Raw genomic sequence first — 72,089 nt, forward strand, 5'->3', positions numbered from 1 at the left:
TGGATCCAATTCTGTTCAACATCTTCATTAATCATCTGGACAATGGGGCAGAGTACACCTCAGCAGGCCTGCAGATGCTACAAAAATGAGAGGAGTGACTGACAGATCAGGTAAGTGTCCTGCCATTCAGAGGGATCTGGACAGGCTAGAGAAATGGGCAGAAAGGAAACTCATGATGTTCTCCAAGAAAAAGAGCAAAGTCATGCACCTGGGGAGGAACAACCCCATGTAGCAGTACGTGCTGGGAGCCCACTAGATGGAAAGAAGCTCTGCAGGGAAAGCCCTTGGCATCCTGGTTGATATCAAGTTAACCACAAGATGTACCCTTTCATCAAAAGTGGCCATTATTATTCTGGGCTGCATTCAGAACAGCTTTGCTAGCAGATCAGGAGAGGTGATCCTTCCTCTCTATTCAGCTTTGGTGAAGCTACATCTGAAGTACCATTCTGGGCTCCTCAGTACAAGAGAGATACAGACTTACTAGAGTGATTCCAGCACAGAGCCACAAAGATGATGAAGGGAGAGGCTGAGAGAGCTGGAACTGTTCAGGTTGAGGAGATGTCTCGGGGGGGGTGGGGGTGGGGGGGGGGGTTGTGGTCTTAGCAATGTGTATAAATACCTAATAAACAGAGTGAAGAGGGAGACAGATTATTCTAATTTGTGCCCATTGACTGGACAATATATGATTGGGAGTGCAGTTATCCTGACCAACCATGTCACAGGGGCATGTTAATGGCAATACTGAATCTAGGCCCAACTCCAAGCTTTTCTTCTGTAGGTGTTTCAAAGACAGCAAAAATTACTTTCTGAAAAAAAAAAAAAAAAAAACAAACAAAAAAGGCAACCTCTGGTCTTCCAGCTTTCTGGAACAGGAAAGCTAGGCCTTAGGACCCTGACTCTTCCCTTTTCAGCCTGTGTGTTTTGTAAACTAAGGGAACGTCGATTGAAGAAGGTGACTATGTTAAGGATATTGTATTCAGAGACATTTATGGGAGCGGGTGTAAACAAGAGCTTAAACACACAGTAGCAAAACTTTCTATAATAGTGCAGATGTAAATTCTGAGATAAGACCACGTCACATGGACAGCAAAACAAAGAGTGAAGATCTATGCAATCCCACAAGTCTGTGTCCCCTTACCAACATTTAACATTTATGGGAGAGGTTTTTGTCTCTGTAGAAGGTTAATTCATGTAGCACTCATTCCCTTAAAAAAAAAAAAAGTAGTGATGTTTCTATTACATACAGTACCTCAGTTCTGGTTATGCATCAGATCAGGTTCCTATCCAATAAGTTGCCTAATCAGGCTTTATACAACTCACATTGTGGAGTCACAGAAAGCATTTTGACTTGTAGAGAAAATACCAAATCCCAGTTCCACAATTCAGATACTGCTTTTGTTCCCACATTATCTTTGGCCTGAGTGCTTATTCTTGCAGCTTATTTTTTACTGGTTTAAAAAAAAAAGTTACTACTGCTTGCCGGCTGTGTATATTTTACCAAAAAAAAACAAAACAAACTTTTGTGAACATATTTATCATCAAAGTCTAGTTGGAAGTCAGTAACTACTAGTATACTAGTCAATACTGAGTCCCAGTATTGACTGAGTCCTGTTCAACTTCTTTATTAGCAATCTGAATGATGGGACAGACTCCTCAGGAACTTTGCAGGTGACTGGGAGGAATGGCTAGTGCTCCATACTGCCATCTGGAGGAGACATCCGACAGGCTGGAGAAGTGGGCTGACAAGAGTCTCATGCAGTTCACTGAGAAGTGCAAAGTCCTGCAACTGGGGAGGAACAGCCCCAGGCTGATGGCCAACCCAGCTGGAAAGCAGATTGACAGAAAAGAACCTGGATGTCCTGGTGGACACCAAATTGAATATGAGTCAGCAAAGTGCTGCTGCTTGAAAAAACTGCAGGACTAATCTGCACTGCATCAGCACACATTGCTAGCAAGCTGAGGGAAGAGATCCTTCCCCTCTACTCAGTCCTGGCGAAGCTACACCTGGAGTACTGTCTCCTGTTCTAGGCTACCCAGTACAAGATGTGGACCTACTGGAGAGAGTACAGTGAAGGACCACAAAGATAATGAAACCACTGGAGCATCTCTTCTGTGAGGAAAGGCTGAGAGACCCAGAGCTATTCAGCTAGGAGAAAAGGAGGCTGAGAGGAGAATTTTGCCAATGTATATAAATACCTTAAGGGAGGGTAAAAACAGGATAGAACTAGGCTCTTTTTAGCAGTGCCCAGTGACAGGACAAGAGGCAATGGGCACAAACTGAAACATGGGAAGTTCCCTCTGAACATCAGGACGCACTTGTACAGGTTGCCAAAAGAAGTTGTGGAGTCTCCCTCCTCAGATCTACTCAAAAGCAATCTGGACATAGTCCTGAACAAGCAGTTCTAGGTGTCCCTGGTTGGACCAGATGACTTCCAGAGGTCCCTTGCAAAATATGCCATCTTGTGATTTTGTGATAAGACTTAAGAATTTTTCTCAATACAGCATGTAATGGGAGATCTAAACTTTCTCTCTCTCTCTCTCACAAATCACATATTAATGGTAACAACACTGTAAACCTGATTAGATGTATTCAGTTATCCAAATGCTGAAGAGACAGTGCCAGTCATTTTGATGTGTACCTGAAGAAGAGCTTGGCTAGTTTTTTTTTTTTAAATATTCCTCTCTGAGATCATTGCTAATCAAGAATTAATTTTAAAATGATATAAAAATATGAAAGTGTGATAGAAATCATCTACTTGTAAAATGTGGTCCTCTTGGCTTTAAAAGCTGTTATTAGCTGAATTCATATTCTCCTTATTTCTTGCTATAATATTTTTTCATGAAATAAGCCTGGAATCAGACTGGTGGCATAGGTTACTTCTAGTAACATAAGAGTGAACATCAGATGGTATCTGAAAGATAACAAATTAATAATTAAAAATAAAACATTGCTCACAAACCTGAACCTCCATCACCACTTAAAGCCTACCATACATTAACATTTGCGTTTCATTTGCCTTTCCAAAACATCCCACAAATTGTTTTATACCAAATCTACTGTCTGAGTTAAAAAAATAAAAAATAAATCCTCCCCTGCCAAACATGCCTTTTGGAACATGTTTACTATATACTCAAATACAATCATTTTCCCTCAGAGATGAGAATATATTTATCACAAGTTACTGGTATGACCTCTAACTGTTCTCCCTCCTGCCCATTCTAGCTGTTGTGACAACAACTTTTTTTTTTGTCCAACACAATATATGCACTCTGTAGAAGTCAAAGAGCTTGCAGACCTTCTGAATTTTAACAGACAAACAGTGCTATTAGCCAGCAAACATTCTATGTTACCAAAACTTTTGACATCACGATGAACTACAAAAATAAGATCTTTATACCAAAGAATTACTTAGGTAAGATACTTTGATAAATCAACTGAATATCTTATCAAAGTCTTAGCGTTTCCTTTCAGTATTAAGGTGAGACACCAGAAAGATGTACTGGCACTGTGTGTGAGGAGTATGCTGTAGATCTGCACTCTGAGAGAATCATAGGTGTCAGAGCTTCAGCAATCAAGAGTTCATAAAATAACTGACGAAGACAGAAAAGGCTTTACAGGCAATGCTGATTTTGAGAGTTCTGTTTTCTGACTCCCCCTTTTTACTTCTAACCTTTAAGTAGAACATTGTTCCCTTGAATATTGTGCCAACCTGACTGGGGGAGGGGCAAAAAAGAATTGATTATGTCTTTGATTCAATTCAGGTGGTAGTCCACAAATGACTCATGGCAACAGAAAGAGCATGCTACTAATCCATAAAGGGGAAAAGGCCATCATAATTCCTTACACAAGCATCGTAACAGAAGTCCTTTAAGTTGTAATAAATTGAACATAACATTACATGTTATGTTCAAACAGAAAACACGTATCCCTAAGGAGCAGGATTGGGGAAGGGGTGGAGGAAGCATCTCAGAGGGAGATCAAGAGGGAAAGGAAACAGTCCCAACCACAAACATCCTGGTTTGAGTGAACAAACCTTCCTAGATAAAAACTTTATCAAGACTTTGATTTCAGTTACCTGACAAATTTCCTCGGTGGCTCTCACAGTTGATTTTGATTACAACTGTATTTTGCATCATGAAATATACCTTTAAAAGCAGCACAAAAATTCAGACCAGAAGCTCCTAGTATATCAGACTTATGAAAGATGAGGAATCAAATTTTCACCAGGTATATTTGCAAACAAAACGTGTTTTTGTATTAATATTTACAAACTATTGCAAGTCTGTAGCATTTGTCCAGCTTGCAGATACCAGTGGTACAACCCCCCCAATACATCAGTACTGAATTCTAAAGGTTTTACTTTAGAACTACTGAAAAAGCACTTCTTATCCAGTATTTTTTTTCATCCAAGCAAATATTGAATTAAAATATGAGTATTATATTTTCTTCATTTTTAAGACACAAGGGATCACAAAAGCATCCACCTTTTTTAGATCCAGGGTAGAATGAATGTAGTGAGCATTTTCACGCAACTACAAGTATTGTTACTCTCATATCAAGTATTCTCTAGGGTAATGAAACATGAAACAAGAATTTACAAATATGGGGAAACAGAAACCACTTCCACAGATTATTATGGTTAGAAAATGGGAAACATTAATAATTATCACAATTCATTCAGCTCTGTCACTGCTGAAATAAAATATTCCTCTTTGAGGATGTTCAAGTTAAGACCTGAACAGAGACTGGTACATGATTCAATGGGAAACATTTCGTGATTGTTGTCATGATGCTAGAACAACGATCGCTGTTTAGTTTCTATAAAACGCAAATTCCGTAACACATTACTTAATATTTTTCAACCAAGATTCAGCATATATGGCAACTTTATACAGGGATCCTCACATGAAAGAGGACAAAATTGAGGTTTCTGCCATGTACAAAAACTTTATGATAACATAATACAATTAAAAAACAATATATATATATACACACACACACACACATACATATATGTATGTATATATATATATAACATACAACAGATTAGTTAGTAGTAGCATTTGAGGTTTCTGGAGACTGAAGAAATTCGTAAGGATCGTGAACCATGTCTTGCTGTTCTCCAACACTCAGATGAGAAGGACTTCCTGAAGCAAATGGGAAAAAAAAAAAAATCTAAACCTTTAGAAGTACAGAAAAATGATATAAACAAATAGCATGGTTATTTAGTATGTTGCCTTCAGTCTTTTAAAGCAACACAGACATTTAAATGATATTTAAACGGAGATTTTAAAAAGAAACCGCAAGATTCTTTAGTAATTGAGATTCTTTTTGAAAAGCAATTATTATTACTTTGAGTTGAAGAATTACACAAGATGTAACTTAGTATATCCAAATAACATCGCATACTTTCTTAAAAGTGACACCAAATTGTTGTGTGTTACCCTATCATCTTGTCTTATCGTTAAATTATTCAGTTGACAATGGAAGGCTATTGCAAAATCCTACCTGTGACTTGTTGCGTATAGGTATGCCACAGTTATATAAATTTATATTGTATAATACACATAACTATATAACATATTTGTTAGTATTTCCTAAAAGCATAAAATGCAAGGGCATATTGTCATCTGCCAATCAGTTTCATATACTGTGTTTATGTGGCTAGGTTTTGGTAGCTGTGCAAAAAAAGCAGTGCAACAGCTGTAGGAGAAAGGAGTGAGAAAAATGTGAAAAAACTATTCAGACACCAAGGTCTGTGAAGAAGCAGAGGGAGGAGGTGCTCCAGGCATTGGAGCAGAGATTCCCCTGCAGCCTAAGGAGATGATCATAGTGAACCAGACCCTCTGCAGGCCATGGAGGACCCAACAATGCAGCAGGATGCCCTGAAGGAAGTTGCAATCTGTGAAGAGCCCATGCAAGAGCAGCCTCCTGTCAGGAACTGCAGCCCTGCCAGAAAACCTGCTCCAGCATGGAACTGCAGCCCATGGGGGATCCCTGGAAAGGACCCACACTTGAGTAGTTCTTGAAGAACCGCAGCCCATGAGAGGGACCCATGTCGGAGCAGTTTCTGAAAGACTGTATCTGATGGGAGGGACTCTACACTGAAGAAGGGAAAGAGAGTTGAGGAGAAAGGAGAATCAGAGACATGGACTGACCACAACCCCCATTCCCCATCCCCCTATGCCACTCTGCAGGGATGAGGAAAAACTGATGGTGAAGCTGACCCTGGAAGAAGAGGGGAAGGGAGGTTTCGTTTTATTTCTCACTATCCTACTCTTTTATTAATTGGCAATAAATTAAATTACCCTTCCCAAAGTCAACTGTTTTGCCTGTTATGGTAATTACTGAGTGATCTCCCTGTCCTTATCTTGACCAATGTGTTTCTTTCATCATAGTTTTCTCCTCATCGTGCTAAGGAAGGAGAATGAGAGACGGGTTTGGTAGGTAGTCGGCAACCAGCCAAGGTTAAGCCACCACACTTCATAATTATTTCCATCGTGCTTAATATAAGTCTAAAATAAGTAACTACAACTAATGTGCTTAATTCTACAGACCAAAACTGTCTTCCCAGTTGCCTTTGCCATGTGTATTAAAAAAAAAAAGTTACCCTGCAGTCTGCATGCTTTATTTTATCAGAGTAGTTTCATGCTAAAGACCTATGTAAATTAAAAGGCAAATTTTAACTAGTTTAAATTATAATAGAAATACTGTAACTTCTATGACACAGTTAATTTACCAAGATGATGCTGGTCTCTTTCAGAGGTATTGGAGAGAGAACTCAAATTGGATGAAGGCCGAGATCCCACTCTGTCAGCTTGAGCCTCATGGAGGTCCTGCAGCAGCTTAGTTGTTTCATCCAGGTGTAAATGGTTATCATCATGGTCAAGTTCCTTCTTCACTTTCCCTAAGGGCCATCAGTTACCAACCAAAAACCTGTAATTAGCATACGTGGACTGACTCATGAATTACTAAGTCATTGTAAATAAATTCTAAAGTAAATTAATGCAAGTGTTTTCTATTACACAAATATCTGAATATTGCATTTTCCTCTGTACTTCTAAAAGGCATCAGCTACAGTTTTCAGTTTCAAGACACACATGTTGAAATGCATTTGGAGATATTGGAGGATGAAGGAAAGAACCATGGGAAATTGAAGTGATTCCTAGTATTTAAACAGCTATAACAGTTAAATTTGTCTTTGTGATCTGTTAAACTCCAGACAGGAAATAATAGATCTAGTTTGCTCCAAAGGAAGGGAAACCAGTAGGATAACTTAAATATTTAACCTAAAATATGGTTAACATAGAACGTGATTCAAGGAGGTGAAGAAATCCCCATCACAGAAAGTTTTAAGAAGGGTATCTTCTCCAGTTGCATTCATTTTACAGGAAGCCAAAGACTACTATGATGAAGAAAACACGCTGTTCATATGAAGACTTAAAAAATAAACTCTTTCTTCTCTTTGGACTGTCTTCAACACAGACCTTGCCTAACATTGCAAGAATTACGTGAAATAGAATATATCATAATCTCTCTCCAGAAACTACGTACTCAAGAAGTTTAATCATTTAATGAAAGACTAAAGCAGCAGCTTTCAATGGAGCAGGAGATTCACAGCAAAACGGACACCCCTAAACATTACCTATAAAACAGGTATTTATTTGTGTTTCTGAACTGCAGTAGTATTAGTGTGTGACAACATAATCCGAGCTTACAATTGCTTTTCAGATACTACTGCGTATATGGGAGAAATCTGTAGCATTTTTCTTTATCTTTCAATCACCTTTCTTATGATTTGTAATAGGTAGTTTAACATCTTTCATGCACTGCAAAAGTTATTTCTGATTCCATTCTTGAAGACATTTGGCCACCTCAGTAGCCTGCAGAAATGGGAACATTATATGTAGTAGCATTTAAAGTAGGATGCCTATACCGTATGTGGATTTGACACCATATCCCAATACTTTATACAGTCCCAATATACCATATCCCAATACTTTATACAGTCTTACTTTAAAATCTTTCCAATACCTGGAGTTTTTTTTTTTTTTTTTTTTTGGTTGGTTTGTTTGTTTTGGGACGTTCCAAGTGGTGATATCTTTGAGCTTTGTATATTTACTTACCTACTTCTGAAGTTATTTCAAAAGACAGCATCTGAAGCAATAACCTTTCTGAGCCAAAGCTCCACATTAATTCCTAATACTTAGGTTACTATGCACACATAAAACACAGGTAAAGCTACCAAAATGTGGAGGTACAAATACTTTGTTTTCTTCAGTGGTACAAGAAAAGTTACCTTTGCTAGCACATGAATGTCTCAAAGGAAAAACAGACTAAGGTTTCATTTATGTTGTACCAGCCCTAGACTTTTAGCTACGTTAACTGTAGATTTATTACTACTTTTAGAGCACTTTTTCTTCTTAGCAAATCCAGCTGTTATTTTGCCTAAATGGTACAACTAAACCATAACAGATGGCTTATATTTAATTACCTACCTAATGAACTTAACATGGAAATATCAAGAGATACATCTGAGTATGGTTTCATAGAGAGAAAGTCCAAGTCAGAAGTGTTACCATCTCCAGCAGATTCTCCAACCTAATTAAAAAAAAAAAAAACAACATAAAAAAAGGCTAACAGTAATGATAAGTTTCATAACAACTAAGAGTTTAAGATTAATCCACACTCCCAGAAGTGTGCACCATCAACACTTGAAACTGGAACTTCTATAACCATCTTGGCAAACTTTCATGTCACAAGCCAAATGTACCACCAGGACAGGCCCTGTCACATGAATGGCAAAAGGTCCAGAAAGAAACCTCCAAGGCAGTCGAAATATCTTACATCTCAACATCAAGGACTGTTGAAACTAATATTATCAGATCATCTCAAACTGAATTTCTTGCCAAATTCATCCCTGCTCCACAAAAGAACACTGGGGGAACCACTCCCTCACAAACAACTCCCAGAACCCCTTTTCCCTCAATGCAACACTGGATGTACTGAAAATTTTATTAACTAATAAAATCTGTAAGGTATGCCTCCCTATTCTAGACAGTATCAGCTGGAGCAGGACACTCTCTGCTTTTGGATAATGAAACAGAGCCTGCATTTTGTTTCAACTGCAATACTTGTATTTGCTATTACATGGCAAAAAGCAAGAGATCAAAGTAAGAAACTCATTAAGCTTCAAAATACATTTCATCAGAATTCTTTGAGGTTGCCCGGTCCAGCAGGAGGAATAGGACATGCAGGTATATATACGACCTGGTATTTCTTTTTTGTATTTCTAGAAAAGATAACATAGCAGTTTTATGAATTAACCTAACCAGTCATCTTCTAGATAAACAAAAACCCTTCCATAAAACTTAAGTTTCACTAGTCCGTATAATGTAATCCATATCATTTAAATGTGAATTGCCATGGAACACAGTGCATATCTTATGTTGTCACAAGTAATTTGCAAGATAAAATTAGTACGACTTAAAGAACTATTTATTGATTAGTAGCTGTTAAAGCCTAGGATATGCATTATTTTCCCCTACTTCCCAACTTACATTTTCAATGGATTGGGCAAAGCTGGTAAATACTGCTTTTTTTTTCCAGTTTTATGGCAGGTTGAACCTCAAATATTCATCATCAGCAGACCAACTATCTTTCAGATTCCTAAGTGATCTTTCTGACACTGGGATTTAGCTACGTGTACTGTGTTTGTTTAATTAACAAGAGAATAGAGAAAAATTGGACTAACACACTAACTAAAGTAAGCAGTGTCAGATAATCCTTTTTAAGTACTGAGCTTATTCTAGATACTGAAATTTTAAACCTCTACCTCAGAGCATGCACGTTCTTCCACTGAAGCACAATGAACGTACTCTGTATTCCCCATTTTCTACAAACCATTTTACCATAATCTGTTTGGAAGAATCTGGGCAGGTATTACGCAACTTGTGTTCTTCTTTTATGAGAACTGGTAGAACCTAAAAAAAAAAAACGCAAATCACTTTAGATCTTAGCATTTCACAGGTTATACGCTTATGTTTCCTAAGAATACTCCTAGCTTGTGTAATCGACTGGTTTACCACAATCAGATACTAAAACAACACAGAATGCTGTCTTGGTTTGTGATGTTTGGACAGATCCTCTAAAAGAAATTAATAAATAAAGACTAGCCCTTCTCTAATGGATGACCACACACATTCACATGAACAATTTAGAACTAGCCAGGATTCTAACAGACCATTTTTTCCTCACAATACAAAAAAGGTTCATAAATCATAGAATTATAGAATGGCTTGGATTGGAAGGGACCTTAAAGATCACCTAGTTCCAAGCCCACTGCCATAGGCAGGGATGCCAGCCACTAGATCAGGTTGCCCAGGGCCTCATCCAACCTGTTCTTGAATACCTCCAGGGATGGGGCATCCACAACTTCCATGCGCAACCTGTTCCAGTGCCTCGGCACCCTCTGAGTGAAATAAATGGAGTGTTATATTACACAGAATAGATGAACATTAAATAAATTTGAATGTTCACAGCCCAGACACTATCATGTTCTCTACTTCAAAGACGAAGACATTTTTTTCAATTAAAAAAAAAAAAAAACAAGCATCAGTATAACTTACTTTAACTTCATCCAGTGGTTTTATTGGGATGTTTCGTCTCTGGAGAGAAATAGCAAGAATTACTTTTATTCAACATAAGACAAAAGCTTCTCTTTTGTACAACTTCAAGCATATTCAAATTTCTCACACAAAATAAAGCTAGAATCAAGTATCAAGTATTTCAAGTATGTGTAATGAAATTACAACATAACTGTTATTGTTTTGACATCTTTTAGTATTACGCATTTTAACTAATCTTTGAGTCCCCTTATGCTATTTCTTCTATCTGTTAACTTCACATTCAAGTGCAGCATTTTAGTCATTACTTCAGTAACTTCTGATTCCAGATCGCTTAAGATTGCGCTTTCAGAGACAGTCATTATTACTCATATGTAGCAGCACAAAATACTCAAGCATAAAACACCATGGCATGTTGCTAATGAACCACATTTAACTGCACAAAACCTCCTCATATTCATAAAACAACTGGACAGTATTTCTTAGCGTGAAGAGCCACTGACCACTTGTTTGAAATTTCTTAACAGAAAATTTATTCTTTCAATATTCATACAACAAGGTAGCAAAAATGGTAAGGCGTGTGTTTTATTTTAAAGCTAAGTTACATACTTTGTATACACACGTTTCCACATGTAGAAGAATATTTAAAATATTATTTTAGAAGACTTTTTTTGAACTAATACTTTACATTTTTTTCCTGCTAGGGAGGTTTCATATACAAACTTTTTTTTTCCAGTACAGACTGGAAAAATACCCAGAAAATGCTGATGGATGTTCCATATTTTTCATTACATTTTCTCCTTTTACCCCAAAATTAACCACCCTCTCCTATTTTCTAAGGCTACAAAGGTTTACCATAATTTTTTTTTCACCATGTCAGGAAGTTTGAATACGTTCCACCTCTCCTCCCCTTCTCCATTCTTTACTTCTAGAATCAAAGTGTCGTCATTTTAACCAGCAGGCATTTATTTCAAACTAAGAGTGGTTTTATGAGTTAAAATAAGATGAAACAAGGTTCTGCAATTTCTTGTAGTTTATTTTGTCTTAGATTAACATTCCCAAATGCAAATATTTCCACTGGTATTATACACGTATCTGAGGAAATTTCCTCTTCAGTCTCAGTATGGATCTTCACGGTAAAGTGCTTTTGGAAAAAAGCTAAAAGTTTTTCTTTCAGACATATTATGCAGATTTAAAAGCTAGCACTGTTAGGTAATAGGTATCAGTACAGTGGTATTAATCCCTTCTCCAACACTTCAAATTATTAACCCTTCCAGAAAGAATACATTTTGCATTTAAACAAAGAAAAATAAATCCTTAAAACATCCTTTGCATTATAACTCAGAAGCAGAAACTTAAGTCATGACATTGTGTGACAGGCTGCACACAGCCTCAGTTTGTTGGTCTCCCCCCCCCCCACTATGCTGGTCCTGCTTGTTCCCTTCTGCAGTCACCTGGTGAACCACACTGGAGAATTGATCTAGCTGAGGGAAAGGTAGAGGAAGATTACTTCTCTGCTGATTAATTCAGTTAGCAATTTGGTTCACCACGTGGTTGTATGAACATCTGAGCCTGCACTGCTTAAATTGACACTGGAAAACAATGCCACTCAAAGAATATTAAAAAACAGATACAGGCCCGTCCTTGTTTTCATGAACCTGTGACATTTCCGTGCATCAAGGACACACCTGCTTTAGCTGATAAACAGTTTTGGAATGATCTCCATTAGTGATCTGGTCCAGAAGATCATCTACTATTTTCTTGCTGTAATTTCCAGCGTCCTTCACAAATTCTTGTAAGCTAGTAGGAATGGAGATACATCATTACAGAAAATGTTTACTTTCATAAAAGGTAACTTGTATGTTTTTCTCAAGCTATGGTGCATTACACCTACATTTCCCTTCTTCCTTTACTCAATCATGCTTCTTTAGAAAAGCAATTCAGGTGTTCAAGATTTTTTTTTAACCCACTACCAATAATATTTCAAGAGAAAATTTGCTGGTAGTTATGAAAAACAAGTTAGATATCTTATTTCCTTCCTTTAAACAAGAAACAGCAACAACAACAAAAAATCTAAGAAAACAAAACAAACTTTGGATTAATTCTCTCCCTCCAAGGCTGACAATGTAATGAGAAGTGGCATTTTCCTTTTCAGGGAGCTCTAACTGTTTTGAAACTCCCTGGAGAAAAAAAAAAAAAGTAATTTGTTTTTAAAATTGATTCAAATCTATTACTTACATATCCAAAACCAGTTACTCCTGGGTATAAAGCAAATGGCCAAATAACTAGCAACCAATAACATCCTGTGGTCAAAGACCCATAATAACAAGATCTGGAACAGTCTTAAAATAAATGTGCAAATTACAAAATAAGTAAAAAATACTAGATCACCCCCCCCCCCAAAAAAAAAAAAAAAAAAAAAAGGATAACAGCTAGAAAAGGAAGAGGATTTGGAGGCTCCCGGATGACATTTAGTCCAAATTGCTTTTAGTCATAAAATTGCTCTGAAATGTTAGACCTCTTAATAAGGAAGTGTTTACCTTAAGGCACACTGTATCCCAGTTTCATCACCATATGCTGTGTATAGGAGTTCCATTTCGTCTGATTTCAAATCATGAAAAACAGAGTTGTTTTGCATGGAAAGGGCTGTACTAGCACTGGTAAGAAAGGTAACTAGACAGGTAGAAATAGGAGATGACAAATGATTAATGCAAGTGTAAGAGATTACTTGAAAAGGAGATTTTCTTTTTCCTGAAATGTACAGAAATGTGTACTGCAGTGTTTTTTTCCTCCAACAGAAATCAACTGCAATATCCAAAGGAAACTCTAGAAATAATTTTAGCCAAATGAACAAATGTACATATTACCACTAGAAAATAAATAAGTTGAGTCCCTCCCCTTCCCCTAATACCAGCAACCCCAAATTTTATATTCCTACACTTCAAAAGAGCAAAGTCACTTAAAAAAAAAAAAATCGAAGTTTTTCTTCAGCCATTTTCTTCAGTCAAGATTTAACCAGGAAATTTAAAAAACAACACTTGCATGGTTTCTGTGACACTACAGTGCTACAAAACAGTGTGTTAGGAACTATTAGAAACGTCAGTGCTGGAAAAAAAAAAATGCACGTTTGAGTTGATCAGCACTCTTGTTTGTGAAATACTTGTCATATGATACAACAAAGCAAATGGCCAAAAGTTTCTTTCTCAACTCCAAATGCTGTTGCTCAGGAAAAAATGTTTTCCTCCACAGAAAATGGTGTACCTTAATTAAAAAGCTTCTATGGTACTTTCATTAATCAATAATCTCCTAACTAAGTTACGTTTAAATATGCAAAAAAAGTCATTACAATTAAAACTGCATTCCGCCGCAAATGGAATAATTATATATTATACAAATAACTAAGTGAACTTTTCCCTCAGGTATGACGGGTATGATCTGAAATTATCTTTTATCTAGAAATTGCTCAAATAAATCATCACAAAGTCAAAACATTCTTTGGCATTTACCTTTGTTTCTTCGTTCATCTTTAAAGCCCAGTGTAGTGAAGCCAGGTAATAATTTGCTTGACAGTGAACTCAGATCCACTGGGTGAGTCTCTTCCTCTAACAATTTGATTAAAAAGAAGATGATGATTTTTTTTTAAATCTCGTGTTTAAAACTTACTTATGGTGAACATTTAGCTGTTGCTATTTTAAAAAGTTGTAGTTACTGTAAAAGCAAAATTCTCTCTTAAGATTTATGTTTTTATTAAACATACACAGAATAATTTAGGTTCTCCATTTAAATTTCAAATACATGCTAAATATGTTTCTATCTCCTACTTAACTAAGTAAGCCAAAAGATCCTGCTATTTTACTTGCAAAGCATACAGCATCATCTGAAGTTCTTTTGCCAGCTGATTCATAAACATCCAACATTCAGATTTTATGAAAGCAATAACAACAACACAAACTAAAAGCAACTACTAATCAGTAGTTTGCCTATGGAAACTAAAATGATATAAAAAAACCTTATTAACGTAACTACCACTATGGCTACAGCGATATTCTTTTTTCTAAGGTTCTGAGAACTGCTTAATTAAAATGGCTAAAATAATTTGGAATATGTTTTCATGATAAATAAACAAATAAAACCAAGCCAACTAATCTGTATTTAGGACATTTCCAGTTACTTTAAAATCTCACTGACTATGTTATGAACTCTAGCAGTAATTATACTCAGTTACTGAATAACAGAAAGCAAATTTATCACTAGAACCTTAGTAGGATAGAAAAAAATAAACTACAATAAAAATTCAGATTATAGTATTAGCTGTAAATCCAGTGTAACTACTATTAACTCTACAATCAAGAAAGACCATGGAGCATAGAAACATCAGGAAGCAGTACAGTGCTTTACAGTACACAGTGAACATTTGCTCTCCAAAAATTACCATCACTACCTAAATTTTCAGTAGCATGATTTCAGAGGTATTAATCCCATTCATTTTATTTCATTTCTTCAGAAATACGTGCATCATAGCAGCCAAAATGCTCAATTTCATTCCAGAACAATTTAATCCCAAATGAAAAAGAATGCAGACAGTAAAAGAAATACAGGTTTGCAACTCCTTATCAAAAAATCAACAGAAATGCGACTACCCAAAAGGGTTCATGCATTCCTGATACAGGTAAGCTGTAAATCAATACCAATCTCAAAATGTACAGAGAAAGGAGTACTAAAATCAACATGACATATGGCAGCATAAGGACTATGCTATGTCATTCGTTACAAACTTTGAAGACTTCTATATTCTGAGCTCAAAACTAAAAAGAGTGGAAAGTGTAAGATAATATAAATAATTTGTGGTAGTAACACAAACAAAAAGCATAGAAAAGATTAAGGAACTACAGAAAAAAAATAAGCAAAACTTAGTTAACTTCAAACAAATTAAACCAATAATTTAGAACAGAAACGCATATACTGAATCATCTTTTACCTTTTTTGAATCTGTGCATATCACATTCGTGTACCATTATAGCAATTTCATTCACATTTTGTCTATTAAATTTTAATAGTCTAGCTAATTGGAGCAAAAGCTTGTCATCCAAGTTCTCTGTAAAGTTGTAGCAATATGTAATTGCTTATAAGGAGATATTATTTTATGTCACTGTTAGCACCATTAAAACAGAGCATCTGAAAACTTGACAGGTAAAGAGAAACATTTCTATTTAGTACCTTCAAAATAAGCTGCTGGGGAAAACTGTTATGGGAGTACAAATTTACTAAAAAGGAAAACAAAACCCAACAACAAAACAAAACAAAAAAACAATTCATCTGTACTGCACAGGATCTGTATGTACATTTAAGACTACAAAATCTACTAGAACATTCAATATTATAGAAAGGTTTGCTTAGAAGATTACACCATTTACCTTCTGCTTCTGGATCAGATGAATTTACTACACTAAATAATAAAGTTCCATCTCCTCTTTTTTTTAGATAACCGATCTGTAAATACAACCACAAAGACATAGATGTAATCATTCAAAACAGCCCAAACTCAAAGGAGATGCCTGCTTACACAGAAAATTTTAAAAAGCATTTTTAGCTGTATTCAGATCTTCCCAACTAGTGTTCTAACTTCTATCTGCAAGCTACTTTACTTCTTATTTTCTAGTCTAGACTGAAATACTTCTTTATGCATCTCACCCACAACTTCCTCTAATTAGAAGTACTATCGTGAACACACTATCAAATTCTTAAAAAGGAAGAAGTGCTGTGACAGACCTATCAGAGCACAAACGTGATGGTAAGAAGACAAAAAGAGATCTATCTGAAAGATGATAGAACACACTGACCTGTAAAGATCACAGGTCTGTTTGTTGCCACAACTGAGGCAACAAACTAAGCTGATGTCAGAAACTGACTACACGTGAATCATGCAAAAAATTTTGTAACTTCTCAGTAAAGACAAACAGAAATGTATATTCTACCTAAATATTTCCAAGTAAGTTTAACAATATACCTCTGCTTTTTTTTTTGTTTATTTTTATTTTTGCTTCCTCTAAAAAGTTGAAAACTCTGTCCATACACAATGCCAAAGCTAATGATGGCATTAAAGAAAAAAGAAGCATCAATGCTGGAAAGAGGTATGAACAAGAATAATACCTTCAAGTGACAGCAAAAGTTAACAACAGGTGAACTTCAAGTATGTGTCAGTGTTGCCTACTGGGGTCTGCAGTGCACTGTCCAGCTGATTAACAGCCGAGATATAAAGAGCTGCATACCTTCCTTAAACAGCACTGACTTGCTCTCTTCAAAAGTGACTGCTTCATGAAAGGCACTTTCAGTAATGGTAGCAAGTAGCAGAAGATGGACATTGCTGTAAAGGTGGTGGGTTGTTTCTTGTTTGTTTGTTTGTTTTTTAACGAAGAACCACTCTTACTTTAGAGGTTTCCAAATAGCCTTCAATCCTAGTGATTCTTCTTCCTAGCTTCAGAAATATACCAAAGAAGCTAAACCTTCTCCCACTGTTCTATGAGGCTTCACTTCCTAATCCAGCTGAGCCTAAAGTGACTACAGTCAAGAGCCATGGTTCAAGAAATACATTTAAGTTGGAAAACACATTACTATCACTAATGCTTCAATGCAAATCTTTCTTCTACAACAGTAGTTAAAAGATCAGGTTGAAAACGCAGGATTTAGCAACATCCTGAATCCTTTTTTTTTTTTTTGATCGCAGTGGTCACTACTGTATGTGACAATGAGAAATCAGGCCAAAGTACAATGGTGGTTCATAAGACTCCACATGATGCAACGGAAACAGGGTAACATATATATCTCAATACAGACATGTAGGGAATGCCTGCAGCATTCACTCCAAACCCTAGCAGGAAGTAACAAACAAAATCACACAGCTAAGAAAAATATAGCCTATAAACAGATCGTGCTGAAGACAACGTACTATCACTGAGCTTTTCCTATTAGTTCCTGGAACAGCATAAAAAAATCAAATACTTTGAATGGTATCAGCATCATGTCCAAGATGATCAAGCTTGTGGTAAGCACCATCCAAAATTCCCACCCAGACAACCCACTGCTATTTCCTCCTGGTCACTGAAGGATGTCTGTATTTTGTAATCACACAAGAATGTGTGATAGTTGACAGCCACTACCGGTAGGTACAAGACTAAAAGAGGTTCCAGACTTCTCATTGAAAACAGTAAGTTCATACTTAAATACTTCTTAACTCTGTTAGGATCAGGGAGGAATCTTAATAAACCTTTAACCTATGCCAAAGTTTGTTCCTTCTGTTGTTGCAGCATTAAGAGAGTGCCATGTTATTTTAATCACTTTCAATACTAAGGGTTGCAATTAAGGAAACCAGATCAAAGACCGACCAATGTTCACTGTTTTCTGCAGGTAAATTTTTAAAGACGTTCAAAGCATGATACAACTTGAGATCCATTTAGGATGCCCTAAAAGAGCTTCCATGGGAACTAAGTGATAGACAAATCACACACAGCATACGTTACCCTTCCTAGATGCTACAGTCTCACTGCAGCACTAAAGCCTATTTTCCAAGATGCAACAATGCAATTAGGCACATCACGGAATTGTGAAATTGGTCATGAAATAGACCTTGCTGTTGGGAAGATATCGATTGATCCTATCCCGAGCCTCATCTGCTGCATGTTCCACTAGTGCCAGGACGTGTTCTTCAGCAGTGCTGTCTGTCAGGCTGCACGCATTTCCCTCGGGTTCAAATATGCAACTAAAGAAAGAAAAGAGTAGTAGTTGTAGAAATTAAAAGATAAAACAAAGGGCTAAAATTCTGAGCTTGCTAAACAGATTAGTCCCACTCCTTTCCCAGTGAGAGTCTACTTTCGCGTTTCAGTAGAATTATAATCATAATACGAAACTGAAGTTTTTCAGCAGAAGCTAGCTTATTAACTGTTTCTGTACCTTGATGAACATAAAGGAAGAACTTCAAGACAGAAATTGGGATTAATTTTTTTACATCATTACAAGGTGAATGTTATATGCATCCTTGGTCTCCCACATAGACAAATATGCTATTACAGCAAATTCCAAACAGAAAGATGCAGAAAAGAAATTACATGATGAGGGAATGGACAATCTGCAATTCTGTGGGGAAAATATACAAACAAACAAAAAACCCCAACAGATTGCAATTATGAGGATTATGTCACGTAGTTCCCAGAAAGAACAGGACATTACTCCCAGTCAAATAGAGATTCCTTTTAACTCCTACGTTTGTTAATATTGGCAATCAGTGTTCATACTCAGTCACACCATTCCTGTTTATCTTTTAGTAGATCACTTTTCGTTACAGCACCAGAACAATAAAACGTAACAAATAAGCACACCTCAAATGGAACAGGACATAATATCCTCGCTATTATATAACAATAGAGAAAGGCAGTATTACAAGAGGGAATGCGAAAGTACCAGTAGGATATGGCAGTCTTCATTAAATATATAAGTAAATCTCTGTACATCAAAATCTTTTAGGGTATTATGTAGAGATTACACACTAAGGGCCAAATGCCTTAGGTACTAGGTAAGTGAATGTAGAGCACCTCTACCCAAGATCCATTTCCTTGTCCCGGGTTACCTTCTTCTATTTGCTTAGCTAAGATTTTTCTTTCTGTATAGAGATTCAGATCCAATACACAGAAAGTTTTGCTATTAAAGACAATGGAAAGATCGCAGGGTCACGAGAAAAATATGTTAAAGCTTTTTGTTCCAATGAAACTTAAGGAAATGGTGCATACAGCAGCAAACTCCTCGAAAACAGATACTTTCCATCACTCTACAGAATGCATAACGGACAAGAATTTTAAGTGAATGTTCGGCAGGTACACTGGACAAAATTTTCAAAAAATGCTTAGATATTAAGATAATCAAGTCCCTTTCTAAACTACAGCACAGAGGTCTAAACTAACACTTTTTGAAAACATTGATTTCAGCTCTTTGCTTTTAACTGTGAATTGTGAAGGCAAAAATATCTCCTACCATGTCTGATTCACTACCCAAAGTTCTTATTGTACATCAAAAAGAATATTTATCACACTGGTGCCAAAATACAATTGGTTTAAAGGTCAAATTAATTAGCAAAGAAATAGTTCTGAGTACTGAAATTACATAAACACTGAAAAGAACAGGAAAGTAAATTTATAGCAAAACTGATCCCAAAGAAACTGGAAAGCAGGATACAATTCACAGTCGTATATTTCACATATTCTTGACTATGTGATTGCACATTAAGGTTGATTTTAAAGACAAAGCAGTACCATGTTGCTTGGCAGTCTCAATTTCCTTTTCTGTTAGCTCTCTTTACTTGAAGACAAGCACACAAAAAGCGGCAAAGTACAAATGTACTTCTATAAGGTAGTTTACTTAAGAAGTAATCAGAAAAGGAAACCTATTGTTCTGGGTATCATACAAACCAAATAATGGTATCCAATAAATAAATCAATCAATCAATCAATACATCTGTATGAGGTCCCATTATACAGAAAGCTACATTCAATTAATTCCTGTATGTAATCTATTAAACACAATACACTTTGATCATTGCCTGTTATACAGCAGCAGGTGTGTTTCTGTATGCTGACATCAGAATAGCCCCAGAATTACTCAGTTTAAAAATATTTTTAAAGGTTTAAAGATTTGCTGTCTCCTATTGCCACAAAATACTTTTCTTCCCTCCGATATTAAATAGGATTACAAAAATGTTCTTGTTACACTAAACACGTGACTGTTTAGAACTTCTTTTTAACAAAAACGTGAGAGCATCAACTTGAAGTAAGAAACTACTTTTTTCCTCTGGATGTTTAAGAAAGAAGACTGCAGGACATATCTCCATAATCAAATTATTTGATACATAATTAGCAGTGCTCTGTTACAGTTTGATTTTTATACAATTTGTCAACTAAATTCCAGTTGATGTAATGCTCTGCAATCTATCCTAGGACATCTATGTAAGACGACATTCACTAAACAAGGTAATTTCCTTCTAAATCAGGGTTTCTGGTACAATCTCCTCATAAAATAGAAAAAAAAAACTATTCAATTTGTCCAAAATTAGGTTTTAGCAGTAAAGACATGATTTTGTGACAAGGGGGTACCTGTTGCTAGAAGACAGCTATTTACACTACCAAAGTATTTTACAAAGAAGCTTAGTAACATTTCACTGGGAAGAGGTTATCATCTGCTTTAGAAATAATCTTCTGTACACCTATATCCTGCCAGATAAAACTAAAGTTAAATAAAAATCATTTACTGATCTGGTCCACTTTGCCCTCTCACAAAGATACTGTTCAGATTTTGATACACACCAACACTTTTTTTCTTTTTAAAATGAACACAGTGATTTTCCATCAAGTTTGACATTAGCCACAAGATCAAAGTAAAAAAATCAAAGTTATGACAAAACATGAAAATTTTGTGTCTATGTTAAAAACCCTACTTATTTACTGCAGATGTAAAGAAGGATAAAATATTAATATATACATATTAACTGTAAGCTAGTGTTCAAAAGAATATGCAGTAATTCTTTGAGTTGCTTGTTTCAAGTTGGAATACACTGGATTATTAAACTACCTCTAAGAAATAATAAATATATTAAATTGCTCATTTATCCTACGGACCACAAGGAAAAAGGACACAAGGAGTCTATTCTCAATTCTTTGCTGCTGTCTGATATTACAAAAACTGCAACAGACCAGTAAGCACACCCGTTAAAACCTTTACCTAATAACTTCTTTATTTTGCTTTTTAGATTTCTTGGTAGTCTCTACTTGTACAGGAACAACTTCAGGGACAGGTTCCTCAACTGATGTGTCTTCATCACCCAAAAGAGCTGCCTGCTGAGAAAAATCCATGTCCTGCATAAACGACATGCTGCGCTTCAAAGCTAACAGCCGTTCCTAGAATCAGAAAGGACAGAGCAGCAGGGACTTAACCTTTCCCTCACAGCCAAGATGCTATGATAATGGGATGGGATGGGAATGGCCATGGCCTTATTTTGTTCTTAATGCCTCGTTTCCAATGGTGATGCAACATGATTTGGTCATGGTAGCATGGCATCAGAATTTCTGCAGCCCAACTATCAAGAGAGAAACAAACAAAAACCCATGCATGTGCAAAGACAGCTGCCTATTTTACACAACTCTTACCATAACAGACCTGCAACACAAACACGTTCACACACACGCACACACAAAAAGGAGCTCACAAAAATAATTCAATTTTACAGACTAAAATCTGCATTTGAATAAAAAAAATGTGTGGGTTTGCACATGCAGATCTGTGAAATACCTGAAACCTCCCATACACCCACCCATCTTTAAAAAGAAAGGCAGAAATAAAACTTAAATAGTATCTTATTTTCAAAGTTGAACCCAGAAGCAATGTTTTATAGTTGGATTTTAGGCACTTAGATTTTAGGCACTTCCACTGACGCCTGTGGAATAAGCTCCTACAGACTTCAGTGATGCAGATGAGGCTGACAAATAAAGGTGTGTTTATAATACAAATGCCGTCAAGCCTTTAAATATAGCAGCATAAATAGGTACTGCTATAATTAATGGCAGATGGATGAAATAACAAGACTATTAATTATGTTCCTTTTTTTTTTTTTTTTAGAATGATTGAAAAACCAACAACCCCGAAACAAAGTATTTCTGCTTTGTTTTTAATAGGTCTCTTACTTTGCTCATCATCTTAAAGCCTGTGTGCAGTATCTTCTTGGCTAGCTTGTAGTAAACAGTATCTGGTCTGTTGTACGTCATTGCATTATCACACATAAGTTTAAAATCTGCCTGTAGAATGCAAAACAAAAACCTGTTAAAATTTCAAACTCCTTTGTTAACTGACTGGCAGTTACCATTTCATCAAGGCAGCTCTGTCAAAAACATTAACCACAATAACATTCTAGCAGCAAAAGCAGAAGACTCATGGAAAGCCAAAAGGGAAGACTAAATTGTAAAGGTTTGAGCCCTTTTTCTCTTTTCCCTTATTCAGAATGCTCAGATTTGTCTGGAATTGTTTTTCTTTGTGTATAAACAAGTTTTGCCTGTACGTCAAATGTAACGTTTCCTCCTAATAAATACATATCAAACGGACAAAATGTAGAAGAACTACTATTTGTCAAATCACTTATAGGAAATCTAAGCCATGTTTTACTCACCTTGCTGGATTTTTCTAAGGAAGGAAAAAAAAAAAGAAAGAAAAACAAGCCAATGCTCGCAGCCAAGGCTACTGTTACATCAATACCACGCTAGAAAATAACACTGAAGGCAGCTGATGGAATTTCATGAACTGGTTAAATAAAACTCCCTTCCTTCCAAGAGCTGACATCATGAAAAAAAAAATATCAAACTGTACTGTCTGTAAAACAACAATGCATGCAATAAAGTATTACAGCAATGCCAATACCCAAAATAGCTAAGACAAGTTGCCAATAACTTTGCCACATAAGTTCTGCCAAAACACCATTCCAAATGAAGTTATATGGAAAACTATACGGAAATACACAGCTGCTATTGTATCTCACACAAAATGCTTAAGTAACTCCAGTTTTCTTGCAGATGTTTAAATTACCATTTAATCAATCTAACCCAGTCTAGATTTAAAAAAAAAAAAAAAAAAGATAAGAAAAAAAGAGCAGCTACAGGTTCCTTAAAACAACTTAATCCTTTGTAATATTCTTACTCATATTTATATCTAGAAGCATGAATTCTATATAACTTCAGAGTATGTACTTGGTTTCCGTGGTAATTTGCAGTAGACTGTGGTAGAATAGGAAACTGGGAAATAGAGAACTTCCACAGCGATAAATAAAACAACAAACCCATTCTAATACAAAGAATATACTGAGTTCTGAATATATGCATGCTAAAATAATTTAAGAAAGGCCTCTAAAATTAATCTTTGATTTCTTCGTGAGGTGTTCTGAAATAACTAAATCTCTATCAATTCACCTTGAATTCAGTGACTGATTTGTATTCATTTGCTGCAATTTTTTCCTTCATAGTACCAAAATCCATGGGGTGCTTTATTATCATGGAATATCCAGGAGCAATGGCATCCGTGACTGGAAAAGCAAAAAACCCATGAGGATCTTTCCTAAAAGTAAAAAAAACAAAACAAAACAAAACCACAAACTTTTTAGATTTATATAAGCAAACAAAATGGCCATTGTTTCTATACTACATTAACAGCATAAATGGGCAGTCTTTTTAAAAACGACTGAAAACACTCTCCCAAAAGAGAAAAATACTTGAAAAGTTCCCTGATGCAGGAGAAAATTTTGATTATGCATGCGTAGACTTTCTGAAAGAGATTCAGCTAGTTCTTGAATTATGTAATTATTTCTTGTATGCTTTCTCTATCTCTAGTTACACTCCAAATGGGTCTTTTGGCTTCACTGAGTGAAGAGGCTTCACCTCATTCAATCTTCTTGTTCGTAAAATCCTCTAAAAATAACTGCAGTGTTTACTATTTTACATTAGTTCTAAATTCAGCTTCTTGCTATATAATAAGAAAAGAAAAATCAAAGATTTTTGTAATTTTCTTTTCAAAAATATGAGCTACAGGGTTAACATAAGAAAAAACACATACAAACAATAAAAGAAAAAGCTTCTCCAAATCAGAAGATTATCAAGCAAGCAGGTATATATTTGCTTTGGCATCTGTCAGAGGACGTAGAATAAAACACAACTTCTTAAGTACAGTTCAATCTTCAAGCTATTACAATTAATAACTGTTTTCTTTTTTTTTTAATTCCCTAAATTCAGTCTTCAATATTTACTAAATCTTCAGTTGCAACATACCCTACACCCAAAACATACCATGCTTAACCCCAGGCATTGTTGGTAACAATATTCAGCAACTAATCTTTAAAAATTAACAAGTCTGACGCAGTTGCAAGTTACCAAAAACATATTACAGCTACTACAGTCATTTAGGCATTATTCGCTAACAGAAAACCAGGATAAGTTTTAAAGTAACACGTATGTGCTAGGCAACGTCAATATAACTAGATACAATATGCTTAATACCTTTGAAGCTGGCGAAGGAAGTGTTCTAGTAATTGCTGGATTGGTGTGCTCTCATTTTCAGCTGCAGTTTGAGATGGAAACATGGATAAGTGCAATGAAACAGAGAATACAATAATTAAAAAAAACAAAAACAAAAAACAGACAAAATTGTAACTACAAGTGCAACTTGTACTGGTTTAGAGATAAATGAGACATGGATTTCAATGACAGCAGAAGCACATCAGATAATCTATTTATAAGCATACAGTAATGATTTATTCATCTTTATTACTTAATCAGTTTTAAACATAATAAATTAAAAACTAGTAGATATTAAATTAGATGCAATGCTAAGTCTATTAGTAAAATTTCTTAAAACTAATAAAGTGAACATAAGGTGTTATCTATTTAAAAGAAAAAAGAACCTTTGCTGCTCAAGTAGTGCACTTGGGAAATCCACATTCTGATATTTTACCAGTGCAATTTTAATAGTTCCTTTGCCATAACACCAATGCAATTAGCACATCTGAGATTCAGTCTAATCTTTTCAGTCAAAAAGACGAGTGACACACAGATGCAGACTTCCCGGAAAGATAGGTATAGATTAAGGTATTACCTAATGTACAGATTAAACGATAAACGCTACAAATGTTAGCTACCTGGTCCATGTATATACTTAAGAGAGACTGGCTCTCATGTGAAGTTTGAAAAATTAAAGAAGCATCCTGAAATCTAGAATTAGAGCTCCAACTCTTCATCATGAAAATGGAGAAACATTTCCCTTCTTAACCAAAACAGCTAAGACAATTTATATGCTTTCACACCTGTCTTTTTCCAAGCAGATGAAAACAGAACCCTAGTTAATATAGGTGGCAGTTTCTAGCCTGACAGCTTTTCAGGACTCGAGACTCTCCAGAGACATAAAGCTTTGATCAGAAAATGTCAGTAACCCCTATCAGGGCACCTTTACAGTTGATGGACAAATTCCTAATTTAATATTAGAAGTCATTATAAGTAGTCATAATTGTAGTAGCCATAATTAAAAATTCCTCAACAAATGGCTTGACCTGTTAACGGGCAGCGTTTTGAAAATAAGACAATACATTCCTAGACACAACATTTACTACTAAGTTCCAATTCAAGGCAGATGTGTACTAAGATCATGATATATCTGAACATTCTGTGTGAGAAAAAGCTTCCACTGAAAAGTGTTGAAAACCTGAAGGGATTAAACTTGCAGAGATTACCATACACAACTGATATAAATGTTGGCTAGTGATGAGACTTAAATAAAACTGGTATGGAATTGTAGGGACTACGGTCCTTAGAGACATCCTATCACAACTTATCTGCCATACTTTTGATGAAAAAAGTAATACTCAAAACTTAAATACTTAAATATTTATATACTTACATACTATATTAATATACTCTGATGCTTAAAACTCCACACAGATTATAAAAGAAGACTATAGCAACAGCTAAACCGTCTACAAGCTTTTTCTCTTGAACTGAGCAAAGCTTAATTTCAGACATTATGACCATTCCTCTGTAAACGCCAAGGAAATGCTAAGGAGGAGGAATTGCGGAACACCAGGCACAATGACACTTTATTCTACCTAGTAACAGGAGCCTGAACTAGATGTCTTCAGCATGTTCAATCTATGAAAACATACCTACTAAAATGCAGCAGCAACAAGAGGAATATTGATTTTTCAGACAGTGTTTTCAACATTCAGAAGTTTCTGCTAAGTCTCTAGAGTTCAGAAAATTCTCGTGGAAATTTTACATTCTGGTACCTTGGCAAAAGCTTGATTACTTTGTTGTCGGTGTTTTTAAAGCACTCAAGATGATTTAAGTTTTCACACTGCTCACCTTGCTGATTTCTGCATGCTCTGACAGGACGATCTGGAGGAGGTTCAACCTCCACTTTTTTTTCCAGGATCAAAGTCATCAGTTTCTCCTTCAGTGTCACACTGTTCTTTCTCCCTTTTCCTCTTTTTCTCTTCCTAGTACAGAAGGAAGAAAACAGGTCTTAGAACATACTTGGAATGTGCTATTCTACACACAAAAAGGTAAAGACAGTAATTTTCTATTTGGAATATTCAAGGTATATCTGACCTGTAACATGTAATAATACTGTTTAAACAATAGCGTCACTTCAACTGCCACTTGTCAATTTTTATTCCTGATTATGTAATACTGTTTACCTTTTTCCTCTTTGTATTTAATGCACTACTGTTCTCTCATTAGCTCCTAAAAAGAATGTTAAACTCTGAAGCTATTTACACGTGAAATTGCATGTTAATACCCACATCAGAGAGTAAACAAAGCTAATTTCTGATTCAGTAAAGAACAGTCTGTAGATCTGCTTTCATCTGTGTGTGTTTTGTTGCTTGATGCATTAAACAGGAATCAATAAAATACGCAATAATTCAGTAACAGTATAAAAGTGCCACAAGAAATGCTCTGACAGGGGTGGCAATTACTGATCTCTTCCTGAGCTTCAAAGCAAAGATATGCTCGAGTCATTCTTACAGTAACTACTCATGTTTGCACAGAAAAGCATACTTTGATTAACCTTGTTTAGACTACAGTTTTATTACTGATCTACCCATTAGTTTCTTTTGTATGCACCAGTAATGAAGTTCTGGAGAAACAAAACAAAACAAACAAACAAACAACAACAAAAAAAACCACACACACCAAAAACACACACCCAAGAAAAAGCACAATGCCCTTGCATTAAACGTGGTTCTTTTGGTACATTTCAACTCCCAGACCTATACGTAACTGAAACATTTGAAAACGTTTCTACAAATAAAGTTTTCCTCTCTCTGTGCTGTGTTCAAGAGCTTCTGAACAATCCTACAAAATACACCACCTTCAAGTAAACCGAGCCCAACAAATCAATTTGAAATAACACTTTAGCCATAAACACACACAAAGGAGTACAGAAAAACTGTCAGATGAGAATAAAATGACAGCATAGAACTTAGAAAGCAGAGAGGTCAAAGTATGATTAGTACACAAAATCAGTATTATTAAAACAAAACTGTAGTGTCAGTGCCTTCTTGCCAATTTCAACCTCACTCCTCAACATGAGTCGTGTCCTTAGGCATAACTAAGGTGATCACAATTTCTACTAACAAAGCCACAAAGCCACAAATGCAGGTTATTCTAAACAAGAGATGCTAAGACTACTGTATTACAGTACTCAACAGAGCACATTTTAAAAACCTGTTTTGAGTAAACATATAAGTTTCAATATCCAATATCTTGTAATGTATTAGGGACAGAAGTTCATTCTGGATTTATTTGAAAGAACAAAAACACCCTCTTCAAAGGGTAGCAAAGCATGTTTCTGACCTGGGTGAAATATGAAACATCAGACTTAAGAACAGAAATATTTCTACCTAGAGACAAAACAAATGGATAGGAGAAAGAGCAGTTAAAAGAAACAAGCTTTTACATTATTCAACAAGTCATCACTTAGGTATCACTCTTCTAAATGGAAGAAATGCACTAAGTCCCATACAGGGGTTTTCTACAGTTTTGAAGTGTGAACATTTTTTGATTTGATTTTGATTGATGAAGTTTCCAAACAATGACCTTCCTACAATACCAATTGAAAAAAAAAAAAAAAAGAAAGAAAAGTGTTTCTGTACACCGAACCAGATTTTACATCTGATAAGTGTGCATGTCTGAATTCAGGTATGTATGAATTCTAAAAGTAACAGCTTACCTTTCTCTTTCTTCTTTCTTCATCATCAAGATGCTTTTCCTTTTCTTTCTCAGACTTTTTTTTCTTTTTTTTCTTCTTCTCTTTATGTCGTTCTCGCTCATGATCTGATCTGTCATCATAGTAACTAGAATCATGCCCTGACCCAGAAAGTTCAGTCACTTCACTGCCTCCAACTTTAAGTACCAGTTTTAAAGGTTTTTCCAAAGGCTTGTCTACGTAATCTAAATTAAAAAAATAAAAAATAAAGAAAAGAAAAGAAAAGAAAAGAAAAGAAAAGAAAAGAAAAGAAAAGAAAAAAGAAAAGAAAAGAAAGTGATGGCAATTAAAGTCTTATTAGGGATGCTTCTTCTGGAAGTGCTATTTACAAGAATCTGCTATGGTTTGAAAATGCACGCAATACGTTCAGAGATAAATGCAATTGCGAAGGCTAGCAAATCCACATTAAGCAGCTGCTGTTGACACATTTAATATCATGACTTCCAAAAACCCAGAAAATACAAGGAACTAACTCCTTGGCTCTCCATAAAAATATCACAGATGCAAGTATAGTTCTTGCGTCCTACCATAAGTCCAATTGTCAGTGCTTGCAAAACACAAACTGTTTCTAAGCTTAAAGCACCTGACAACCAACGGTAACAGTAGTTATTTCACTGGATTTTTTTCCTGTCAGCGTTTGAACTGTTTGCTAGAAGCATTTCCTGTACCTGCTAAATGACTAATCTTTCAACACGTCCTCCCACAAAGTAAAACCTCAATTGTTACATGAGAATTCTAAATACATCTAAAAATGTTCCCTGAGTTGTGCAGCATGACAAACGCTTGTCAGAACAAGGTGAAAACACGTATCACTCAAACACTGATATACTAATGGGAATCCCTCAATAAGAGCCGTACAAACCACGAAGACACCCGGTCTCAAACACACCATGACACTCCACGCCAGCGTCCCAGCGCCTGCTCTGTGTTCTCAGCTCCTCTCCCGAGCCGCCTTCACGCGAGAAGGCCATCTGCTTCAACCCTGTCTCTCCTGCCGAGGGGGGTCCCTGCTCTCAGGGAAACGCTCCACTCAGCACTTCCGTTTCTCCACAGCCGGCGGTTCACCCCTGTAACGCTCACCCACGCAAACAAAGGCTTCTCCCTTCAGGCGCTCCGCTGCGACCCAGCCCACGAAGGGATGCCGAACCCTGCCGACAGCCACGGGGATAGAGACACGTCCTCAGGTACAAGGGGGCGTCCCCCGCTCCCGACCGCTCCCCCTCACCCCCCACGAGTTCTTACCGCTGTACGTGGTGGCAGAGGCCGAGCGCCATTCCGCCTTCTCTGCCTTGTGTTTCTTGTGCTTCTTTCCCATAGTAGAGCCTACCCCATCAACCGCAAGTTCCCTTCTCCCCGCCGGAAGCACTCAAAGCGGAAGGATTCTGTCCCGCCCCCCCTTCTCTGAAGGAAGATCCCGGTCGAAGGGAAGGAGGCGGAGCTCCTCTCACTAGCCCGCCGATTTGGAAAAAGGCGGTAGCGGTGACCTGGCGTGTCGGGTTTTCTTCTTTTTTGAGTACGCTGCTCTTTGTGTGGAAGAAGTGCAGCCCTCACAGCGGTCTGCTCGCGGAGGGGCTAGAGAAGCTGCTTAGTCCTCCTGCTCCTCTTGCGAACTCGTATTCCCTGCCTGCAGCGCACCGTTTTCGGGGCCCCGCCTGACGTGAGGTGATTTCCTTTCCCCGCTTGTAACGCTAGCCAAGGGAGGAGGAGGCCGTTCGCGCGCAAGCCTGCGCTCGCGACGTGCCTTATGTCCCCTGGCCGGTGCCGGCATCTGCCGAAAGACGGAAGGGAGGTGCTGGTCACCGCGGTGAGCTGGGGGACACATGGTTGGGGCACAGTGTTCCCGTGCGAGGAAGGGCTGTTGGTGCCGCTGGTCGTATAATGGTCGCTAAAAGTCTGCTTCTTGTTCTTGTTGCTTAGGAGTGAGAAGGATGGACGAAACTGCTGCAGATTTGAAACAAGAGCCGCCAAACATGTGCAATAACGTTCAAATACATGTGGAAGTTCATCAGAATTCAGTCAGGTCTCTCTTGCCCTTTAGTCTCTCGCAACCTATAGTGAATTTTAAGTTTGAATCATAGTAGTGGAAAAAGCATGTGCACATAAAAACAGTAAAGGAAACACTGAAATGGAATGAACTATGTTGGAAAGGATCTCTGGAAATTGTCTCTTTCCAGCTTACTGCTGAAGGCAGGGCCAATTAGATCAGATTATACAGGGACTTGGTTAATTATGTTTTGAGATTACACAGTCTCTCTTGACATCTGATCCAGTGTTTGACCCACTGTCCTCATGCTGGGAAGAACATTTTCTTGTCTGATTAGAACTTTGCTTGCCACAGCTTGTGTCTGTTGCCTTTTGTCATTGTGCTGTGCACCTGCAAGAGTCTTGCTTTGTGTTCTCTTTACACAACCATGAGTTTCCCCACAGCTGAGAGCTGGAGGTTGAACAAACCCATTTCTCCCAGCTTTTCTCTGTGTATCGTGTGATCAAGTCTTACAGTTGTGTTGGTGGCCATCATTTGGACTTGCTCCAGTATATATATCTCTTTTACAAGTAGAGCCCAAAACTAGACACTGTATCTAGATGCGGTCTCACAGACAGCCAATGAGAAGGAAAGAATCTCTTCCCTTAATATTTAGTCTGTACTCTTGGTAGCACAACCTTTTAAAATAAGGTTGGCCTTCTTTGTGGCAGGTGTATACCACTGACTCACTACCAACTTGTTGCCCCCTAGTGCCTACACGTCTTTTTGTGCAAAGCTGCTTTTCATCTACTTGGCCTCTGTTCTGTACTGCTGTCTGGGTGATAGGTACGGAGGCAGAATTTCACATTTACTTTTGTTGAACTTCAAGAGGTTCGTGCCAAACCATTACATCAGCCTGCAGAAGTCTCTATCTGAATGGCAGCCTTGGTCTCTTGCATATTGATAGTCCTTCCTGCTCTGGTGTCACCCATAAAGTTGTTTCAGCTGCACTCTATCCTGTTGTCCAGGGTGTTATCGAAGATGTGAAAACAGTGTTGGTCCTAATTCCCTCACCCCCTTCCTGCCTCACATACTTACTTGCAGCTTCACTTGGACTACTAATTGTTCCGAGCAGGACAGTCCAACCACCTTGTTATCCATTCATCCACTCCTTATCTTACTAATTTGGCTATCAAGATACTATGGGTGAGTATGTTGAAGGTCTTGTAAAGGTCAAGGTGTAAAATATCCACTATCATCAGGCTTGAAAAGACAAGATACTGCATTGAAGTTGCAAACTTAAGTTAACATCTTTCTGGAATTTTAAAATGCTATGCCTTTTCCCTTAGTTTTACTGGAGTTCTTCATATAGCACCCAGAGGTATCAGTTGTCCTTAGGAGTGAAAGCATAACTGAGTTTCCAAGCTAACTAAGCTCAGTCTAGTAGCTTGGCTATGAGTTTCACTATTATTCCTGATGATACACAGTCAGCATAACTGATTTCTGTTCTTGAAAGCTTTTAGTTTTGTCATTCCAGGTCCCTTGATATGATTGCAAGCAGATCAAGTACTCTTCCCTTGCCTGTGCCTTTTAATGCAAAAGTATCAAACTCATTGCTTGTGCAAACAAACTGAATTTGATAATTTGTTTCTGTTATAGTGGTGGGTGTTTGTTTGTTTGTTTGTTTTTAAATGGAGGCTGTTTTCTGTGTAGGCTTAGTTTATTAAATAAACCATTCTGATATTAGTTGCCTTATAAATGTCAGTGCCATAAATAACGCTGTTTCTTTCTTATTAGCACGGCAAAGAAAGAAGATATCAGGATGAGTGTCCTAAAACTGTTGAACAGACATAACATCGTGTTCGGTGATTACAAGTGGACAGAGTTTGATGATGGTTTCCTTAACAGCAATGTGCAGTCTGTGTCAATTGTGGATACAGAGCTGCAACTAAAAGAAAGACAGGTATTTACAATCAAGAATGTACAGCCTTGTTAATAGGTATGTGAAATAGTAGGTAGACTTGTGATAGTCTAAGCAAGGTCATATTCCATAAGCAAGGTCTGTAGGAAGAGTATCTTTTACTAGACCAACCGGTATAAATGGGAAAAAGTAGCTATGTTTTTGGGCTTACACCCCATAGTAGGAAGAAACAGTAGGCTTCAAAGCTGAATGCCAGCTGAGTACTGTAACTTTATGTTCTAATTCACTTTGAAGTGAGAAATATCATAGAATCGTGGAATCATAGAATGGTTTGGGTCGGAAGCGGCCCTTAACGACCATCTGGTTCCAACCCTCCTGCCATGGGCAGGGACACCTTCTTCTAGACCAGGCTTCTCAAAGACCTATCCAGCCTGACCTTTAATACTTCCCAGGATGAAATATCCACAGCTTCTCTGGGCAACCTGTTTCAGTGCCTCACCACCCTCTGAGTAAAGAATTTCTTCTTAGTTTAAAGCTGTTACTCCTTGTCCTAACACTACACCCCCTGATAAAGAATCCCTCTCCAGCTTTCCTATAAGACACTCTTAGGTACTGGAAGGCCATTATAAGGTCTCCCTGGAGCCTTCTTTTCTCCAGGCTGAATAAATCCAACATCTTCAGCCTGTCTTCATAGCAGAGGTGCTCCAGCCCTCATCATCCCCTGGACTTTCTCGAACAAGTCCATGTCCTTATGTTGAACACAGTATGAACGCAGCTAAACACAGTAATATGATTTATTAAAAGTCTTTTTATATCTATTCTAGCCTATTGACTTGAGCAAAAGCAGTCTTTCCATTCACATTTTTCATCTGAATGAAGAAGGGCCAAGCTCTGAAAACCTGGAAGAAGATAATGAGGATATCGTTGCAGCTAACCACTGGGTGCTACCTGCAGGTACCCACCCATCTGAAAATTCTGGAAGGTCCAGAGAAATTATAGTGAAAGAAAATCTTGGAAAGGCTAAAAGTGTTTATAGGGCTACCATTTAAAGGTATTATGTGTATCAACTGTAATAACTTTTTCCTTTGTGGGTGGAGCCAATATATATGGCCTTTCTTTTTTATGGTTTTGACTGAGCTACAGGTGGTTCCACAAAATGTCAATTCTGCAGTATTTGTGGTTGGAAGTCACTGATCTTGTGAAATAAATCCTGAAAACATATAGTCAAAATCACAAGCATGCAAATCTTTAACCCTACAGGCAGCATTCCAAACTTTTATTTGTATACCTGCAAGAAACTCATAACTTTAAATATTGGCTTTCCAGAGCCCACTACAGGCTTCCAGCCTCCAAGACAGTGATGCTCTTAAATTTTCAGACTTCAGTGTCTGTACAAAAGCCTTACCTGGAAACGCAACAGAACAGGCACAGGAATGGAAGTGACTTTGAACTCAATTCTTTGTAGGTGTCTGATTCTTTCATCTGTTGCTTTTCTTTTTTTTCTTTTTTTCCCTGTGAAAATTGATGTTTGAAGTAATTTTAGTGTGCTTTCTAGACGCCTGTATTGAAAACCAGGTAGTCTGGGGAAAAAACCTGAGCTTTTAAACGAAATAATACTATCCTGAATTTCTTTTGAGAACTTAATACAACTGTTCATAAAGTTACATACTATCAACCTATTGCAATGAAAATCACAGCAAGTTTTTGTTTAGATATGTAGTCATCCTAATACTGTTGATGCTATTGTCAGCGACTATATCATGTTTTCAGTAAACTTGCAGATTACTTTTCTCTGTCCCTAAAGAAAGTAATTTTTCTAGAGAGAGAAATGTGAAGCTTACTTCACGTGTATGAAGTATGCTTTTCCCCTAGATAGGAACAAACAAGCTGAAGAGATCTAGAGTCCTCAAAGTGTTTTCTGGAAAGAAGAATAAGGCCTTCCTCTGCAACAAAGCATGGCCTGCCTTTTAGTGTTGCCTAATGCTTGGGGAAGTTGCCTTCTGTATTTGGAAAGAGAAGTACAACTGTGAGCTTGAGTTTGAGGAGTGATTCTGTGACATTTCTTGCTCCTTTTATGTTGCGGATAGCCAAAGTATTCAGAACATTTCTCTTTGGGAAGAATTCTGTCTGGTACTTTGACATAATTCTCATATTATTGTGGTTTATAATTCATCACGGTCTTTTTTTGCTTTCTTCTGCTGTAAGGTAGAAGCTAACTGCTAGAAATGATTGATACCCCAAAATCACGACTTTAATTTTTTATGCATTATTCAACTACATGCTTCTTTATTTTCTTCCTTTACATGCTCATGTAAAATAAATAAATAAATAGCTGAGCATAACTTTGGGAGTAGAACCTTCTCCCAGCCCAACTTTTTGCAGCTCTTTACCTTTGGAAAGTATAGCCAGCTACCTCTCCAGTTCAGGATGGAAAAAATATTTGAATAGACAAAATTAAATACTGATTTTTTTTCTTTCTTGTTAAGGTTTTATAGAAAACTGATAGAAGGTTGAAGAAGATTAATTTCTGCTCACAATTATTCAAGGAACTACAAGCTGTAAAACTACTCAATTTGTCTGTTAAAAAGTAGAGTTTGCTTTTTGAGAAAAATCATACATGTATTTTTTTCCATATACTTTCATTGTTCTCATAGCTCTGTTCTTGATCCTTAATTTTAGTTGAGAATAATTTGAAAACTGCTTTGCACTGCAATGATAGATTACGAGTTCTCGGATTGATTTACCTTAAACAGGTGTGTAATGTATTGCTTCCACAGCTGAATTCCATGGCCTTTGGGAAAGTCTTATATATGACACTGAAGTAAAATCACACGTAAGTTGAAAATTAATAACAATTAAAATTGCTTGAGGAGAAGTAAGAGTTGAAGTGTAGCCTGTATGAAGTTGCTGCATCCTTTGGAAAAGTTATTTGGAAATAACAAACTTGAGAAAGAATTCTTATGTCTGCTTTTTACAATTCTACTTTATGAAGGGTAGTATAGTGTTAGCCATTTTGCAAAGCTTTACATTGTTGTCAAAATTTCTGTGTAATTGTTGGTACTTCCATGCTTTTCTGATGTATGCTTAACAAAAGAAGATGGAGCTGATGTTTTGAGACTAAACATCGTATCTCAAGAGGTGTATGAGTAGGTATGACTGTGAAGTCTGCTTTGCAAAAAAAAATCTCAGTTTCCATGTTAAAAGCTTCAGTGAAGGCCATTCCACAAATTAGAATTAATTTCTTCAGATATGTTAGCTTATTTAAAACAAAACAAAACAGGTAAAATCAGAAGTTTAACCTCTGGAGGTGTTGTTTTGGTAGCTACTTACAAATTCTTAGAATAATTTCACTTTTGCTTTAGACATGTTCAGCAGCCTGCCTTGAAGAAAGTAATTGATGTTCTCTGCAATGGAGTAGAAATTCACTTGATTATAACACTGCACCTTTTTAAAAGGCTGATTAATCATATGCTTTCCTAGAAGGGGAGAAGAAAATGGGTGGAAAAATTAACTCCAAAGAGGCCTAGAAAAATGTATGCAGCGTTCTTTGAAATCAGTTCTGTTTTGTGAAGGTCCTAAGAGATATGTTGTGTAATACGTGTGAGTTTTTTAATGATAAGGAAATTTGGTGGCTTGCTGTCACTAAAAGAGAACAGTGTTTCTCTCAGCTGTATTCTCAGTGCTTCCCTTCTACTGGCATTCTTGTTACCCTTGCAGTTAACTAATTGAGGAAACACAATCACAAAACGTCCAACTTATTGTGTGATGGGCTGATTGCCACCTGGTATTGTCCCAGGAATTGGTTCAGTGTGACTTCAGCCAGTGGTCATGCAACAAAACTAGTAGGTGCAGCTAGGTGGAGGAAAATGGGAGTTGGTCTGTGTGCTTCTGGCAGCAGCGAGACGATTGGTTTAGTGGTAATATAGATCTGCAACGTTACTGTTCATACAGATGCACATTGAATGATTTGACTAGAACGAGTGCACTCCCATTCGAGTGCTGGTAAGGGATCCAGAAGAAACAAAACTGTTCCATGGGTTCATTTTCTAGCTTGAAGATTCTGTGCTTTCATTAGAGGTTGTGATGGTAACTCCAAGAGGTTGTAGAACTGTAACCTGAAATTAAATAATTGTGATGTGAGTAAAAGTCACAAGTGATTCAGTTGCTCTTATGACAGCATTTCATAAGTTGTTTATTATGCCTATTTAAAAGAAAAAAATGCTTCTATGTCAAGTTTTTGGACACACGTAACTAATTTACTAGCTTGTTTATAACACCATAGATACAGTATTTTCACTTAAAGGTTTATAATCATAAACTCTGTAACAAAGCAAAACATTCTAGTACTTGTTCATTTGTAAGGTAAACATCAATTAACGTATCAGCGTTTGTCTGATTTATGGAACTGCTTTCCAAATCATCTGTGAAATGACAAGACTACATAGACTTATTGATGTAATAAATACCTGTGAGTAGAACACTGACTGTAAGTGTATGTTGGTAGAGGGGAAGTGCTAGCTTTTAATGACTAAAACTGGAACTAGTTAACTTCTGTAAAAGTTGCTGTGATGAATGGTCACTTAAACTATGGAACTGGCTGGTTATGGTTGGACTTTGCAGACTCTGAAATGGTTCCTGTTAAGTTTTAAAATATTACGTTGACAGAGTGATGCTATTGGCAAATATGCTGAGTGAAGTTCAGGGTGTTTTTTGTTGTGTTGTTTGTTTTGTTTTGTTTCTGCTCCTTAATTGCTCCATTCTGTGGTATGGGTTATTTCAGGAATACTGTTTATTGTCTTATTTATGTTAAATGGAGCACAATACAGGTAATGATAATAGAAAATAAAATGATATCAGCTGTTAGAGGTAATAATCAGTATACATTCACACCTCAGGTTCATATTCATTTCATGGAAAGAGTTCTCTACTGGCTTACTCTAGATAATGAAGTAATTTTGTATTTAGAAATAAGCATTCAAGGAAGGTACATGCAACTTTGCTTTTTTGGAACCTACAAACCAATCTACACATTGCTTACAGCAGCTGATACAAATGCTTCAGTAGAAAGTAACTAAATGTGACAGTAAATGCTCTGTTTGATGGGTAGACTACAGCAGACTAAACAGATGTGTTACTTGTAATAAAAGTTAAACAGAAACCAGAGTCTGATCCTCTGACCCTCTGTGCTTGGGCAGCTCGTGAATTAAGCACACACTAGAAGTGGGAGAGTAGACAATGAAAATAATTTAACTTCCATAAAAGCATTTAATTTATTCATGTAAAAGGTCTAGACTCTATTTGTGCTCCGTAAATGCTATTCTTTTTCCTGAGGGCAGGGAGGAAATGAATTTCGAACCTTTGCAGAAGGAAACTGGGACTTGGTCTGAGAGACTTAAACCCAATGATTTTTGTTGTTGTTGTTTTTGTTTTGTTTTTGTTTGAGTACATGATAGAGATAACTAGGAGACTGTCCATTTGTAATTGTATTTGCTGATACATCTCTAATTTGTGTCTTTTTCCCCCCCCCCAACCCCGGTCTTCAATTAGTTACTTGATTATGTGACAACAACATTACTGTTTTCTGACAGAAATGTTGACAGCAACCTGATATCATGGAACAGAGTTGTTCTGCTGCATGGTAAGAATTATCTGTCTTAAAACAAGTTGATTCATTGGCCACCTGTTTATACTTTCCTTTTGAAGAACTTGTATAGCGCTTCTTATGTTTAGCAAAATTATATACGTGTTCTTGTGTTATAGCAGCTGTGCTTTTGGAAGCATTATAATGCAGTACAAATTTAGATGAAAAGTAATGTCATAATCAAATCAGTATTCACATTTACTAGGTTTTGCAGGAACTTTATTGTTGATACGTTATAAATTTTATAGTTCATGTTTTTAATTTTCATTTTTAAGTGATATTACTGCTTTTGTATAAAGTGCGAAAAATGTTGTAGCTACTGAGCACATTAGGAACCAGTTTAGTTACAGTTCTTCCGCAGTATTAAAATTCATTAATTATGGCTTTCTTACAAATACTTTTGAGGAAACTGCAAAATTGATCCAAGTGTGCTATTACTAACAGTATATTCTGTTGTCCAGTGTAAAGGCAGTACCCTCACTTATTTCGTTAGCACTATTTCATTTAAGTTGTAGTGTTCAATCACTCCTATTTTACCGTGGAAGTTATACCATAAATGAGATGGACATCAACTGAATTCATATTGTTGCAAATTGCAGCATGTTATTGATTAATTGCAATTTTGTCATCCAGAATGGTATTCAAAAAAACTAAAGGTCATAGTGGAAATGTTTGTTATGAGTGTATTTGTTTGAGTGTATTTGTTATGATTCCACTTAAGTTATAATATTTAATGCATCTAGTTCAATGAACTATTTAAAATCAAGATTTTCTTCCTTGGTTATTTATCAGTTTAGAAGCTGCAGGATGTCTTTGTTTGGAAAGCTATTTATTTTAGACTGTTGACAATATATCTATAATAGATATATTTAATTTTGGTAATGAGCTCTTTATTGTGATCACAATGAAGTTAATACTGGGAAATCTAAAACTCTTGTAGTGCAAAATACAACATTTATGGTATAATGGTGGTACTGACTTTGAATGGAAGTACTGTCAGCTGGTTGCTGTCATCCATTTGTTCAGCATTCACAAATCAATCTCCATACATTCATGTTCTGTTTAAATATGTTTGCCTGTTTGGAGAAAATCTGTGTGGCTCTTTTATAGGGCCTCAAGCTATATCCAAAAGGTTTGTCCTGTAGCACACTTCCTAAGATGCTCTGGGCTACCCCAGTGTGTAGATTCTGGTAAAGTGAACAGCTGATCAAACTGGGCATAATGGATTTCTGTTTTTGCATGTTAGAAGGGTATGTTATAGGAAGGTAAAAGTTTAAGCAAAGCACAAATTTTTTGAGAATGATAATAAGCATAAGCCTTGCTAGGGTGAAACACTTTTCTCTTGTAGAATTTGGTTATTTTAATTCTATGGTGTCTGTGTACAAGCTGTTATACATATCATATACATAGCATGTTATACATACGTTATACATAATCATAATTTACAATGTAAAAATTAAAAGCTGACAACAGAGCACAGCTCTAAAATTGTAGTGAGTAAGCAAACTTCTCAAAAGACCCTGATGTTCCCAATCCTGTCTGCTGTAATTCTACAATTAGTGTCGTAATGAAATACAGTAATTAAAAAGATGTTAGGTGTCATTAACTATCTGTTGCAGATTCCGTGTAATATATTGTATGAATTTGATTTGAATTCAGGCCCTCCTGGAACTGGTAAAACCTCTCTCTGTAAAGCATTGGCTCAGAAGCTGACAATACGATTGTCGTACAGGTGATCTTTTTGGAACTTCTTCACTTTAATTTATTGTTTTTAAATGTTCTTTTTTAATAGCCCAAAGATGTTTAATACTTGATTTCAAGTAACTGCTGCCAAGCGCTAAGGTTCGTAGCTCTAGCCTGGCAGTAAAATTAATCTGATATAAAAAAGAGACTAGCTATGGTGTTATAAATCCTTTTAAAATGTCTAATTATTTGAGCCAAGTTACAAAAAACAAATTCAAGTGGCAGTATTGTCATTTCTTTGTGCTCGTATTGTACATTTGTGAAGAATAAAGGATCACAGGTTATTATGCCTGCTATTTGAATCTTCATGATTAATAAAACTTGTTTTTAGTAGGTAGTGATTTTGGTGCCAGTTTGTTTCATACTTGAATTGTCTGAATGCCACAGTCAGCAGAGGTCAATCTATATATCAGACAAGTAGAGGAGTTAACCGTAAACTTCTTTGCAACGAATAGCTAAATAAAAAAGCTTCACATGGTAAATAAGCTTCATGCTTTTATACATGTTCTTACTTGCTATACTAAACAAAATCTTACAAGAATGATGCCATTAACATGGAAGCAGTTTCCTAAACTATGTGGAAATAGCAACCAAAACTGTTCTAATGAAGGAATCCTGATAGCAATTTAATGTGAAAAATTCTAGTGTGACATGTTTCTGGAAGTTATAATTAAAAACAAAACGGGTGTTATGTTTTTAGAACTAAGTAGTTTAAAGTACTAATTCATAAAATTCCAGGCTTGAAATGGAGAGAGTGAGACTTATGGGAGTTACTGATATCACTGACTTTTATTTACAATGCAACAGAATTGATGCTTCTTTTTCCCTTCCTAATTTAGGTATAAGTATGGACAGTTAATTGAGATAAACAGCCATAGCCTTTTCTCTAAATGGTTTTCTGAGGTAGGTATTGATGTAGCTTATTAAATAGACTCTGTTTTATTATAAACTACACTGTAATCTGTTCAGTTTGGTTCATAAAATAAGTTTTTGCACCAGAAGTTATTCAGGATACTTAATGTGTTTGAAAACACTTAAATAGAAGCTATGGTAGTGTCTTAGTTAAAAGAACAATAATAAAAAGCCTACAGAGTTTTCCATTCTTAAACTTGGAAAGACTTGGAAAGTGATACGGTATGGGATTAGTTAAACATACGTATATGCTCTCTTTCTAGAGTGGCAAGCTCGTAACCAAGATGTTCCAGAAGATTCAAGAGTTAATTGATGACAAAGATGCTCTTGTATTTGTACTGATCGATGAGGTATGATTCTAATAGTATTGATGTACATTAAAACTTAGCAGAAAGTAAATTATGGGTAGGAAAGTGTGATAATACTCAAAGTGTAATAAAATCATATTTAGCCTTTTTTTCTTTTTAGTAAGTTACATAATTTTGCGCAGAGGAGTAAATTTTAATCTCAACTGGCAGATTTGAGAGATTTGGGAAGGACACAATGTGATTTAACAGACAAATTCCAGTTGAAAATTAAGCAAAACCTTTTTTGGTGCCATTTACCTTGCTGCTGTGTCTTTATAAATTGAATATTGTTTTAAGCTTCTAAATAGCCTGGATTTGTATTAACAGTGCTCTTACTAGAGTTGTAAAGTTCTAAAAAGAATTAATTTGATTTCAGTTAATTGTCTCATTTCTCTGCACGGTCTTGTACACGTAAGCAAGTTAATACATAAGTACTTTATTAGCTTTCTTATATTGGAGTTCCTATGGGGAAGCTTGTTTTAAATTTGATTTATTTGTTTTGTTCTTTTTATTTCCCAGAAATTAAATTACTGAAAACAGTAATTTTTCATTTACTTAATTTACTGAAAACAGACCTTGCTGTCTGAACAGGGATTTCAGTTATTACATTTTGCTTCCTTGACATTCTTTTCTCTCTCTCCCTAAATTCGTACTTAACAAAAGATTTTGAAGGTGAAATTTCAGATACTATTCTCAAGAACCTGGAGATGTATTGTATTATTTGCCAGCATTCCAGATATGCAATGTTTTGTGTGGGTGGTTTTTTTGTTTGTTTTGGATTTGTAGGTGGAAAGCCTCACAGCAGCTCGCAGTGCCTTCAAGGCAGGCACAGAGCCTTCAGATGCTATTCGTGTGGTGAATGCTGTACTGACACAAATAGATCAGATTAAAAGGTAAACTTACGTTATTACAACAGCGAAAGGTAACTGGCAACTTCATGATTCCTGCTAAATCTTAATTCCCAGTTAGAATACTAATCCTAATTGGTTAATGAACTATTATTGATTAATGGTGCTAATTATGAAAAGTAATTAGAGTAATCCAGTAGAATATTTTGCATGTGAATAGGTGAACAAATGTGGATTTGATAATCTACAGATAATATAATTCCATTAAAGCTGGTGAGAGATATAGCACAGATGGTCATAGTAACTGCTTCGGAGGGATAAGAATAAGATCAATGAAGAATGCATTCATCAGTAACAGCTCCTAGATGTTAGTCTCAAGCAGATGTGTACAACATTTGGCTTAGAATCAATCACTAATGGTACTTGGTCCACTTCACGTGCTGGATTTAGTGCAGCACATCTCTTGTTTTTTTTCTTGCCACTTCCCTCACTTCTTGGGCATATTTGGCTCTGTTTGGAGAAAGAAAGGTGCCCTGGTATTTTTGGCCCTGTCTTGATGCTAATGAAAAGCAAGTGGCTTATTCAGCCATACAGTTCACAGGCTTCATCTAAATATAACTGTGATTAAAATTTTTGTTTCAGTATTTGTTAGAGTGAGTTGGTACCTCAGTTGAAGCTCATTCTAACGTCATACACAGTAGAATGTATCACATTAGCAGTTAAACTAAATACTTTCTACTGAATTGAAATTGAGAACATATAGATAAAAGATTCAAATTTACAAGCCTTTGTTTTGTAAACCTATTCATGGCAGAAACTATACTGGTAGACTTTTCATAATAAATAGTTCTATCACTAATAGTTATATCACTTCTAAAATAAGGTTAAAAACTATGGATGCTTGAGAAATAGCTGAAAGAAAGAGACAATGCATTGAAATAGATTGGTGATAACTGACTTGAGAGGATTGTATCATTTAATGTAATTGCTAGCTGACAAAAGTGATAAGACTGCTTATTGCATGAGATGGCTTGAGTTGTAAGAAGGATGGCATCAATTTGCCAGTGCCAAGAGGAGATAATTCTTGAGCATGTGACCTAAAAATCTGCTTTTATCTTGAAGGTATCCCAATGTAGTTATCCTGACTACTTCAAATATTACGGAGAAAATTGACATGGCCTTTGTAGACAGGGCTGACATAAAGCAATATATTGGCCCTCCATCCACTGCAGCAATATTCAGAATATATCTTTCTTGCTTGGAAGAGCTGATGAAGGTAATATTTTGAAAGCAGAACTGTAAAACATCATATTTTAATAAAGTTAATATTTTCATCAACCTTCCTAAATAACAAAAGCACAAAAAATGATTCCTTCTCTGTATTTCCACTCTTACTGTAGAATTTAATTATGAATGTATTTTTAAGGCTTCATACAACAGTGTGTAATTTTTTTTTTTCTAGTGTCAAATAATATACCCTAGACAGCAGCTCTTGACGCTCAGAGAGTTAGAGATGATTGGCTTCGTAGAAAATAATGTGTCGAGGTTAAGCCTTGTACTAAAAGAAATCTCAAGGTAATATTTTTTTAAATTCTACTTGATGTATATATAAAGGAGTTGTGGAATTATGTCTCAAAATAATTGAATTAGATAATAGCTAGATTTCTGAAATGTCTCAGTTGTGTTTTTTTTTTTGTTTAGTTTTTTAATATTGTTGGGATTAGTAAAAAAACAAACAAACAAAAAAAAAAACCAAAAAAAAACAACTTCCAGCAGACAGTAAGTGGAAGCAATCAGGATTGGCAAACATTTTTTTGGCATCAAACCTGGCTTGACTTAGTGCTGTTTCTGGTTTCTGCTCTGCCCTTTAAAGTTCTTTAAATTGCTGCCTGAATTAATGAGATGCCTGAGGTTTTGGTGGATATTGTGAATTGTAATGCAGTTTATTGGAAATAGCCTTGGCCTTATTTCCTGCCAAGAAAGTGTCTCTGAATACCTTGCAAGGTAATACCTTGCTACTAGGTAGCAAGATTTAAGTGGTCAGAAAAAAAAGGGAATGAAGTGTAAGTGGAGAGTGTTGCAGTTATCAGAGTAGCAGTTATCTGAGTATGCTAGTAAAGCAAATGTTTTCTCTACAGCATAGCAATTCTTGAAACAATAAAACTATATTCACAATATCGAGCAATATTTTTTTCCAAAGTGCTGGTCTCTATGAACAAAGTAAAATAACATTCAAGTCAAAAAAGTGTTTTATTGTTGTTGTTCTTCCCCTTTCCATTCCTGAAGTATGTGTAATTTCTACTTAAATTGGGTTCTACATACACAGAGGGGTGCTAGGAGGAGACTGAGACATATATCAAGTAGGTGAAGTAGAACGTGTATGTAAATGGTGGGAATCAATGGACTGCGTTAGCAGTGAGGTCCAGCCTTCAAAATAAATTTATCAAGTCCTTCCAAGTGTGTATGGAAGGTTATATCTATACTATACGCTTTCAGTGTAGACATTCCCCCCCAAATTCATGAGATACATCACAGTGATGGGAAAAGCATGATGTAAGCTTTAGGCAGGCAAATAACGGATATTTCTCTATCCTTGTTTGCTTCTTTGTACCATGTGGCCTCCCACACATTTGTCTGTTCACGTCCAGCTTCTGCTAAAAAAGCTGCAATTGAGCTCCTTAATACTAGGTATTTTGATTTGAGTTTATTTAGAGGAACTTATGGGGCAAGCACAAATAAAGGAAATTTCATCTTTTAAGAGTAGATATGTAGCATTTAAGCAGTGCTTGTGTCTGTTTTATTATAGAAGAAGTGAAGGTCTTAGTGGCCGGGTCCTGAGAAAGCTTCCTTTCCTAGCACATGCACTTTATATTCAAGTAAGTCTATTCTACTCTGTATATCTTGTTTTGGGTTTGATTTGGAGACAGGTGGGAAGACATTTGGACACTAGCCTGAAGTAAAAGATTGGTCCTAAAATATTTTGCTAATCTAAAGGACACTCTTTCTACCAAGTTCTAGAATGAAACAGTCTGTGCAGCCCATAATTTAAAAGGAGATCAAAGAAGACTGATTTCACAACTGATATGTTGTGATAGAACACTAATATTTCTTCTCTGAGGCTTTGTTGCTGAAATAAAACCCTGTCACTTCATAAATAATGCATATTTGTTCAAACATTTGAAGTAAATCCACAGTAATATTGATTGACTCAGGACTTTGCATAGCTTGACTTTGACTGTAGAATGCTAGCTGGTTTAAAATAAAACTTCAGTTTTTTATTTTTAGAATTTTGAGCATTTTGTAACATGGAAGTCAAATAGTTCCCTTTCAAATACTGTGCTTTGTATGTAAATTTTTATGCATGCCTATTGCTGTGGTGGGTCTAACAATGTTTTTTTTTTTTTTTTTTTTGTTCTCCAGTCTCCCAGTGTTACAATGAAAACATTTCTTCAGGCTCTTTCGCTTGTAGTAGACAAGCAATTCGAAGAAAGAAGGAAACTTGCAGACTCTGTGTGATAGTTTAGTGTTTTATACTTTTCTGCATTATTACCTATGAAAAGTATATACTTCTTGCAAAGAAACTGTGCAGTTGTTACGCATATGTAAAACAGATTGTCAACACCTTAAAAAACCTGGAATGCCTAATCTAGTTTTTTCAAAACATTCATTAATAAACAATTTTTACAGCACACTTTGCAAAAGCTTTATTTCAAATGCAGTGAGACAATTGGAAGCTGACTTTCAGGAAGAGTTTTTACATTACTTGCGGTTATTAAAAGTGAGCAGACTTCCGTTCCTCATTTCTTAACTTTCTGTGCATGCATCAGTTCTTTTATTTCCAGTTTCTTTCAAATTTTAAAAGCAATAGAAATTCAGTCTTTGATGTGTGCACTAATGCACTGATAATTACTACTGAAATAATAATGAAACTAGAAAAGACCTGAAGTGCTCACTTGATAGCCCAGCCCTTTTATACTGACATGTTTTTACCCTGAAACTTAATATATCAAGTTTAATTTATATTATTTACACCAGCTTCAAAAGTTTAAGCTCAAGAGATCATTTAACTGGATTTTTACAATACTGCTTCTTTGTGTTGCTGCAAATAGGCCATCACTCGCTGAAAGGCAACTAAAATGTGCAACAAAGTTTCTTCAAAATGAATGAAGGTTCTTTTTTGTTTACTTGGTTTGTTTTTTTTAATGTAGATATGACATCAAAGTTACAAATTGTCTGTGGGGTGGTAAATATTTTGTAGTGGAAAAAAAGAAAAACAAAAAACATGTATCCAGTCTCTAAAGGGCCAGAGACAACTTTTATGTAGTAATTACATATTCTATATAATACTGATTACAAAACTGACAATTCTTCATTTTCTTTTACAAGCATTTCATCTTCAGCCAGTTGAAAGAATGAAATGGAAGGGAGTTTCCAGATTAGCAGTTGAATTTTCCTTAAACAAAGATAAAATAGTGAGCTTTAAGTAGATGCTATGCAGTTAATGCACACCTCCTAATCATTAGTATTAGAAATATTCTAATGATGCTATGTTTCCTTACTTCTTTTAAAGTCAATGTTACAGTATACTTTCATGAGATGAAAGATTTGGTCATGAGCTGTTTTCACTGCCTCAAGATCCATATGTTCTTCTGACTTGGTATCACTTTAGTGGTGATATTGGTGCTAGGGGGAAGGCTGGACCACATGATCTTGTAGGTCTTTCCCAACCTTAATGATTATGATTCTATGATCCTATATATATAGACTGCTTCTAATTCTTTAAGACACTACATGGCAAGCATGAATCCTTAAGTTTTAAAGCAGTCATCTAAATGCTGACTGAAACTCTCAAAAGTCAAAATGAGCAAGAGTTGGCTGCAGTGAAAATATCCTCTTTAAAATGGTAATTTTAATGCATTGTAACAACTTACATCTTTAGACTTAGCCTTAGAGAAAGGGATATTATGGTGACGCAGTGAAAACTCAATAACTGAAGCAGGTATTCTTTATTAGGGTGCCGGGGGTGGGAGAGGGGAATCGTTATGCTTAACACACACACCAAGGGTTACTGGCAGTGTGCTTATATTAGTAGGACAAATTTCCCGTAAGTCTCTTGCATATTCATCAGGTCTCTGAAGGATCATTAACATAGGTTCTCACCCCTATTCGCATGCATACTGGAGTCCTTGGGTGGTCCTCCAGCATACTCTGGGGGTTTTTTGTTGAAGGCCAGAAGTCTTCCTCGCTGCTAATCTTCTGACCTTTCCTGTCTTTGACAGACTTCAGCAGTCAAGCCAGTTCTTGCTGGTTCCATTATCTATGCATATAGTCTTTTACTCCCTTATCTTTGGGGTCATCCTGTCCTTCTGGTTAACATACAATTATATTGTATATTTGTATATAATTGTATATACATACAATATATATAATACAATTATGGTAGCTAAGACCTACAGAATCAACATCCTTTATCTTGTTCCCTGTCTCAATGGGATATAGGATGTTTCAAAAAATGCCTACAGAAGCACTGTAATTACAGAATTTTGATGAAAATAAGTTGTTGCAGAACTTGATTCAAAGTTGAAAAAGTTTACCCAACATGGCAGAAGTTACTTGGTATGGAAGTTTAAGCATCTTATTCACAGGGAGGTAGGTCTTGGAAAAACCTGAGATCTATGTCACTCTAAGTTTTTACGATGAAAATAAGGTTGCCTATGACTTCCACTATGTCTGCCTTTAAGGTGTGGTGAGGGAGGGCTGGGGAACTGTCAAAAGTGCACCAACAGTGTCCAGTGCCATTTGTTTTTGCTCCAGTGCTCTACTAAGAATTGCCTTTTTGTGAACAGCAGGGGCAAGTGATGTTCCATGCAAAGCTAATGCGTCCCAGTACCTTCTGCTCTGCTCACAGAGCCTACGTATGTCTTGTGTTGCACTTAAATGACCCAGTCCTGTTTTCAGTGCTGCTGAGTGCCTGGCCACAGAGCTGCAAAGAAATGTGCTCAGAGGAGCTGAGTGCCTTATGCAGAGCATGGTGGAGCTTAGGAACATACTCGGAGGCCCCTAGTGTACATTCAAAAGCACTCCTAGGCAACTGGAGAGCACAGCAAGTTAGGTGGACATCCCAGTATGCCTCAGATGGCTCTTACAATACCTGTTAGGCACACTGAGAGGCACTTGGAAGGCCATGGAGCAGACCTTCAGAGGACATGGCAAAAATCACTGCAGAACACACTGATGGTAGGCACTTGGAGGGGAGACAGTACAAGGCAGAACTCCCTGATAAACCTCATCTGGTGTCTAACTGTTACCATAAAAGCTGGTTGAAGAAATTCTTTAAGACTCAATTTGGAGTTTTAGAAAGCAGACATTCTTTCATTCCAGCACTGGGCACACAGGGAATCATGCCACTTAGTGTGTGTGCTGAGTTGCTCAACTAGAAGGGTTATATGTAATCAGAATATATATATATATGCATTCGATTTCCAAGAAATAATTAACAATCATACCCTTCCCCAGACCTCAAAATGTGTAAATGTCCCTGATGCATGCACAATTGTTTCTACTGGTGGTCTTTTGGGGTCTTCTGGTGTTCATTGGTAGTCTTCTTCACTATGTTTGCTGCTTGAACCCAGTCCTTGCCCATGTTCAGGTTATTTGGTTCTTTCTTATCTCATTGTTTCATTTTAGGTATGCATGCTGAGCTTAGTCATTCAAAAGTCATTAGTCATCCAAGGATACCATGAGTTCCTCACCTGATCTTCTTCCTCAACATCCTCAAAGTGAGTCATCTTGTCCTAACTTTAGAGACTTGTATCTCATTTTCTTCCAGATAAAGCTGACTAATTATTAAGTAAGGTAGCATCAGGGATATAAAGGTTTTTAAACTTCCTTCTACCTAACTAAACACACTAAAGGTTTGACCTATCTGCTCACAAAGCAATTCAAATTTGGCTCCGCTGATCTATCGGAGGAAACCATGTATCTTTTTTGTTCCTTGTCATGACAGCTCATCTCATGTTTAGAATCAGAGCCTATCCTGAGTTGAAAGGGACTCACATGGGTCATTGAGGCCAAATCCCAACTCCACACAGGGCAAACCTAAGAGGCACAAAAAGAGACCTAAGAGCAGTGTGGCAAACACTTCTTGCACACTTTTGTGTTCAATTGTCCCTGAGCCCAACTGAGACACCAGTGCTGGGAAAGCTATGGCATTTAAGGCTAAGCGAATGCAGACAACTTACGGCAACTGGGAGGGCTGATGTGTCTGAGGGCATGCTGCTCTGTCTTTGTCTCTGCTTTGTCTTTTGCCCTGGCATCACAGTGCAAGCCCAAGCGAGCCTGCCAGAGGGCTGCCACTGGCATGGGCTCAGCCAGACGCTCCGTGCAAGAATGGCTGAGCCAGTGCCACGGAAGAGCAGTAGCCATTGTCCAGCCATAGCTAGCACTCCCTGACGGAAACAGTCAAGCAACTCTAGGCTCCTAAAGCGAGGCACCGAGGCTCTTCAGTGCTAGGACCTGTACAGCACATGTATGCCCACCTGCCTGCTCAAGAGGATGCTGGGGAAGGGAAGAAAAAGGTGTATCGCTCCTCTCACCTGTACAGCAGTGCTCTGCCCTCTGCGAGGAACCAGGGATAAGCTCCAGGGCGCAACTTGCCTGCCATTGGAGTCTGCATACAGCTGTGCGTTCAACAGCGCAGAAGACTCCGAGGAATGTTGCTACACCATGCCCCAGTGGAACAGCAGGTCTTTGCAACACTGCCTGAGCACCCGACTTGGTGGCACTGGGAACCCTACTGGTACACTGGTGCTGGACAAGCTGCTTTGTGGCACAGTAGACAAGCTCCAGCATGAGACAGGGAACAAGGGAAAGCATGTTGATCTTGCAGGTTTTAGCTCACACAGGGAGTATGTTGTATATCAGCCACAAGGACAGGACTGAGGCAGGGAGTATGAGGACAGGACAACCCTAAAATATAAGGGAAGAAAAGAGTTCATACACACAGATAATAGAACCAGCAAGAGCTGGCTTGGACTGCTGAAGTCTGTAAAAGAAAGGAAGGGTCAGAAGTTTAGCAGCGAGGAAGACTTCTGGCCTTCATCAAAAGACCACCAGAGTACCCCAGACAACCACCTGAGGACTCTAGTATGCATGTGAATTGGGGGTGGGAATCTATGTTAATGATCCCTCAGAGACTTGATGAATATGCAAGAGACTTATGGGGAAGTGAGATGAATATGTATATATCCCATTAATATAAGCACCCTTGCAGTAACCCTTGGTGTGTGTGTTAGGTGGAGCGATCCCCCCCACACCTGGCGCTGTAATAAATAGCTGCCTAATAACTTCAGTTATTGAGTTTTCACTGTGTCAGCACTTGAACGTAGCCAGGAACGCTGCACATTATGAGCTCAGCTGCTACTCCTGCACAGCCCCAAGTTTCTGTGTGTCTGTGTCTCTCTTTGTCTCTGGCCTTGTGTCCCCAGCTAGCCTGAAATCAAGAAGATAAGTCCTGCTGTGCTCAGACAGCTCAGCAGAATCAGGTGCATGAAAAGATTGGTCATTTTAGCTCACCTAGCTTATCTCCCAATAAGCATGTGTGTTACAGAGGACCAGCAGTAGGGTAGGCTGATCCCACAATTCCATATATTTCCATTTTGATGATTGTGGTTTTTCATATGCATATTACCTTTAATGAGCAAAGGCTTACTACGGGTCTAGAATCTTCCTTCAGCTGTTTTCCTCGTGCTTGCTTAATCTCTTTTGCGTTTGCTAGCTCAAGACTACCAGTATGCTTGTTTTCTTCAGCTCAGGAAGGCAGAAGACGCTGGTGTGCATCCAAAGGTACTCTTGGACAACCAGGGAGCACAGCAAGTCAGGAAAACAGCCTGCTGCACTTCAGATGGCTCTCACCTCCAGAACACACTAAAAGGCATTCAGAGGGCCATGGTGCAAGGCAGAAGTTACTCATGGATCACTTAGGTATCTTAGAGTCTTTAGAACTTCAAAAATAAACACAGTGATAGCAAACAGGCAGATTTCAGACTAGAAACTGGGCTTCTATCAAGTACTTGTATTGTTCTACTAAAACCAAAAGAGGCTGTAAGCCTTATATTTGTATTGTTTTTCTGAAAAGCAGATTTTATTTTCACAGCAATATGTACAAACAGTATTTCTCAAAATACACAGTTTTGAAAACAAGAGACTACATATCTGTCATAGATCAGTTCGCTGTGGTTTACTAACAGTTATAATATTGTTTCCAGCAAGCGGCGATACTGCATCATAAACTTCTTATGAATTGGACTGTTTGGTATAATTGTGCAGAATAGTATAACTCATGAAAAAGAAATGCATAATTTACTATTGCTGTCACCCAAACGCTTTTGAAGTATACATAACTTTCCTGAAGTATTTTAAGTAGAAAAAAATGTTATTAAAAGCAAGCATAGCAAACCGTGAACCTCAGGGAAATAGTTCAAAATAGCTAACAACATTCTAATTCGAGGGGTTTTTAATACATCTTTTTAATACATCTTTTTATTACAAGAAAAATGAGGTTGGAGGAGGGAAGCAGTTACCTCTGTGTGCACCACATGGCCAACGTTCTCCTCTGGGGCGGTACTAGCTGACAGACCTGCCTCTGTTGACAATTTTGTTTCTGGTGGTACAGACTGGAGTTTCAAGTGGAGCCGTGGCTCTCCTTGGTCTCTCAGGATCCAGGAAGCAACAGGCCATACCTGGGCAGCATTCTCCTTACTGGCCCCATTAAGCAGCATCTCTACAAGACCGAGATTTCCCTTGCGGTAGGACAGCCAAGGATACAGGGAGCGCCGATACTACCATTGCTCGAGTTTGCTACTTGCCACTCCTCTTCCTCCCAGGGCAAGCTCTGGCCTGTTGAGCGTTCCCTTCTTTCCGGAGACAGGAACACAGACGCACAGCAAAAGAGGTGACCCTCCTGCAAAACGCCCTGTTTTGCATTCAAACGGCATTTCTAAATTGCAGTAACAATTTTGAGGCCTTGAACTTCCCCGTGCATTAGGAAGTGTGAAGGAAGCATGAACTGAGCTCAGGCTAAATGTGCATTAACCCCACCCCCTAACCCCACCCCCTACCCCACAAGCCCTGGGGTTAGGCGAGGAGTTGAGTTAGGGGAGGAGTTAGGGGGGATGAGTTAGGGGAGAGGAGTTGGGGAGAGGAGTTCAGGGGAGGAGTTGGGAGTGGGGGGGAGGAGTTGAGGGAGGAGTTGGGAGAGAGGTTGGGAGGAGTTGGGGGAGGAGTTGGCGGATGGAGTTGAAAGGGGGGAGGAGTTGGGGGAGGAGTTGTGGGGGAGTTGGGGGGTGGAGTTGTGGGAGGAGTTGGGGGGGAGGAATTGGAGAAAGAGTTAGGAGGAGGTGGGCAGGGGTTAGGGGAGGAGTTGGGGAGGGGGAGGGGTTGGGAGGGGGGAGGAGGGGCTGGGAGGGGGGAGGAGTTAGGACGGGGGAGGAGTTGGGAGGGGGGAGGAGTTGGGAGGAGGGAGGAGTTGGGAGGGAGGGAGGAGTTGGGGGGGGAGTTGGGGAGGGAGTTGGGGGGGAGTAATTGGAGAAAGGGTTAGGAGGGGGCGGGCAGGGGTTGGGGGAGCGGTTGGGGGAGGGGGAGGGATTGGGAGGGGGTGGAGGAGGAGTTGGGAGGGGGGGAGGAGTTGGGGGGGGGAGGAGTTGTAGGGGGGGAGGAGTTGGGGGGGAGGAGTTGGGAGGGGGGAGTAGTTGGGAGGGGGGAGGAGTTGGGGGAGGAGTTGTGGGGGGAGTTGGGGGGAAGTTGGGGGGGTGGAGTTGGGGGGGAGTTGGGGGGGAGGAATTGGAGAAAGAGTTAGGAGGGGGCGCGGGGGGTTGGGGGAGGGGTTGGGGGAGGGAGAGGGATTGGGAGGGGGTGGAGGAGGAGTTGGGAGGGGGGAGGAGTTGGGGGAGGAGTTGGGGGGGGAGTTGGGGGGGTGGAGTTGGGGGTTGAGCTGGGGGGGAGGAAATTGGAGAAAGAGTTAGGAGGGGGCGGGCAGGGGTTAGGGTAGGGGTTGGGGAGGGGGAGGGGTTGGGTGGGCAGAGGAGGGGCTGGGAGGGGGGGAGGAGGAGTTGATAGGGGGGAGGGGGGGAGGAGTTGGGAGGGAGGAGGAATTGGGAGGGGGGGAGGAGTTGGGAGGAGGGGAAGTGTTGGGAGGGTGGGGAGGAGATGGGGGGAGGAGTTGGGGGGAGGAGTTGGGGGAGGAGTTGGGAGGGGGGAGGAGTTGGGGGGGAGGAGTTGGGAGGGGGGGAGGAGTTGGGAGGGTGGGGAGGAGTTGGGGGGAGGAGTTGGGGGAGGAGTTGGGGGAGGAGTTGGGAGGGGGAGGAGTTGGGGGAGGAGTTGGGGGGGGAGGAGTTGGGAGGGGGGAGGAGTTGGGAGGGGGGAGGAGTTGGGAGGGGGAGGAGTTGGGAGGGGGAGGAGTTGGAAGGGGGAGGAGTTGGGAGGGGGGAGGAGTTGGGAGGGGGGGAGGAGTTGGGGGAGGAGTTGGTGGGGGGAGGAGTTGGAACAGGAGGAGGAGTTGGGAGGGGTCGGAGTTGGGGGAGGTGTTGGAAGGGGGGAACAGTTGTGGGAGGAGTTGGGGGGAGGAGTTGGGAGGGTAGGAGTTGGGGGGAGTAGGAGTGTGGGGGGAGGAGTGGAGTTGGGGGGAGGAGTGGAGTTGGGGGGAGGAGTGGGGTTAATGCACATTTAGCCTGAGCTCAGCTCATGCTTCCTTCACACTTCACCACTCCAAAGACACCCTAATTTAAAAGCAAGTTCATCAGGGAGCTTTCCTGTGTCGTCTTCTTTAGAGCTTTACAAGCTCTAGCCTATTTATTGTTCTCTTCTTTCCGGAGACAGGAGCACAAAGGCACAGCAAAACAGGTAGCCATCTTACAAAACACTCTGTTTTGCATTCAAACAGCATTTTCAAATTGCAGCAACAATTTCGAGGCCCTGAACTTCCCCTGGGTTAGGAATGGTGCTGTAAAGGAATGGTCCAGCAATTCGTGCCACTAAGGGATTTGAAGGGAGCAGATTAGTCTCATGACCAGCAATTTTCAGCATAACATAAGGCAGCATTACCCAGTAGAGTAAACTAATACCATAAACCAGCCCCCACAAGGGATAAACAGCACAACAGGGAAACACACAGTATGTAATGTGCTATCCAACACAATTCTGAGGCCAAACACAACTACCACACTGAGGTTAAAAAAATAAATACAAAAAAAAAATCCACATTGTGGTCAGCGACTATGAAGCAGATATAATGCTTGTAACGGTTTTATTTTAACATGATCCGGTCATATCTGTCATTGTCTCAATCCTTTGGGCCCCACGCAGGATCCTTTCAGGAAGGAGGGCATCCCATGGGAGGGATGCAGAGGCAGAGATTGACCGTCAAGGAGCGGTGGAGACAAGTGTCATGGACTGACTGCAATCCCCATTCCCCTGCTCCACTCAGGGGAAGGAGGTATAAAAGTGTGGATAGGGGGAATGGTGTTTTTAGTTTGCTTGTAGTTCCTGGCGGTTGTAGTCCACTGGTGATAGGCAATAAATTATATTAATCTGCCTATGATAAGTCTGTCTTGCCCATGATGATAATTGGTGCCCATAACAATATTTGGCGGGTGACCTCCTCTTCCACCTCAGCCCTTGAGCTCTTTTGTTCATCATACTTTCTCTCCCTTTTCCTTGTAGGTTGGGAAGTGAAAGAGCAGTTGCCGTGGAGTTCACCTGCGTAGCCAGATAAAACCACCACGGCAGGGGTATGGGAAGGGTTAAGCACCAGGGTTGTGCCCATCCAGATGGCATCTCAGCATCCACGACATGCTGTGCCAGCCTGGCTGCACAGCAGGGAGGAAGTGAGGTTCCTCTGAAGGAGAGCAGTAGAAGAGGAAGGCTTGATTTCCAACACAGGCATTTCTGGCACATTCCTGAGAGGCCTGTGGGAGCTGCAGGCCACACCAGTCTCTGCGACACAGGACGTCTGTCCTCCCAGACCAGACCAGATCCCAAAGAGGCACCAGCTCCCAGGGAAACCTGGCCCTGGATTGTCCCCGTGAAGAGGCTGAGCCATGGCCAGAGGAGTCCTGGGGCTCAGGACAGCCCTAGCATCAGGACCCAGGAATCCTGGCTGCCACATTGTCCCCTGAGCCCAGCATGACTCTCAGGCAGGGCTCTCATAGCTTCCACCTGCCCCATTCAGCCCCTCCTCCCCTTCCCCCTGATCCCAGGACCTGCAGCTTTGGACAGCTGACAGCCCCTATGTGACACCCTCACCTTTGGGGAGAGCTGCAGGAGCACTGGGAACATGGAAGTCATGTCGAGGTGATGGTCACCCTCCAGCAGCCCTCCATCTCGCTTGCTGCTGGCCCTCAGCTCAGGACAAGGGATGCCGCCCCTGGCTCCTCAACCACAGCTCCTCTGCAAGGTGCCCCTGCTCCTCCGCCCGTCAGCGAGGGTCACCCAGTGCAACCTTGCTGCCTGCTGACCCCACTCCTGGCCACAGAAGGACAGCGGTGGGGAGCACCCAAGCAGTGCCCAGCAGGCACCAGGCCTTGCAGGGAAGTGCCGGCACTGCCGCTGCTCCAGTGACGATATCCTGGTGATGCAGTGCATCCCCCTGTGACATCAGCCCATGTCATTTGAAGGCCTAGGAGGTTACCAGCACGGAGACAGCACAGCTCGGGAGAGAGATGAGAGATTTCCCTTCTTGTCCTGAGAAACAGTCACCTCCCTTCTGCCCAGTTCTTTTCCAGCAGTTCCTGACAAATCCACCAGGAACCTCTCCAAATAGTGACAAAGGCCACGGAATAAAGGAAGTGGAGCGCTGGAGAAGTCACTGCTGTCCCCTGCCCCAACATGCTTCTGCTCTTGGGAGCCCTTCCAGGAGGGCTTGGGTTTGAGCCTACTGCCCTGGGCCTGGGCTTTTTTCAAAAGACGGGGAGCGAAGGCACCTGGGATGCAGCAGCCCCTCAGTGTGCCTGAACTCCTCTTCTGCACGAGTCTGGGCACTCTCTCATAACTTGACCAAGTCTCTAATTTCTGGAGGCCTGTGGTATGCTGAAGGCCGGACTACTGCCCCTGACTGTACTGCACAGAGATACATGTGGTCCTGTGTCAGCTGGACTATGCTGCAAGTGCACACTACTGGGTCATGTCAACCTGGTCATGATGTTCAGGGCATGAGCTGCCATGTCTGCAACCAGAGCCCCAGAAGAGGAGAGGTGCATCTCTGCAGCCATGCTCCCCTTTCCTCTTGCATGACAGACGGGTTGCCAGTGACTGCCCAGCAGTGCCCATCCCTGGTGCTGTGCACAGCTGGATGAGGCTCTCAGGGTGGTTTCTCTGCCTCTTTGTCTTCCTCAGAGTGAGCACCGTGATATTTCCCCCACATTTCTGCACCCGTTCATGCTGCTCCTGCTATAGTGTTTAGGCTCCGTAGGGATGGTGGATTCAGGTGCAGTTCCAAAAATGACCCTGAACATCCTGCCACAGATGTGTCTGCATAGCAATGAGGTGTTCCATCGCCCATCTGACTTGTGGGGCCACAGGCAATGCAGTGCAAGGGGGTGGGGGATGTGCCAACTGTCCCTGCACAAGACATAGAGTGCCTTTCTCCTGGGATCATAATGAACCAGCACCTCCTGGTCACAACCAAGAATTCTTCAATGTAGGCCCTACTATCCCATAGACTATAAGGATGTAGTTTGCAAAGTACCAGTGATTTCATCCCTGCCCAGCACCTCTTGTACCCAGGCAGAGTCCTGTGTCAGGGCATAAAAGGCAGGCAGACCTTGCTGGTGGGAATAGGGGGAGGAGTTCGGTGGGGTGGAGGAGTTGGGGGAGGAGTTAGGGGTGGAGGAGTTGGGGGAGGAGTTGGGAGGGGTTGGAGGCGTTTTGGTGTTTTTGTCACAACGCATGTTGTTTTTGTCACAACGCATGTTGTGACAAAATGCTTTTTCAAGCCTTTTGGTCATATGGTGACAACACGCGTGTTCACGCATGTTCACGTGTTTGGTGATGAAACGCATTTTCCACACGTTTTTCAGGTATTGGGTGACGACACGTTGTGAGCATGTGTGTTCACGCATTTTCAGGTATCTTGTGAAGAAGTGCGTTTGAACGCGTTTTCCAGCCATTTGGTGACAACACATATGTTCATGTGTGCTTTGACAAAATGCATTTTCAAGCGTTTTTTTGTCATATGGTGACAACACGCGTGTTCACGTACATTTAAGTGTTTGGTGATGAGATGCTTTTCCACGCATTTTTCAGGGATCGGGTGACAACACACGTGTTCACTCGTCTTCAGGCATGTGGTGACCAAATGCATTTCCATGGGTTTTCAGGCATAGGATGACAACACACGTGTTCATGTGTGTTAATGCTTGTTCACGTGTGTTGTGATGAAATGCATTTCTAAGCGTTTTCAGTCATAAGTTGACAACATGTGTGCTCACTGGTATTCACGTGTTTGGTGAGAAAACACACTTTTATGCCTGCACAGCTACGTTGTGACGAATCGCATTTTTCACGTTTTTTTCAGTGATTTGGTGTCAAAACGTGTGCTGTCATGTTCAACCATGTTGTGACGAAATGCATTTTCATGCATTTTCTGTCATATGGTGACAACACGCGTGTTCACACGTGTGCAAGCATGTTGTGACCAAACCTTTTCAGGCATAGGGTAACACGCGTGTTCATGTGTGTTCACACGTGTTCAGGTATGTTGTGCAGAAATGCATTTGAACGCGTTTTCAGGCATTTGGGGACAATACACGTGTTACTGCATGTTCACGTGTTTGTTGTGATGGAAGGTATTTTCACGCGTTTTTCAGGTCTATGGTGACAACATGTGGGTTCACATGTGTTAGCCATGTTGTGATTAATCGCATTTTCAGGCATTTGGTGACAACACACGTGTTCATGTGTGTTCACGCGTGTTCAGGTATCTTGTGAATAAATGCATTTGAATGCGTTTCCAGGCTTTTGGTGACAACACTCGTGTTGTGACAAAATGCATTTTCAAGCATTTTTGTCATATGGTGACAACACGCGTGTTCACACATGTTCAAGTGTTTGGTGATGAAACGCATTTCCACGCGTTTTTCAGGTATTGGGTGACAACACATGTGAGCACGCGTTTTCAGGCATCTTGTGAAGAAGTGCATTTGAACGCGTTTCCAGCCATTTGGTGACAACACACGTGTTCACACCTGCTTTGACAAAATGCATTTTCGAGCGTTTTTGGTCATATGGTGACAACATGCGTCTTCATGCGTGTTCACAGGTTTGGTGATGAAATGCATTTCCACGTGTTTTTCAAGTATTCGGTGACAACACGCGTGTTCATGTGTACTCATGTGTGTCCAGGCATGTTGTGACCAAACCCATTTTCACACGTTTTCAGGTATAGGAGGACAACATGCGTGTTTATGTGTGTTCACGCATGTTCAGCTATGTTGTGAAGAAACACATTTGAATGCATTTTCAGGCATTTCGGGAAAACACGCATGTTCACGCCTACTGTCACGAAATGCAGTTTCAAGCGTTTTCTGTCACATGGTGACAATGCATGTGTTCATGCATGCTCACGTATTTGGTGATGAAATGCATTTCCATGTGTTTTTCAGGTATCGGATGACAACACGCGTGTTCACTCATCTTCAGGCATGTGGTGACTAAACGCATTTCCACGGGTTTTCAGGCATAGGATGACAACACGTGTGTTCATGTGTGTTCACGTGTGTTCAGGTATGTTGTGAAGAAATGCACTTGAATGAGTTTTCAGGCATTTCAGGAAAACACGCATGTTCACGCCTGCTGTCACGAAACGCATTTTCAAGCGTTCTCAGTCATATGGTGACAACGCGAGTGTTCATGCGTGTTCACGTGTTTGGTGACCAAACGAGTTTCCACGCATTTTTCAGGTAGCGGGTGACAACACGTGTGTTCATGTGTGTTCACGCATGTTGTGACAAAATGAATTTTCAAGGGTTTTTGGTCATATGGTGACAACACCCGTGTTCACGCATGTTGACGTGTGTGGTGATGATACGCATTTTTACACCTGCTTGTCCATGTTGTGACGAATCTCATTTTCACGTTTTTTCAGTGATTTGGTTTCAAAACATCTGTTCACTCGTGTTCAACCATGTTGTGACGAACCACATTTTCACGTGTTTTCGGTCATATAATGACAACACACGTGTTCACACATGTTCATGTGTTTGGTGATGAAACGCATTTCCACGCGTTTTTCAGGTATTGGGTGACAACATGCATTAATGAGTGTTCATGCATGCTGTGAGGAAACGCATCTTCACGCCTGTTCAGGCATGTGGTGACCAAACACATTTCCACAGGTTTTCAGGCATTAGATGACAGCACGCATGTTCATCTGTGTTCATACGTGTTCAGGTATGCTGTGAAGAAATGCATTTGAACGCGTTTTCAGGCATTTCGGGAAAATACGTGTGTTCACGCCTGCTGTCACAAAATTCATTTTCAAGCATTTTCTGTCATATGGTGACAACACACATGTTTACATGTGCTCGTGTGTTTGGTGATGAAATGCATTTCCGCACCTTTTTCAGCTGTTTGGTGACAATACGCGTGTTCACATGTGTTTAAGCATGTTGTGACCAAACTGTTTTTTAGGCACTGGACAACACGCATGTTCATTTGTGCTCACACGTGTTCAGGTATGTTATGCAGAAATGCATTTGAACGTGTTTTCAGGAATTTGGGGACAATACACTGCATATTCAGGGGTGTTGTGATGGAACGTATTTTCACGCTTTTTTCAGGTCTATGCTGACGTGTGGGTTCACACGTGTTAGCCATGTTGTGACGAATCACATTTTCAGCTACACGGTGACATGCGTGTTCATTTGTGTTCATGCCTGTTGAGGTATGTTGTGAAGGAATGCATTGCAACTCGTTTTCAGGCATCTGGTGGCAACACACATGTTCAGGCGTGCTGTGATGAAATGCATTTTCATGTGTTTACAGTCATATGGTGACAACAGGCATGTTCACACACATTTAAGTGTTTGGTGATGAAATGCTTTTCCACACGTTTTTCAGGTATTGGGTGAACACGTGTTCACGCATGCTCACTTGTGTGGTGACAAAACACATCTTCATGCCTGTTCAGACATGTTGTGACCAAACGCATTTTCACGTGTTTTCAGGCATAGAATGACAACACACGTGTTCATGTGAAACCCTGACCCCCAACCCCAGACCCTCAAGCTCAGAGTCACTAATCCAGACCTGACTCTGAGCCCCGAACCCGGGCCTGACCGCAAGCCCCAACCCCAAGCCCCAGCCCCAGCCCCAGCCCCTCAAGACCAGACTCTTGACCCTGAGTCCTGGACCCAAGCCCCCAATCCCGAGCGCCTGACCCCCAGCCCCTGACCCCGGAGCCTGCACCCTGGATCTAACTGTGAGCCCCAGACCCGAGCCCCAATCTGACCTCAAGCCCTGACCCAAGCCCCTGACCCCAGAGATGACCCCGACCCTGGAGTTGACCCTGACTCTAAGCCCCAACCCCAAGCCCCTGCCCCGAGCCCAAACACCGAGACGCATCCCTGGACCCTCGACCCTGGAGCCCCCACCCTGGAGCTGACCCCGAGCCCCCAACCCCCAGATCCCAGACCCAGAGCTAACCCCGAGCCCCAACCCCAGACCCTTGACCCCGAGCCCCAGCCAAGAACCCTCGACCACCAACCCCCCTCAACCCCGAACCTGGCGTTGACCCAGAGCCCCAGACCCAGAGGTGACCCTGAGCCCCAGACCCTGGATCTGACTCCAAGCCCTGACCCCAGAGCTGACCCAGAACCCCCATCCCCAGAGCTGACGCCAGACCCGGAACTAACCCCAAGCCCCAAGCCCGAGTCCCCGACCCGAGCCCCCAACCCCAGACCCTCGACCTGACCCCAGAGCCCCTAATCCAGACCCAACTCCAAGCCCTGAACCCAGACCCAACCCCGAGGCCCTAGCCCCAGACCCTCAACTCTTAGCCCCAGGCTCGGAGGTAACCCTGAGCCCCGGACCCAAGCCTACAATCCCGAGCACCCAACCCCCAGCCCCTGACCCTGGAGCTGAGCACAGACCCTCAACCCCAGAGCCCCCACACTGGAGCTAACTGCGAGCCCCGGACACGAGCCCTGGACCACAGAGCTGACCCCAAGCCCCAATCTGACCTCAAGCCCCTGACCCCAAGCCCCCAACTCCAGAGATGACCCTGACTCCGAGCCTCAACCCCAAGCCCCAGCCCCGAGCCCCAACTCTGGACCCTCAATCCCGGAGCTGACCCCGAGCCCCCAGCCCCCGGACCAGACCCCGGACCCGGAGCTAACCCTAAGCCCCAACCCTGAGCCCCAACCCCGGACCCTTGACCACCAACCCTTGACCCCAGAACCTCAACCCCGAGCCCTAGCCCTGAACCCTTGACCACAGTCGACCCCAAACCCAGAGTTGACACTGAGTCCTGGAGCAGAGCTCCAGACCCCACATCTGACCCAGAGCCCCAAACCTGGAGCTGATGCCAGACCCAGAACTAACCCCGAGCCCCAACCTCAGACCCTCAACCCAGGACCTGACTCCGAGCCCCTAATCCGGACCCGACTCCTGAGCCCAAGCTCCGAGCCATAGCCCTGGACCCTTGACCCGACCCCAAGCCCCTAATCCAGACCCGACTTCGAGCCTGAGCTCCAAGCTATAGCCCCGGACCCTCAACCCCAGACCCTCGACCCCAGACTCTCGATCCTGAGCCCCAAATCCGGAGGTAACCCCAAGCCCAGGACCTGAGCCCACGACCCCCAGCCCCTGAACCTGGAGCTGAGCACAGACCCTTGACCCCAGAGCCAACTGCAAGTCCCAGACAAGAGCCGTGGACCGCGGGGCTGACCCCAAACCCTGATCTGACCTTGAACCCCTGACCCCAAGCCCCCGACACCATAGATGACCCCGACCCTGGAGTTGACCCTGACTTCGAGCCCCAATCCCAAACAACAGCCCTGGAGCCCCCACCCTGGACCCTCGACCCCAGAGCCGACCCCAAGCCCCCGACCCCGGAGCTAACCCCAAGCCCCAACCCTGAGCCCCAGTCCTGGACCCTCAACCCTGAACACAGAGATAACCTAGTGCTCTGGACTGGAGCTCCCGACCCCGGAGATGACCCAAAGCCCCATCTGCAGAGCTCACCCAGAGCTCCGAAATCTGGACCCGAGCCCCAGCCCCAAGCCCCGGACCCTGAGGTGACCCCAAGCCCCGGACCCTGAAGCCCCAACCCTGAGCCTGGAGCTGATCCCAGACCCTTGACCCCAGAGCCCCCACACCGGAGCTAACTGCAAGCCCTGGACACAAGCCCTGTACCCCAGAGCTGACCCTGAGCCCCCAACCCCAAACCCCCAACTCCAAAGATGACCCCGACCCTGGAGTTGACCCTGACTCTGAGCCTGAGCCCCAGCCCTGGACCCTTGACCCCAGAGCCCCCACCCTGGAGCTGACCCCGAGCCCCCGATGCCCAGAACAGACCCTGGACCCAGAGCTAGCCCCAAGCCCCAACCCCAGACCCTTGACGACCGAACCACGACCCCTGACCCTCAACCCCAAGCCCCAGACCCAGACCCTCGACCCTGTACCCGGAGTTGACCCAGAGGTGACCCCTAGTCCTGGACCCAAGCCCGAGCCTGACCCCAAGTTCTAGACCTGGACGCAAGGCCGAGCTGAAGAACTCGACCCAACCCCAAGCCCCGTACCCGGAACAGGATTCAACTCCAAGCCCCGGAACCAGACCCAAGCCCTGGACTGGGACCCTTACCCAAGCCCAAGCCATGGACCCGACCCCGAGCCCAAGCCCTGGACCCAGACTTGACCCCAGGATCCAGACCCGACCCTGAACCCCGGACACGGAGCTGATGCCGAGCTCTCAACCCCAGAGCTGACCCTGAGCCCCCGACCCCCGGAACAGACCTTGGACCCAGAACTGACCCCGAGACCCCTGACCCCACCCAGGAGCTTACCCCGAGCCACGGACCTGAGCCCTGGACCACGGAGCTGACCCGGACTCCAAGCCCCAACCCTCAACCCTGGAACCCCCACCCCAGAGCTGACCCTGAGGCCCAACCCTGGAGCTGACCCTCAGCCCCAACCCCGAGCCCTGACCCCAGAGCTAACCCCCCAACTAACCCTGGACCCAAACTACGGAACCAACTTCCTAGCCCCGAACCCTCGATCCAGGACCCAATTGTTGGCTGGGATTCTTGGTAATAAGAGGCATGGAGTGAATATACTATTTTTCCTGTTTTTTTCTTTATCGAAGTGAACTGTTAACTGTTATCCAATATCACACAAAAAAAGCGAAGCAAAACAAAAAAAGCACAAAAAATACCATACATGCATATGCCAATCCCTCTGAAAAGAAGCAAACAAAACAGTGCTCTCCATGGTACTAGAAACTGGAGTTTCTTATTTCAGTTTACCTGCCAACAACTTCTAGTATTTTTGCATACTCTTCACTTGGAAGTTTTAAAGCTTACCTCCATGTACTTACATTGTAAAAGAGATCTTCAACCTACAGAGAAGATGATCACAAATAAACATTTAAAAAGTCTCCTCTCACTATATAATTAAGATAATTTTAGAATATATACTACAAAATTTTCTGAGAACATTTTAGTTTCTGAAGAATCATCATTTGATTTTTTTCCTTACCTGCTTCAGTTTACCTAACAAACTTAAACTCTAGAGAAATACATGGCTTTAAATATTTTGGTACATCACTTTTTTTTTTTTTTGAAAAAACTCCACCACCTCTACATGTACTCACTTTTCAGTGAAAATTATATTCCTTCCATTGCCAATAACAATGAATTCCCTGATTAGATTGTTATAATGAACCACAAATAAACTTTAAAACAGCTGTTGCAATCAGGGCTATTAATGCTATTAAAATAGCAGCTTAAGTTGTTCATTTTCACTATTTATTGAAATGATATGCAAGTTATTTTTCTTTTTCTATAGTGAGAAAGGAAAGTTTACTCTTTATGTTATTCTGTATAAACACAGAAATGTAAATCTACGGCTGATTCACACGCAAAGCCTGGAGGGTGCATATTTCCACTACAAGGCAAGCACACACCTGCAGACTCTTTGGCCAGGGTGGCTTCCACTTCCCACCCTAAACCTTGCAACACACATGCTCCTTCCCATTTTGAATTCCCTGCTTTTCTTTATTGTAGCCTTCTGTCTCATCCTGATCACATGCTAACATCTGCAGTCCCGTCATCTCACAACAAGACCAACTGAAAATCTGGCTATACCACTCCTCAACTTTCCACTCTTTTTTGTGTAATATGTCCCACTTCTTCCCTTGCAATGCAACACATACCAATAGGTGGTGCAAATATAAAGACCAAGGAACAGCAGGATAACATACAAAAAAACCTTACCGTGATCTATGTCCCTTGGTTTCCAGCACAGGGTTTTGGAGGGGCTTTAATTTTTCCATCACTGTAAGAAGCTGTAGGCAGAAAATAAAAATAAGTTGTCAGACAGTTGTCAGGAATGGGGGGAAGAAGACAGAAAAGCCATCATCACCACACATCTCCCAGCAAAGAAGTTGGGTTGCTGCAAATTGGCTGCAGCTTCTCCCTTTCTGCTAGCAGAAAACTGACTGTATTGACCTTAGGGCCTATCAGGGTCATGGGAGAGTGGGAGTAACAGCAGAGAACATGTAGTAGATAACAGAATACACATTTTGAAATTGTACTACTGAGACTGATCCTGTAACTGTAGGATTATTATATTGTAATACTAGGATGATTGTAGCTTTCTTTAATAATTAGACCTGCATTTATAATAATTCTTCCACTAGACTTCACACTTCAGTTACACTAATAATAAATTCTTGACTTTATACATAAGATGTGTTTCCTTTTGGGCCAATAACAGGATTTTGACGATGAAAGATTTCTGAATCGTTTAGTTCTTTCTGAAATTCCACATCTGCATGACTTCCTAAGGACATACTGCTTTTGACCTCTTACGTACCCTACATAATTAATAAGAGAGAGACCATCATCACACAGTCTTTTGAAAAAAAAAAAAACAAGATGTAAACCTTTTTCCTTCTTTTTCTTAGAAATAGTTGAGATGCTAATGAGCTTATGTTTAGAGCTCAGGTCTTCAAAAGGATATTCAAAACCCTTTTTGGATAGGACCAGGAAACACAAAAAGTTTCTGTGTTCAGAGACATGAAATTTGCAAGACGTGCTGACTGTGTACATACATCATTTTATCCTGAAATGTGAAAGATAAAAGTTAACCCTACAGTAGCTGCTGAAGTGGAACTCCTTTTAAGATTTCCCCCACGCACTTTTAAATTATACTGTTTAGGTAAAGCCTACCTTTACAGTCTGCAATAAAAATCATTGAAACTAGGTTTTCTCATATTCTGGGCCCTGTTTGTAACTGTCCTAGGAACAAAGTATTCATTCAGTATCCCCATTCCCACCAATACGAGCACTGAAAAGAAAATGAAACATCTGTTTGTTATTATCTACAGCAGAAGTTACTTGGATCATAACTAGCATACCTGTATGCACACTTTGCATCAGCTGTTTTAGTTGTTACTGTAACATGGGCAACATGACTGATGCTAGACAATGCCTAGAGAAAGAAAAAGCATCTTTGTAAACCTTGCTCTACGCGTCACTGATAGCTGAAGGAGTGTACAAGCTTCAAAGAGCACCACAAAATTCTCATATACCACCTGCAAATAATTAATAAAAGTCCCTGTAAAAAAGTCACTGGGGTCAGTAAAGCTTTAATGACTTTCAGTACCTATAAAACCAATCTTTATCCAGGACCTTCTTTCGGCTTTAAGTACTGCATTTAGCAAAATGTCTGTCATCAATGATTTACCATCCAGTCAAATCTTCCACTGCCTTTCATCTATATGTTCCTGAAGCAAAAATTGAAAAGACAGGTCTTGTTTTACTTAAATAACTCCTTACTCCAGAAAGCAAAAAGAATATTGTAGTGGGTTTAACGTGACAAAGTTTTGGTAGCAGGGGGCCATAGGGGTGGCTTCTGTGAGAAGAATCTAGAAGCTGCCCTGTGTTAGGTAAGGGCCCTGCTGCTAACCAGAGCCGAGCCAATAAGCGATAGTGTTTGTGACTCCGTGAGAACATATTTAAGACAGGGGAGAAAAAAAAAAAAAAAAAAAAAACACACACTCTGCCATACAGCAGCTGGAAGAGTGAGAGGATTGAGAATCAGCCTTGCAGGCACCAAGGTCAGTGAAGAAGGAGGGGGAAAGGTGCTCCAGGCGCCGGAGCACAAGTCCCCTGTGGCCTGTGGTGAGGACCATGGTGAAGCAGGCTGTCCCCCTGCTGGAGTACCACAGTGATGGAGTACCACAGTGGAGCAGGGTTCCATGCTGCAGCCCATGGAGGAGACCACAGTGGAGCAGGTGGACCTGCACTGAAGGAGGCTGTGGCCTGTGGAAGACCCCTGCTGGAGCAGATTCTGGGCCAGACCTGTAGCCCTTGGAGAGGAGCCCATGCAGGAGCAGGTGACCTGGCAGGAGCTGCTGCCTGTGGGGGACCCAGGTTGGAGCAGTTTGCTCCTGAGGGATGGACCCTGTGGTACAGACTCATATCTGTAGCAGTTCTTGAAGAGCTGCTGCCTGCGGGAAGCCCACACCAGATCAGTTTGGCAAGGACTGCATCCCGTGGGAGGGACCCCATGACACAGGGGAAGAGAGTGACCGAGAAGGAGCGGTGGAGACAAAGCGCTATAGACTGACCATTAACCTCCATTCCCCTTCGCTGCTTGGGGTGGGGGGGGTGGGGGGAAGAGAGTGGTTGGGGGGAAGGCATTTTCTTTCCTTTGTTTCTCACTTCTCTAGCTTGTTAGTAATAGGCAATAAATCTTACTATCTCCCTATGCTGAGTCTGTTTCACCTGTCACGATGACTACCATGCGATCTCCCTGTCCTTATCTCAACCCTTGAGCCCTTGGCATCGTATTTTCTCCCCCTTCCTCTTTGATGAGGGGGAGTGAGAGAGCAGCCATGGTAGAACTCGGTTGCCCACCTGAGTAAAACCACCACAGATATACACCTCTCACTAGGAATCCATCTATTCTTAAAAGACAAAGAAATATATTTTGAACTACACTCACAAGGCAGACTCTTAGAAATCAGAACCTTCTGTACAGAGTTTTGAGAATGAGCAGTTATGTAAACTCTGCACTACAGAAGGACAACAATAAACAATAAATAATTTCAAAACCTTGCTGAAGAGCCTACCTCACCCCTCAAGCCATACGTAGAAATACTAGACAAGTCTTCAAATTATTGTAGTTTATTCGTAGTAAACCTCTCACATACAATGTTGAGATCTTCTATGTAACAGAGATAAGAAAATAATAATAGCTACTTTCTGTTTCCACTCTTTTCAAGATCAGAAACGTTTATAAATTGACATAAGCATCAGCACAGAGCTATTGATACTCACTCTGATACCACAGCCGTTATCCTGGACCAGGATGACCTTCATACCGTCTTCTCTAACTACTACCTGGATACTTGTAGATTTAGCATTGTTGTGGTTTAGCCCAGCTGGCAGCTAAACACCACACAGCCGTTTGCTCACCCAACCCCCTCCCTCTCTGGGATGGGGGAGAGAAACGAGAAAGTGAAGCCTGTGAGTTGAGATACAGACAGTTTATTAAGACAGGAAAAATAATAACAATAATAATAATAATAATAATGTGTACGAAATAAGTGATGCACAATGCAATTGCTCACCACCCGCTGACCGATGCCCAGCCTACCCCCGAGCAGCCGGCCCCCCCCATCCCGGCTAGCCACCCCTATGTATTGTTTAGCATGAGGTCAGATGGTATGGAATACCCCTTTGGCCACTTTGGGTCAGCTGTCCTGGGTCTGTCCCCTCCCAGCTCCTGCTGCACCCCTAGCCTACCTGCTGGCAGGACAGAGCGAGAAGCTGAAAAGTCTTTGGCTTAGTGTAAGCACTGCTCTGCAACAATTAAAACATCAGTGTGTTATCAATGTTATTCTCATCCTAGTCCAAAACATAGCACCCTACCAGCTACTAGGAGGAAAATTAACTCTGTCCTAACTGAAACCAGGACAAGCATCCAAGCCGTGGAAAGCAAGAAAGCATAGAACAGAACAGCTGTTCTAGAGAATAACTAATAACTATACGAAACTGGAATTTTAAATTGTTCTTATATAACTGATAAATGTTTCTACCCTAGTTTTCTGTCACATTGGAACTTCTGTTTCAAACAAGTATTTACCACCTTCTTCCTTTTTCTTCTAGCAGCAAAGTAAATGATTCTAATTCACTATTCACAATTCAGACACGCTTTCAGAAAGTCCAGAGAGCAAGGAGGGTGCCTAGGCCCGGAACAATCCCTTCTCCCCCGACTCCCGGGGCGCACTGCACTCAGCTGCTGCCCTCCACAGGCCTGGCTCACTCAGCTCGCCACAGCGCCCAGGCTGCAGCTCGAACCCAGATGGGCCCCCCCTTCAGAGCGACCGCATGGCGCCCTCGCACCCCCAACCCCGCAGCTCGCCTCACCAGTTCTCTATCATCTCTTTGATGGCATTCGCCGGTCTCTGGATGACCTCGCCGGCCGCGATGCGGTTCACCAGAGTTTCATCCAGCCTCCGCATCACGCCGGCCATCGCCGCGACAGGAGCGGGGCCCAGCCCGCTACGAGGCCAGAGGGGCCGGGAGGAGAGTGTGGCGATGAGAGAGAAAATGGCGGCTGCCTCAGGGGCTTGGGACGGTGGAGGGAAACAGCCGCGCGCCCCCGCCCGTTCGCGCCAAGCGGAAGTCGCGCCCCGCAATTGGGTGAGGCAAGTATCCATCACTCGGCCGCCCTCCCGCCCCGCGGAGGGGGCTGGACCGCGCGGCGATTGGCAGAGGGCTGGGGGCCGGCCTCGTTGTGACGGGGTGGCGAGGGGGGAGGTCCGTCTTCCCCTGTCTTCATGTCTGGATCATCATTAATTGTAACATGCTAACAGCAATCAGTAAAACAGTTTTCACTTTACAGAAAGAAAAAGAAATCAAAAAAACATCCAGAGGAGTATACTGAGACCAGTCCCCCCTGCTCCTGACACCCGGTGATATGGTTGGCATAACCAATGCCATTTCATGAAGCACGCAGCTGCTATCTGCCGGCAGGCTGATCGCAAATCACCCCTTCCACCTCTCTGCATGATTTTTGAAAGCACATGTGCCCACCAGCACTGTGAAAGCCCTGGGCATGGAGTCCCTAAGGTATGGTGACACCCATTACGAAGCAAGGGAGCAAAGCAGCATTTGAGATACTGCCTGTCAAACCCAGCAGCCGTTAGTGTGACTTAGGTCAGAATTGCTGCTGGGCAGCAAAACCTGTGACCCCCATGGCCAGGGGCACCGCCAACATCATCTTGTTTTCTCTGAGGATTGAGTAACTTATGTAATTTTACATGTATTCTGAATCTAGATCATGATTATTAAGAATTTGACCCAACTTGCAGAGTGTCTAGGTGATCAAAAATCTTAGGTAATAAAAAAGCCATGCTGATTGCTAAAAAATCTATCTAATAATGCAGCTCTAATTATAACTGCAACTAAGTGGCATCCACATTCTACTCAGTATCCCTAAAGAACCTGCTTTAATTCTTTTAGTCCCCATAGCACAGGTGGCAGTACACCATCACAGGTGTCACTTCAAACAAGGGGTTTTACAAGGTACCACATGCCTTGGCCAAAGGCATGAAGAAGGTGCAGTTCCTGCAAGAAACATGTGAAGCGTGAAGCAAAGCCATTTTTTCTGAGTGTTGAGGGTAAAGTGTGTGAAACATGGATTGGCTACGTCTTTTTATAAGGTGCCTTGCCTTGCAAGGAGGCCAGTAGTCCTGGGAATGGGATGGAAATATCTGGAGAGAGTCAACAGACTCCAAGACTGAATTTGAGCCAGATTCAGAAAGTAGGAAGGTGGTAGAAGCCCAAGCCCTCACAGAAATGCAGGAGCAGAAGGAGTTGGCAGGCAGTGGGGTGCATATCACACGCACCTGTATCCCAAAAGAGTTAAAGGTGAGAAGGAAACAGATGTGGAATGACCTTGGGCAAGCCAGTGTCCCACAGTCAGATGGGATCACAACATCAGAGCTGTTTCACCAATGGCAAAAGTTAGTGCCTACGAAAAAAAAAAATAATAATAATAATAATAATAATAATTCCCCTCCATCCCACCTCAAGGCAAGGCACTACTTGGCAAGTGCCAAAACAGCAGAAAGGAAGGTCTGGCGGTTCCTCCCAAATTATCTACACTGTAGCCTCTTACCACTGGGGGGACCAACACCTCTGTGTTCCTTCAACTACAAAGTGTCAGTCTGGAGGGATTTTACCTGTGTTAGCTCTGGTGGATACTACTGGAGCGGAAGTTACTGTATTACATAGAGATATTAATGGTAAAGAAGCAACACCACAGAGCACAGAAATTCCCGCCCTCCCCTCCCCCCCCCCCTCCAAGCTAAGATTACTTTATCAGTAGGAAATACCACCCCATTTACCACAATGGTGTTAATTGCAGCAGTTAAAGAATATATTTTGGGTATTGATGTGTTAGCAAGATGAATTGTTGAAACAGTAAATGGTCACTTCTGCTTCGGGACATCGCAAGGGGGATTTACTATTCAGTCTATAACTGCTTTGTGTGAATTCCCGAAGTGGGATCCAGTTGTGCTGCCCGCACCTGCCAAGGTGGCAACCGTAAAAGAGCATTGCATTCTGAGGGGCAGAAGGAAATTGCTCAGACCGTTCAGGCACTTCAACAAGTAGGAATCATTAAAGAAACCATAACTGCTTTTAATAATCCTAGTTGGCCTGCTTGAAAGCCAGGCAGCACTTGGAGAATGAGTGTAGATTGTAGAGAGCTGACCAAAGTCACACCCGCACTTGTAGTTACAGTACCAGACATGGTTACCCTCAGAAAAAAATACCAAAAATTCACAGCCCTGGAAGGTGATGCTCTGGTTCCAGGAATTATGTTATAGCAAACAGGTGTACAGGCATCTAGTCACTGGGTCTTGAATAGCCGGCATATGGATTACATTGGCCCCCCATCCATCAAGGGGGTGGAGACGCGTATTCACTGCTGTGGACGCAGTGTCAAAATTGTTCGCTAAACCCACCAAATATGCCAATCAACATAGCACAACTGAAGCACTAGAACAACTCATCAATACGGACCTCCTCACCAAATACGTGACCAAGGAACACACTTTAGTGGACACAATGTCCTAGATAGGGCTCAATGGCTAGGTAGAGATTGGATTTTCCAATTTGCCTACCATCCCCAAGCTGATGGCTTGATTGAAAGAATAAATGGGATGCTGAAGCAACAATTAAAAAAATTAATCAGCACTAAAACTTTATAACATTTGAGTTTTCATCTTACTAGATCTTTTTATTTATTTATTTGTTTTTATTATTTCTCTATTGTTAAATGACCAGTATGTCCATAATCAGACGTGCAATGATTGTATCACAACACCTACAGTACAAAACACAGTGAGGACTGAAATTCTTCCAGATGGTGTCTCTCTGAAAATACTAACCACAGTGAAAATGGAACTGTTTACACCAACAGATTGAATGGTGGGATTGCAACCTATTAATCTAGATGTGAAAATTCATATAACAACCCCTGAGAATGCATTATGGCTCTGTACTCCACCTTCTCCCCTTATTCTATGTCCTCTTGTTCAAAGAGGAGTTCAAGAAGTGTTTGGACAATGCTCTCAGAGATAGGGTTTGATATTTGAGTGCTCCTGGTTGGAGCCAGGAGTTGGACTCAATGATCCTTGTCGGTCTATTCCAACTCAGGAGATTCTGTGATTCTGTGATTCTATGATGTGTTGTTGAGCTATTACAGATACTGCCAGAAAGCGACTTTATCTATAGAGTAGACAGGGAGAGTATAACACTAACTAATAGTAGCAATGCTAAGAAGTAGTAGAATGGTACTAAATAAAAACAGTTTACATGACATTCCAGTGAAGCTTCAACCTGTTTAAGAGAGAAACAACAAACAAAATAAAAAGCAACACAAATACTAGAAAGACAAGAGCACATGCAGCATGGGAAGCATCTCAGATGAAAGAAGCTCCATTTTGGGTAAAAATCAGGCCTAT

General features: G+C 40.7%; 2 protein-coding genes across 3 annotated transcripts; one reads left to right on the forward strand and one right to left on the reverse strand.

The window, feature by feature from the left end:
- Positions 1–4,234: 4,234 nt before the first annotated feature.
- On the reverse strand, positions 4,235–29,884 carry BRD9 (bromodomain containing 9). The gene is given in 18 exon segments (XM_035568848.2): positions 4,235–5,148; positions 6,741–6,908; positions 8,500–8,602; positions 9,913–9,984; positions 10,630–10,668; positions 12,315–12,426; positions 13,167–13,299; positions 14,133–14,228; positions 16,041–16,116; positions 18,250–18,382; positions 21,388–21,563; positions 22,347–22,457; positions 23,619–23,763; positions 24,699–24,759; positions 26,553–26,613; positions 26,615–26,686; positions 28,423–28,643; positions 29,701–29,884. Coding segments are annotated over 18 exon segments (1,953 nt in total). The 5' UTR covers positions 29,774–29,884; the 3' UTR covers positions 4,235–5,047.
- Positions 29,885–29,899: 15 nt separating this feature from the next.
- Positions 29,900–45,522, forward strand: TRIP13 (thyroid hormone receptor interactor 13). 2 transcript variants are annotated; one of them, XM_035568850.2, is made up of 14 exons: positions 29,900–30,262; positions 30,376–30,478; positions 32,219–32,384; positions 33,167–33,296; positions 35,120–35,175; positions 37,890–37,980; positions 39,643–39,715; positions 40,566–40,629; positions 40,902–40,988; positions 41,772–41,878; positions 42,956–43,109; positions 43,296–43,408; positions 44,640–44,709; positions 45,254–45,522. In XM_035568850.2, exons 2-14 carry the CDS (start codon positions 30,387–30,389, stop codon positions 45,347–45,349), a joined length of 1,299 nt encoding a protein of 432 aa, XP_035424743.1. In that variant the 5' UTR covers positions 29,900–30,262; positions 30,376–30,386; the 3' UTR covers positions 45,350–45,522. The 2 variants fall into 2 exon arrangements, with proteins under 2 accessions (XP_035424743.1, XP_035424742.1); XM_035568849.2 differs by having other exon boundaries at positions 29,972–30,120.
- Positions 45,523–72,089: the final 26,567 nt, after the last annotated feature.

The sequence above is a fragment of the Cygnus atratus genome, chromosome 2, assembly GCF_013377495.2.
Source record: "Cygnus atratus isolate AKBS03 ecotype Queensland, Australia chromosome 2, CAtr_DNAZoo_HiC_assembly, whole genome shotgun sequence".
NCBI classification, from domain to species: domain Eukaryota; kingdom Metazoa; phylum Chordata; class Aves; order Anseriformes; family Anatidae; genus Cygnus; species Cygnus atratus.

What these genes read in the sequence shown, in the direction of transcription:
- TRIP13 (XM_035568850.2), top strand. Translation starts at nt 30,387, where the DNA reads ATGGACGAAACTGCTGCAGATTTGAAACAAGAGCCGCCAAACATGTGC. An exon ending in CAAATAGATCAGATTAAAAG is followed by an intron (nt 41,879 to 42,955) that starts GTAAACTTACGT and finishes TTTATCTTGAAG; the next exon opens with GTATCCCAATGTAGTTATCC. An exon ending in GCTTGGAAGAGCTGATGAAG is followed by an intron (nt 43,110 to 43,295) that starts GTAATATTTTGA and finishes TTTTTTTTCTAG; the next exon opens with TGTCAAATAATATACCCTAG.